Source organism: Anarrhichthys ocellatus, unplaced genomic scaffold, assembly GCF_004355925.1.
Source record: "Anarrhichthys ocellatus isolate YVR2014 unplaced genomic scaffold, GSC_Weel_1.0 scaffold142, whole genome shotgun sequence".
Classification (NCBI taxonomy): Eukaryota; Metazoa; Chordata; class Actinopteri; order Perciformes; family Anarhichadidae; genus Anarrhichthys; species Anarrhichthys ocellatus.
The window spans coordinates 318075-379434 of NW_022280172.1; the positions used below are offsets into that span (position 1 = coordinate 318075).

At 41.0% G+C, this 61360-nt stretch overlaps 3 protein-coding genes across 11 annotated transcripts in view; 1 reads left to right on the forward strand and 2 right to left on the reverse strand.

The window, feature by feature from the left end:
• trappc11 (trafficking protein particle complex subunit 11) overlaps positions 1-2563 on the reverse strand; it is a 22707-nt gene extending 20144 nt beyond the window's left edge. The window contains exons 1-3 of one of the 2 annotated variants that reach the window (XM_031877620.1): positions 2380-2563; positions 1318-1546; positions 893-1062 (exon numbers count right to left, since the gene is read on the reverse strand). In XM_031877620.1, coding sequence (XP_031733480.1) covers positions 893-1062; positions 1318-1524 — 377 coding nt within the window. In that variant the 5' untranslated portion in view covers positions 1525-1546; positions 2380-2563. Of the gene's footprint in view, positions 1-892; positions 1063-1317; positions 1547-2192 lie in introns of both variants that reach the window. The other variant, XM_031877619.1, reaches the window with a different exon arrangement.
• A 6338-nt stretch (positions 2564-8901) lies between these two features.
• Positions 8902-41403, forward strand: rell2 (RELT like 2). 8 transcript variants are annotated; one of them, XM_031877611.1, is made up of 8 exons: positions 9296-9383; positions 9466-12732; positions 31949-32017; positions 32766-32975; positions 34445-34507; positions 34818-34872; positions 35634-35810; positions 35900-41403. In XM_031877611.1, the coding sequence occupies exons 4-8, from the start codon at positions 32780-32782 to the stop codon at positions 37794-37796; spliced, it is 2388 nt and encodes a 795-aa protein (XP_031733471.1). In that variant the 5' UTR covers positions 9296-9383; positions 9466-12732; positions 31949-32017; positions 32766-32779; the 3' UTR covers positions 37797-41403. The 8 variants fall into 8 exon arrangements, with proteins under 8 accessions (XP_031733469.1, XP_031733471.1, XP_031733474.1 ...); XM_031877612.1 differs by having other exon boundaries at positions 9367-9383; positions 9496-12732; XM_031877609.1 differs by lacking the exons at positions 9466-12732; positions 31949-32017 and adding an exon at positions 8902-8928 and having other exon boundaries at positions 9216-9383.
• Positions 41404-42992: 1589 nt separating this feature from the next.
• LOC116400019 (F-BAR and double SH3 domains protein 1-like) overlaps positions 42993-61360 on the reverse strand; it is a 29693-nt gene continuing 11325 nt past the window's right edge. The window contains exons 9-21 of the mRNA XM_031877617.1: positions 60172-60294; positions 58989-59084; positions 58612-58728; positions 56734-56838; positions 55464-55619; positions 54766-54894; positions 54181-54264; positions 51063-51207; positions 45328-45428; positions 44564-44674; positions 44227-44368; positions 44038-44093; positions 42993-43849 (exon numbers count right to left, since the gene is read on the reverse strand). Of these exons, the coding sequence (XP_031733477.1) occupies positions 43799-43849; positions 44038-44093; positions 44227-44368; positions 44564-44674; positions 45328-45428; positions 51063-51207; positions 54181-54264; positions 54766-54894; positions 55464-55619; positions 56734-56838; positions 58612-58728; positions 58989-59084; positions 60172-60294 (1416 nt within the window). The 3' untranslated portion in view covers positions 42993-43798. The remainder of the gene's footprint in view (positions 43850-44037; positions 44094-44226; positions 44369-44563; positions 44675-45327; positions 45429-51062; positions 51208-54180; positions 54265-54765; positions 54895-55463; positions 55620-56733; positions 56839-58611; positions 58729-58988; positions 59085-60171; positions 60295-61360) is intronic.

Consider the following 61360-nt stretch of genomic DNA (forward strand, 5'->3'; position numbering starts at 1 on the left):
GCGTTTCGTGCGTAGCATAAGGGTGTTTCGCGTTTCGTGCGTAGCATAAGGGTGTTTCGCGTTTCGTGCGTAGCATAAGGGTGTTTCGCGTTTCGTGCGTAGCATAAGGATGTTTCGCGTTTCGTGCGTAGCATAAGGGTGTTTCGCGTTTCGTGCGTAGCATAAGGGTGTTTCGCGTTTCGTGCGTAGCATAAGGGTGTTTCGTTTCGTGCGTAGCATAAAGGTGTTTCGTTTCGTGCGTAGCATAAAGATGTTTTGTGTTTCTTGCGTAGCATAAAGATGTTTTGTGTTTCTTGCGTAGCATAAAGATGTTTTGTTTCTTGCGTAGCATAAAGATGTTTTGTGTTTCTTGCGTAGCATAAAGATGTTTTGTGTTTCTTGCGTAGCATAAAGATGTTTTGTGTTTCTTGCGTAGCATAAAGGGATGTCAAGAGCTGATCTGCTGGATAGTTTTAGCTCTATGAAACCCGGTCCATTCCAAATGCTTTTCTTGATTTTTCCAGGTATGACAGCTGTCAAAAATGCTTTCACTACAAAAGTCACTGAATACTGAAACAAGTTTTGGAAAAATTGAATAAGAAACAATTTTAACTATACAACAACAGTCTTCTGGCAGCATTGCATGATCTATCATTTATTTAGCGTTATGTTGTAATTTTTTGTAAATGGAAATGGAAGTTGATCTGAAAAACAAATGCTGAAAATCCATGACAAGTGTTATCTGATGAAAAAAAAAAAACATCAGAACAACCGCCTACATACAGAGTACATAAAACAGTTCAAATGGACCAAATCAAGGCTGATCAAACAGAAATCAGAAGCATCTACCTGCTCTCTCGCTGCTAGTCACCCAATAAAACCCTTTCTGAAGGCAAATAACATGTACTCCTACCTGACAATCTCCACTTTAGTTGCACATTCAGATTGTTTCTCTTTCCACTGTGGGTCATCCCAGTCCAGTTCGTAGAATAGAACAACCAGAGCTGGTACCAGGTTCAGATGTTTATTCATCCAACCTGTTTTCAGGATGCCTTTAGGGATGTACCACTCATAGGATGTTCGCTAGACAGGCAAACAGAGACGATAAACTGTTCAGAAAAAAAGGTATACATACTTGACTGCAACACTGATCTCAGTGAAGACTTTCACAACTCTTTTTGTGATTTGATGTTTTTCCACATCTTACCACTGGCGCAGTAATTTGTGAGTGAGCATAATGAAAACTGAAACTGTGTTCCAATTCCTTTTCATAGGTTGGGCTTTTTGGGATATCATACTATCTTAATGGACTTCTAGATCTCTCCATCCACTACTCACCTTTGTGCGACATTTGGGGTATTCATGGTCTCCTGGAAGGACTTTGAAAGAGATAGGAACTCTGTCAGCTCGCCGGTTGGCGCAGAAGGCATCCCAAATGGCCCGGTGCACGGCATTGTACACCACATCCAGACCAGTTAGAGCAACAAAGGCCATGGGCCGACAACATAGCTCTGGAGGAAGCTCCCACTGGGAACCTGCCATCATGTTGGTTTAACAAAGGACACACCTGCACAGGACAGAGCAACAGAAACATCTTCAAGGGAAACACATTTTCTTGGATTCTTACACTGTACCAAATACCCTAGTACAGTGAGGTTATAATGTATCTTAAATTAGCAATAATGCTGAGAGATTTTCTACCAGAATTCTATTGATTTTCTGTTTCTACATTTTGTGGCAACTGTACAAGGTGGTTTTCAAAAAATTGTGTTTGACTAATTTACATTTCTTGACATAAAATGTATTTTGTGCATGTATCATTACGGAATTTCAACACATAAGCCTCATCGAACAACCAAGCATTAACAGATTTATCGATATCAACCTGCAGGTCACAAGACTTGAAGCTTAGCCGTAGCTAACGCAGAGTAGAGTTAAGCTAAGTAACGATAGGTGCCAACAGTGACAGTTCAGTTGTTTAACGTTACTTCGTGATGACTGAAGCTTGACTGTTTCTTGGGGAGAATAACTAAGTTAGTATATCTAATACATGTGCAAATTTACTGTAACGTAAATTCAAGAAGCGGGTGACAAAATGATTTGCTATAAAAGTAAATACAAAACCGTTCAGATAAAAGCGGAAGTGACATGACCTAACTCTGCTACAGCTACTGGCACTGATGAAATAGATGACGTTACATTAAACAACATACCTCAGTTGCATTACTTCATGTGAATTGGTAACGTTGTTAGGTACTGCTAGCTTGGATGAATTCGCTAAACTAGCTGCACTTCATAGGCTGGGGACTGTCTATAGAGGTTAGCGTTAGCTTAACATGTAACGCTAGCTTGTATAGTGGGCGAGGTTGCGAATCCAACGCCCAAAAAACGTAAATGCACCTTTTAGGTTTCGGCTGCCTGTCCACGTTTTACCAAAGTCCCAGCGCTTGTTACCATTCGACGGCTAGTCGCCGATGTGTCAAAGTCGACGGAACTATAAATAGCTAATTTAGCAGCTGTTGCTGAAGCAACAACAAACTAGCTAGTTAGCTAACGCTATCAGTTGCGGAACTTGAAACACATCCGGTTCGATTTTTCAAAATGAAATACTAACGTTATCTCAAAACTATTTGCAAATGAGTACATACATTTTTACTTAAACAATAAAGGCATATGATGAAAAAATAATCCCAATAATGATGACGATAAAAATTGTAACACTGATAGAATTCCAACCCGATGTGACGATGTATTGGTTCAAATTACCCCTCTGAAATTGTTGTCCCTTCAATAACTGACCCCATTAAAATATGCTAATCATTATCGATATAATGTAAGGATTAAGGATAGCATACCCCTAGTGAGTTCATTTTTTCTTTGTGTTTGTCAAAGTTTTACATTTTCATATGTTTATATACATATGCATATTCCTTTTGGGACGGAGCTTCCAATTGATGAAACAAATACAAATAATATTTAATTCAGCCTGAAACAGCAGAAAATGGGAACATTTGAATTTTTTATGGAAATGAATTATATGACTGCGGTCAAGTCAGCAGACACTCAGATCTCCGTGGTCAACTCAGCAGACACTTCAATTGTAGTGCACCTATACGCTGAAACTTACGGTAAACGTAACCAAACGGCACAGATCGAGAGTGAGCGAAGAACTTTGCAAAGTTAGCGGAAAGATTAACGTGAGACAACTTCCGGTTTTCTACAGACGAACATCCGGTTTTCAGAATAAGATGCCAACAAAGTATACATATTGCATAATGAAATGAGATTAAATGAATTATATTCACATTAAGTATAAAACATGCTACCTACATCTCCTGAGTTAAAGGGAAAATACACCTAAATTGTGCGTAAAGTGTCTTTATTCTTTGATTTGAGGGTTGCTGGAAGTTAATAATACCTGACTGACGGTCAATTAAGATATTTTACAAAGCAAAAACTCTGAACTGAATCTGTATCTTCAAATGGCACATTTTTTAAATGTTTAAGGTGCTATAAAAATGTTTTTCTCAATAATTCCACACAACGACTAATGCATATATGTTCAGGACAAAAATGGGTAATATCACAATATTTAAGGTGCTACAAAAATATTTTTCTCAATAATTCCAGACAATGACTGACATGTATGTGTTGGGGACATCGTTGACTCCACCCATACTGAAAATTAGACATTTTTACTGTACCAATTAAGAGATATTTCAAATTAAACCTCATACATTTGAATTGAGAAAATATCTAATAAATGAATATTTGAAGTGTAATAAAAAGTATTTTCTCAATAAGTCCAGCCAATGACTGATATACATGTGTTGAGGACATCGTTGACTCCACCCACACTGAAAATTAGACATTTTTACAAGAGATATTTCAAATTAAAAGTCATACATTTGTACCCAGAAACGGGTACATTTCTGAATATTTGAGGTGCTATAAAAACTATTTTCTCAATAATTCCAAACAATGACTGATGCATATAAGTTGAGGAAATCTCTGACTACACATATACAGAAAATTAGACATTTTTACTGTGGTAATTAAGAGATTTCTTAAAGTAAATGTCCTACATTTGTTCCAAGAAATATCCAATAACTGAATATTTGAAGTGTTTCCTCAATAATTCCAAACAATGGTTAATGTATACAGGTGCATCTCAATGAATTAGAATATCATCGAAAAGTTAATTTATTTCAGTAATTCAATTCAAAAAGTAAAACTCATATATGATATAGATTCATTACACACAAGGTGATATATTTCTAGTGTTTATTTCATTTAATGTTGATGATTATGGCTTACAGCTAATAAAAACCCCAAATTCTGTATCTCAGAAAATTTGAATATTACATAAGACCAATTTAAAAAAGGGTTTTTAATACACAAATGTTGGCCTACTGAAAAGTATGTCTATGTACAGTTTAAAATATGCACTCAATACTTGGTCGGGGCACCTTTTGCATGAATTACTGCATCAATGCGGCATGGCACGGAGGCGATGAGACTGTGGCCCTGCTGAGGTGTTATGGAAGCCCAGGTTGGGGCCTTCAGCTCATCTGCATTGTTGGGTCTGATGTCTCTCATCTTCCTCTTGACAATACCCCATAGACTCTCTCTGGGGTTTAGGTCATTCAAGAATTTGGTTGAGAATCACAAGGAGTGAACTGCGGCTGGAGTCAGTGCTTCAAGAGCCACCACACACAGACGTATCCAGGACATGGGCTACAACTGTCGCATTCCTTGTGTCAAGCTACTCCTGAACCAGAGACGTAAGAAGTGTCTTACCTGGGCTAAGTTGCCTGAGCTAAGTTACCTGGACTAAGGAGAAAAAGGACTGTTGCTCAGTGGTCCAAAGTCCTCTTTTCAGATGAAAGTCAATTTTGCATTTAATTTGGAAATCAAGGTCCAGAGTCTGGAGGCAGAGTGGAGAGGCACACAATCCAAGTGTCTTGAGGTCCAGTGTGAAGTTTCAACAGTCAGTGATGATTTGGGGAGCCATGTCATCTGCTGGTGTTGGTCCACTGTGTTTTATCAAGTCCAAAGTCAGTGCAGCCTTCTACCAGGCCATTTTAGAGCACTTCATGCTTCCCTCTGCTGACAAGCTTTATGGAGATGCTGATTTCATTTTCCAGCAGGACTTGGCACCTGCCCACACTGCCAAACGTACCAATACCTGGTTTAATGACCACGGTATCACTGTGCTTGATTGGCCAGCAAACTCGCCTGTCCTAAACCCCAGAGAGAGTCTATGGGGTATTGTCAAGAGGAAGATGAGAGACATCAGACCAAACAATGCAGGCGAGCTGAAGGCCACTATCAAAGCATCCTGGGCTTCCATAACACCTCAGCAGGGCCACAGTCTCATCGCCTCCGTGCCACGCCGCATTGATGCAGTAATTCAGGCAAAAGGAGCCTCGACCAAGTATTGAGTGCATACTGTATACTGTACATGGACATACTTTTCAGTAGGCCAACATTTCTGTATTAAAAATCCTTTTTTTAATCGGTCTTATGTAATATCTAATTTTCTGAGATACGGAATTTGGGGTTTTTATTAGCTGTAAGCCATAGCCTAATCATCAAAATTAAAAGAAATAAACACTCGAAATATATCACACTTTTGATGATATTCTAATTCATTGAGATGCACCTGTATACATTAATCATTGTTTGGAATTGTTGAGGGAATACTTTTTATAACACTTCAAATATTCAGAAATTACCTGTTCCTCGGTACAAATGTATGACATTTACTTTTAAATATCTCTTAATTGGTACAGTAAAATTGTTGAATTTTTAGTATGGGTGGAGTCAAAGATGTCTTGAACAGATATGCATCAGTCATTATCTGGAATTATTAAGAAAATCCTTTTTATAGCACCTTAAATATTAAGAAATGAACTTTTTGAACGTTCAAAAGAAGGACTTATATTTTGGAAAATCTCTTAATTGGGAAAGTAAAAATATTTGATCCTCAGTATTAGTATAGTTAGAGATGTCATGAACACATATGCACTAGTCATTGTCTGGAATTATAAAGAAAACTCTTTTTATAGCACCTCAAATATTCAGTTGTTGGATATTTCTTGGAACAAATTAATTTGTCCATTAATTTAATGGACATTTACTTTAAAAAAAATCTCTTTATTACCACAGTAAAGATTTTTCATTTTCTGTATATGTGTGGTCAGATATTTCCTCAACTTATATGCATGAGTCATTGTGTGGAATTATTGAGAAAATAGTTTTTATAGCACCTCAAATATTCAGAAATGTACCCGTTTCTTTGTACAAATGTATGACTTTTAATTTGAAATATCTCTTAATTGGTACTGTAAAAATGTCAAATTTTCAGTATGGGTGGAGTCAACGACGTCCTCAACACATGTATATCAGTCATTTTCTGGACTTATTGAGAAAATACTTTTTATTACACTTCAAATATCCATTTATGAAATATTTTCTCGATTCAAATGTATGAGTTTTAATTTGAAATATCTCTTAATTAGGACAGTACAAATGTCTTATTTTCTCTATGGGGGGAGTCAACGATGCCTTGATTACATATACATCAGTCATTGTATGGAATTATTGAGAAAAATATTTCATTCAGATCCAATTCTGGTGCTAATGAAAAGTGTAATGTCATAATTCTGGGCGATAAAGTAAAAGCGTGTGTAATGCAGAGTAATGACGGTCTAAACGAAGAGACACTTCTAGTTAGTGACGTACTGCGGTGGTTTAGAGATAAACCTGCAGTAATGCAACGTAATTACACTGTGATTGTGATGGGATTGAAGCCTGTCTCTCCACTCTGTCAACACACTGACCCTAGCTCTGTGTGTGTGTTTAGGGGGGGTATTAATCAGCCGGTCTGACCCTGGGTGTGACTGGACCTTTAACTATCCCTCATTACACACACACACACACCCGAAGAGCAGTAATTGAAAAGCAGCTGGTGTATTTAGAAGAATCATTACTGCTAAAAGAGGAGCAGCTGCATTTACATTGTGTGTGGGTGTGTGTCCTCTATCAATTTATTGTTGCCATCTTAAAAGGAGTTTGAGAAAGAAAGAAAATAAAGAATAAAAATAACAGAAGGAAAAGAAATAGGAAAGTATAAAGAAAGGAAAACATACGAGCGAGAGCGAGAGAGAGAGCGAGAGCGAGACTTCTGAATGTAATCAGTGTTGCAGCAGGGCTCTTCTCTCTATCAACACCTCTTAGCCCTTCCAGCTGGGGGGGCAGACCTCACACACACCCACAAAGGCATCTGGGGTCTTTGGTTTGTTCAGACTTCTCTCAGCTACGCATCACTAAGCACAAGGACCTGGAAGAGTGAGTGTGTGTGTGTGTGTGTGTGTGAGTGTGTGTCTGTGTGTGAGAGAGAGAGAGAGAGAGAGAGAGAGAGAGAGAGTGTAAGAGAGAGAGAATCTAGGGTGTAGTGGAGCATCTATTCCTCTCATCCCTGTCTGTCAGTCAGCGGTATGCACTCTTATGTTTGTATTACTGTCTGTGTGTGAGGGTCGGATTCAAAGGTGAATAACAAATTGTGGAGGTTCGGGTATTTTCTACCTCAAAGATTTTCCTTGTCCATTTCGACAGCCTTGGTACCACAGATGAAGAAGTTTTTCTGTACAGCACAGCATGACATGTTACAATGTTATTTCACCACTGCTGGTGTTTGTGTTTGAACAGTGCAGCTTGTTTTTTCAGGGTGAAAAAGCTCGCCTTGCATTCTGTTTTATAAACCAGGACTATGGAAGCCCATAGGGGACTTTATAAAATTGAAAATGTAATTCCAAAATAGGTTAATAATTTTCAATACATACTGTATATGTGTAAAAGTTTTAATTAAAACGAAAAAATACAATTATCAAATTCATTTTTCCATCCTCATCTAGGCGTTCTATGACTATTTCTAAATGAAAATGGAAAAGTAGTAAATAATACATACTTAATTTAAATTTTCAAATTGTATTCAACATTTGAATCTAAGTCTTTGAAAATGAAATGTCACCAAAGAACATTTTTCCTTTTCATACTCAAATTGTTAAAAATATTGCATATTAATTTTTGCACAAATGTAAAATCAGGTTACATTGTTTATATTTCCATTTTAAAATTAAAGTAACATTTTAATATTCTCCACTATACAGAGGGGTACAACATTGAAAATGAAATGTCAAACAGCTTTTCCATTTTTCTTTTAATATTGTCATAGAATGCCATACGAGTATGAGAAAATGAAAATGACATTGCATTTTTAGTTTGACTCAAATTACACATACAGTACATCAGTCAGTGTATGGAATTATTGAGAAAAATATTTTTGTAGCAGCTCAAATATTGTGATATTAGCCTTTTTTTGTCCTGAACATATATGCATTAGTCATTGTGGGGAATTATTGAGAAAAACATTTTCATAGCACCTTAAAAACTTCAGAAATTTGCCATTTGAAGATATAAATTCAGTTCAGAGTTTTTGCTTTGTAAAACATCTAAATTGACTGTCAGTCAGGTATTATTAATTTCCAGCAACCCTCAAATCAAAGAATAAATACACTTTACGCACAATTTAGGTGTATTTTTCCTTTAACTCACGAGATGATGGTATCATTTTTTATACTTATTGGAATATAATTCATTTAATCTCATTTCATTATGCAATATGTATACTTTGTTGGCATCTTATTTTGAAAACCGGATGTTCGTCTGTAGAAAACCGGAAGTTTTCACGTTAATCTTTCCGCTAACTTTGCAAAATCCTTCGCTCGCTCCCGTCCTGTCCCGTTTGGTTTTGGCGTTTACCGTAAGTTTCAGCGTATAGGTGCACTACAATTGAAGTGTCTGCTGAGTTGACCACGGAGATCTGAGTGTCTGCTGACTTGACCGCAGTATTATATGTTGGGGTAAATGTTCTACCTTGGGAAGGTATTCAGTGAGACTTTGGTTATATATTTCTAAAAATAATTAGTCATTCAATTAACTGATCTTTAAAAAAGCAATACTTTACTTGTACTAACTTTATACTATATGTATAATACTATATGTATAATCATTATTTTACAATTACATTGTAAAATATGTTGTGGTCTGCGAACATACTTGGATGGGTGGAGGGTAAATAAAACAGATAGGCACCACATATTTCAGTCCATGTGAAGCTGCGTGGAGCTCAGCTGACTCTGGATAAATAAAGGTTAAATTCAAATTTGCAGCAGGAGTAGCCCGTGGAGCAGACAGACAGATGCCTCCCAGCTTCCTGTCATCCTGCCCGCCTCAGCAGATAGCCGCATCCTCTTGCTCCGAGCAGAGGACACGGAGCAGCTGGCTGCAGCCATGGGACAATCTCACCAGCTGGAACACTGGAGCTTGTCTGACTGAAGGTGCAGTATCCTGGCTAGATGTCTCTGTTTTGTGGTGTCTCGGGACCAGTTTTCTAAGTATAGCTTACTGTTTAACCTTCAGGATTCAGATAAGGTCTCACTGTGTGCTCAGTGTTGGACCGCTTTCCGTTGGGTGAACACATGACCGTGTGCCTAGAGATGAAGATGACGGTGTGGTTTGGGTGTTATTGACTGGAATGGGTGGGGATGATGGAGTGAATCAACGTGACTGTAGGTGATATACGCCGTCCCGTATCCTGTGCATGAAAAATGACACAATCTCACACTTTCGTGTTTTCTGACTTATAAGAAGGTACACGCAGTAAATAAACCCAACGTGTTTCAGGAATGAATAGAGACGACTGCTAATTTCGGCTTTATTTGACAATAATCAATATCTACTATATCAAGGTTCCAAACTTGAAATAGTGTCGCATATGCTTCCATCATAACACACCGCGCCCCCCTGGACCAGACAGCATACTGTGCTAAAATTAAGGTAGATTACATATGGATACGGTTATTCATTTACTTTGTGTGTGAGCCGAATTGCAGAACAGTGCCACCTGATTAAATAGTAGGTATCCAACATGTTTTAAAGACCTTGGTAGCTGCCAATAAGTAAAGTCGCGGGAACTTGAAACATTTTCGAATGACGTCTCGTGAGAGTGATTCTCCGGAGCATAGAATGGGAGGGCGGTAACCCCGCGCTACAGTCTACGCTTTAACTAAAGACCAGTCCCGTAGTGAGGAAGGAGTGGAGCGGCTGATGCCGTGCGGCGTAGAACTAAAGAAGGAACATTAATGACCTATGAATAAGGTTGTGGGTCCTCATTGGGAGTCCTCAGTGAGTAGAACATTGACAGTTGGTTCCTTTGGAAGAATTTCGCCTGTTCTGGAATGTAGAGGAGTCGGCTTCAGTCGTGGAAAAAAATGCAAAGATCTCAGCCTTCCCACGGGAAGTTAGTCAAATAATCATCAGATGGCACTGATGCTGCTGCTACTGATGCAGCCTAGTTCATGCTGTACGTTTTGCTAAACTATTTCTGTCACCAGTAATACATGATGGGGGGTTTGTACACTTCGGCGTAATGTTAATAAAAGTGCTGTTTTAAAAAGAGAAGTTATGTGTCCCATCTGTAGGGACAACACATGTATACAAGATATATCGCATACACATTTTTCCTTAAGATTTGAGTCCTGGTTGATATAGAATTTCTATATGAGTGAAAAGAATGACGTGGTAGAGTTTAGCATTCTGGAGTCGATTCAAAATTCCATACGAACATGCTATTTTTCAGAATTGTGTGCATAGTTTCATTTTTTATGTGTAATGGAGAAAAGTGTAATGCAGCATTTTTCCATGAATGTCACCACAGATACAGTTTGTAATACTGCAAATATATACACCATTGTGCTGCCTCCTTTGGCAATATATAGTGAGTTAACAGACATTTATTTAAATGAAAATCTTTGAGATCGTCACTTTAACATGTCATATACAATTAGGGCTTAAGATCCATCTGTACATATTTTATTTTTGTATTCATTTATTTATTCACATTTGCAGTTTGTGTGCAAGTCTGAGGATGATAATGCTCTTAACCCCATTGGATTGTGTACATTGTTCTGTTTGCGCTATGGATTTGTTTGACCATCATAATGAACAAATAATTACTAGCCTATTTGTTTCTGTTAGAATAGGAATATGTTTATCCATCATACCTGCTTATTCCTATTTGTTGATGCGTGTGGAGCTGGTGTGGAGGCTATATCCGTGCTGTCTGGAGGATATTCCACTTGCATGCATTGAGCAGAAGGCAAGGAAAAAACACTGGACAACCAGAAAGAAAACACATACACAGCTATGGAATATTCTGTGTTTTCAGTTAATCTGAGATGTATGAATTTTGGACTTATTTGCATGTGTTTTGGACTGTAGGAACCACACAAACACAGGGAGGACAGGGGCTGACATTCAGACCAGTCACACAGTGCCAAACACGAAGGCAAATACAATAAATGACATGCTGATAGTCGAGGGGATTCACTCTTTTAAAGTGTGACGGATTCAGGAAAATATTTAAAGGGATAGTTGGATTCTATTGTTTTTGTTTGTAAGTTAGACAAACCTATGGATTGCTTTTGTCCCCATACATTAGAAGCATGGTGATGATGATAGTCATGATAGTCATTGTTGTCCTTTCCATTAAGTAAGTAATGTCAGTAGCACAAAGGTACGCATAGAGTAGACAGCAGCAACCTTCTACAAACATAGAGGAAGTGATCAAACCAAGTGGACCTCCCATTTGTCTGATGTGAACTTGTCCTGTGCCTGTGTCATGCCACTGAGCACTAAATAAAGAGCATATGAAGATATTAAAGCCACAGGTATACTGGATTTTACTGGTCCAAGCTGTCACATTCAGTTCAGTACAAAACAAGGCTTGTACAAGCAATTCAATTTAATTCATTTTGTATAGCCCAAAATCACAGATATCAAAAAGAAAATCAGAGGGCTTTACAATCTGTACACATACGACATCGTCTGTTCCTGGACCCTCACATCAGTACATGAAATACTCCCCCCAAAACTGCACTGCACTGCAGCAGCCTATTAACAGAATGATCCCATCATGATTGTTTCTGTGGTCTTTTAATAAGCTATTAATGAGAAAGTAACATACTGTCAGTCGCACCTGAGCTGACAACGGTGCTCTCAGTCACCAGTGAGAACTCCATTGCTAAAAGCTAATTCAGACAGTGACAGTGGTGATTCAGTATATTTAGTTCACTCTGTAGATTTGACTCATTCCAACATGTACTGAACATCTCTATTGTCCTTTAAAATAGGCAGGGCAGAGTCAAAGATTTCCATCACACAAAGGAGCCCATTGTGAACTCCACGCTGACACGGTAAGAACATGCATAGCCAGAAGCCTTTCGCAGTGCGGCAACAGTGCTAGTAACTGCAACACATGCTGCCATTGAACATCTGAAATTTAATAAACACCTAATAACCTTGCAGTAAAAAATTCTGGTTAAAGCCCCATTGAGCCAAATTGATGATTTGTGATATTGGGCTGTAGAAGTAGAATTAACTTCACATGACTACTTATGTTAAGTCTATAATGTTACACTTTCAACATTATTTGTTGAATAACAAATAATGCTGAGCAACGCAATGTAGCCGTAAAGCTCTGAACACACGTCATTGGGAGACGATTCTGTCGAGGTCATGATGATGCTGAGTCATCTCTGCTGCTTTCAGCTCTGTGCCTCTTTAAGCTGCGAGTGCGTGTCAGGGAGAGAGACTGGCCATGCATCAAGAACCTTCATCTCAGCGTCAGTATGTTTCTTCCTGTGTCTGTTTCTTTCATCTATTCGTTCACATCCATCGTCATCAATTGAATATAACAATAAGTGATTTTGTTAGGTTGAATAGGAAGGAATGTATAATTCTGCTGGTTCATAAAAGTTGTGGCCGCCAGGGGCATTGTTTAGTCACCAGTTTGGTGTCCATCCACTGGACAAACAGCAACTTCTCCACTCGTAGCCATCTGATGTCTCACCCGCTTGGCCTTCTTCACCAGTTTGTTTGGTGGCAGGGAAACCCCTACGGTTCTCACGCATAGTCCCACAAGCCATGATATGTTTTTGGTCCAAATCAGTCAGAAGCTTGGGACTGGTGTAGAAGTTGTCCATAAATACCTGATATCCTGTTCCCAACAGTGGAATTTCCAGAAGCATCATCGCAGCAGAGTAGCCCAGTCCATCTGTCAACTGTACTGCTGTCTTCCCCTCAAAAAATTCCATGTGTAGCCATGCATGTCTGCAAGCACAAACCGTTTTATTCCCCACTTTGTTGGTTTTAGTGGTAAATACTGTTTGAAACCTAGACTTGCTTTTCAATTCAATTCAATTCAATTCAATTAATTTTTGTATAGCCCAAAATCACAAATTACAAATTTGCCTCAGAGGGCTTTACAATATGTACACATTTGACATCCTCTTGTCCCGGGACCCTCACATCGGAACGGGAGAAACTCCCCCAAAAAAACCCTTTAACGGGGAGAAAAGAGGAAGAAACCTTAGGGAGAGCAAAAGAGGAGGGATCCCTCTCCCAGGATGGACAGAAGTGCAATAGATGTCATGTGTGGAACAGGATAAGTGAACAACACATTCAATGTAATTACAGCACATTCAATGTATAACAGAACCACGGCAGGAGGCAAGACCTGGTCCAGGTATAACCCGGATACACAGGAATCTGTGAGGCGAGAAAGCACAGAGACTCTAGTGAAGAAGCAGGTCAATAACGTGCATTAATGGTATCGGTAATATTAATTAGTAATGTGAGTAATAATAAAAGTGATATTAGCAGTTGGAGTCAGCAGGGCCATTGTAGGAGGAAGGACCAGGGTCCAGATGAAACCATGCTCCATGGAAACCTGTGAGGCGAAAAAGCACAGAGACTCTGGTGAAGAAGCAGGTCAATAATGTGCAGTAATGGTATTGGTAATATGAATTTTTGTAATGTGAGTAATAATAAAAGTGATATTAGCAGTTGGAGTCAGCAGGGCCATGGTAGGAGGGAGGACCAGGGTCCAGATGAAACCATGCTCCATGGAAACCTGTGAGGAGAGAAAGCACAAGGACTCCGGGGAAGAGACAAAGTCAGTACTGTGCATTAATGGTATCAGTAATAGGGTTAATACTGTTCATAATGAAGATCGTAGTAGGTGTCAGCAGGGCCATGGCTGGTGGAAGGACCAGTGTCCAGATAAAACTGGGGTCATGGGAACCTGTGAGGCGAGAAAGCACAAATACTCTGGGGAAGAAGTAAAGTTAGTAAGGAGCATTAATGGGACATCAATTCATACAGACAGAGGTGAAGAAGAGGAGAGAGGAGTTCAGTTTATCCTAGGAAGACCCCCTGTAGTTTTTGCCTATACCAGTTTGTCTAAGGGCCGGTCCAAGGCAAACCAGAGCCAGCCCTAACTATAAGCACTATCAAAAAGGTAAGTCTTAAGCCTACTCTTAAATGTGGCGAGTGTGTCTTTTAAATTCTATTCTAGATTTTACAGGGAGCCAGTGCAGAGAAGCTAATACAGGAGTAATATGATCTCTTTTCTTAGTTCTTGTTAGTACACGAGCTGCAGCATTCTGAATCAACTGGAGAGATTTAAGAGACTTATTAGAGCAGCCTGAAAATAAGGAATTGCAGTAATCTAGTCTAGAGGTAACAAATGCATGAACTAATTTCTCTGCATCGCTTTGAGACAGGATGTGCCTGATTTTTGAAATATTACGTAGGTGAAAAAAGGCAGTCCTAGAAATTAGTTTTATCTGAGAGTTAAAAGACAAATCCTGATCAAAGGTAACTCCAAGATTCTTTACGGTGCTGTTGGATGCCAGCGCAACGCCATCCAGAGAAACCACATCACCAGACAACCGATTTCAGAGGTGCTCTGGGCCCAGTAGAATAACTTCAGTTTTGTCTGAGTTTAACATCAGGAAGTTGCAGGTCATCCAGGTTTTTATGTCCTTAAGACATGGTTGCAGTTTAGCAAGCATGTCTTAAGGACATATATATCGATCAAACTAGATGAAACCAATCAGGTTTCATCTAGTTTGATCGATATATATATAATTGAGTGTCATCTGCATAACAATGAAAGTTTATAGTGTTTTCTGATAATATTGCCTAAAGGAAGCATATATAAGGTGAACAAGATTGGTCCAAGCACAGAGCCTTGTGGAACTCCATAATTGACGTTGGGCTTCATCGTTTACAAAAACAAACTGAGATCGATCCGATAAATAGGATCCAAACCAGTTCAGTGCAGTTCCTTTGATGCCAATATAATGTTCTAGTCTCTGCAACAGGATGTAGTGGTCTATAGTGTCGAACGCAGCACTAAGGCCTAACAGGACAAGAACAGAGACTAGTCCTTTGTCTGATGCGATTAGAAGGTCATTAGTTATTTTTACCGGAGCTGTCTCTGTGCTATGATGCTTTCTAAATCCTGACTGAAAATCCTCAAATAAACTATTGTTACGTAGAAAGTCACACAACTGATTTGCAACTGCTTTCTCAAGGATCTTAGAGAGAAAGGGAAGGTTAGAGATCGGTCTGTAGTTGGCCAACACCTCTGGATCGAGAGTGGGCTTCTTAAGAAGAGGTTTAATTACAGCTATTTTGAAGGACTGTGGTACATGGCCTGTTAATAAAGACAGGTTGATCATATCTAATAAAGTCCTGCTAATTAATGGTAGCACTTCTTTAAGCAGCCTAGTCGGTATAGGGTCTAAGAGACAGGTAGAAGGTTTAGACGTAGAAATTGTTGAAGTCAGTTTGTCAAGGTCGATGGGAGTAAAGCCATCTAAACATATATCAGGGTTTACAGCTGTTTCTAAGGTTACTCTATTTGTGGAAAGATCGGTAATAGTCGAGGGCAGTACATTGTTTATATTCTCTCTAATAGTTATAATCTTATCATTAAAGAAGTTCATGAAGTCATTGCTACTGAGGTCTATAGGGATACTCGGCACAACAGAGCTGTGACTCTGTCAGCCTGGCTACAGTGCTGAAGAGGAACCTGGGGTTGTTCTTATTTTTCTCTATTAACGATGAGTAATAAGCTGCTCTGGCATTACGGAGGGCCTTCTTATACGTTTTAAGACTGTCTCGCCAGACTAACCGAGATTCTTCCAAATTATTGGAACGCCATGTTCTTTCAAGTTTTCGCGATGTTTGCTTTAATTTGCGGGTTTGAGGGTTATACCATGGAGCGAACCTCCTTTGTTTTACTAACTTCTTTTTTAAAGGAGCAATAGAGTCTAGTGTCCTTCTCAGTGAGCTTGTAGCACTATCGACAAGATGATCAATCTGGGTAGGACTAAAGTTATCACAGGAGTCCTCTGTTATATTGAAGCATGGTATTGAGTTAAATACAGACAGAATCGCTTCTTTAAATTGAGCTACGGCACCATCAGATAGACATCTAGTGTAGTAACTCTTGCTTACCGGTGTACACTCCGTTAGTAGGAATTCAAAGGTTATTAGATAATGGTCCGATAAAAGAGGGTTCTGTGGAAAGACTATTAAATCTTCTATGTTAATGCCATAAGTCAGAACCAGGTCGAGAGTGTGGTTAAAACAGTGAGTGGGTTTCTGTACATTCTGACAGAAACCAATCGAATCTAATAATAAGAATAGAATAGAATAGAATAGTACTTTATTCATCCCCAAGGGGAAATTTGTCTGTGGCAGCAGCAAACAGGGTTACACAATAAAATAAAAATATTAAGTGTGGAAAATGCACAATATATACAATGTAATAAAATAAAATAACCAATCAGGACCTATTAGATTTAAGAAGATAAAGTAATAAAAATGCACAGTTTAAACACCAAGTATAATCATATTAAACTAAGTATGAAAAAATAAACAAAACAGTAGTGCAAAAGATCACCAGCAGCAGCAACAACAGTGTAGCATTGTTATAGTCTTGTGTTTGATTTGGCCAGAGGTGATTTGTTATAGAGTCTAATAGCAGAGGGCAGGAATGTTTTCCTGTATCGGTCCTTGTGACAGCGTAGCTGAATCAGTCTGTTGGAGAAAGTGCTCCGCTGTCCCTGCAGTAGGTGGTGGAGAGGGTGGTCCGGGTTATCCAATATGGACAATAGTTTCTTCAGTGTCCTCCTCTCCACCACCTCTTCTACAATGTCTTGTTTGCAGCCAATGATGGAGCCGGCCTTCTTAATCAGTTTATTAAGTCTGTTGGTGTCTCCGGCTCCAATGCTGCTCCCCCAGCAGACTACGGCGAAGTACAGTGGACTGGCCACAACAGACTGGTAGAACATCTCCAGCATCTTGCTGCACACGTTGAAGGATCGAAGTTTCCTCAAGAAAAAGAGTCGACTCATCCCCTTCTTGTACACAGCGTTGATGTTGGTCTTCCATTTCAGCCTGTTGTCGATGGAGACACCCAGGTACTTGTACTCCTCCACCATGTCCACGTCCTCTCCCAGAACTTTCACCGGTTGTGGAGCCATCGTCTTCCTCCTGAAGTTGACCACCATCTCTCTGGTCTTGGCCATGTTCAGACGCAGGTGATTTCTACCGGCCCACTCTATAAAGCCAACCACTACTGTCCTGTAATCCTCCTCCCGTCCGTCCCTTATACACCCGACCACTGCAGAGTCATCAGAGAACTTCTGCAGATGGCATGACCCTGAGTTGTACTGGAAGTCAGTGGTGTACAAGGTGAACAGGAAGGGAGACAGGACAGTTCCCTGTGGGGCTCCAGTATCACTGACCACCGTATCAGACAGCACACGGCCTAGTCGGACAAACTGTGGTCTGCCTGTGAGGTAGTCAGTGATCCAGGAGACGGTGGATGCGTTAACCCCCACCACCCGCAGCTTCTCACTCAGCAGCACTGGTTGGATGGTGTTGAATGCACTGGAGAAATCAAAGAAAGTGATTCTCACAGAGCCACCGGTTCCGTCCAGGTGCGACTGAGCTCGTTGCAGCAGGTAGATGATGGCATCGTCCACCCCCACATGAGGCTGATATGCAAATTGCAGAGGGTCCAGTGAGGATTTCACCTGCGGTCGAAGGTGGGCCAAGACCAGCCTCTCCAGCACCTTCATCACATGAGATGTGAGGGCAACTGGTCGGTAGTCATTGAGGCCAGATGGTGTCGTCTTCTTTGGTACGGGAACCAGGCACGACGTCTTCCACAGCACCGGGACTTCCTCCTGCTTCAGGCTCAGGTTGAAGAGATGTTGAAGGACATTAGACAGCTGGATGGCACAGGTCTTCAGGACCCTGGGGCTGATGCCATCAGGTCCCGCAGCCTTTCCTTGATGGAGTCGCTCCAGCTGTCTTCTCACCTGGCCAGTCGTCACAGAGAGGGGGGGGAGGGCGGTCATAGTGTCAGTGGTGGCAGAGCCCTTTGAAGTGGAGAGCTCTGAGTCCATGCAGCACACCAGGGGGGACAGAGGGGGAGGTGTTTGGGAGATGTGGTGTGTGGAGGAGACAGATGAGGGCTCTGAGCTAAACCTATTGAAGAAAGAGTTTAGCTCGTTGGCCCTCTCCAGGGAGCCCCCTGGTTGTCTCCCTCCAACCTTGAAGCCGGTTATCTGCTTCATTCCAGTCCACACCTCCTTCATGTTGTTCTGCTGGAACAATAAGATAAATGAATAAGATAAATGCAGTACTAAGGCTATTGTTCTCGACATCCACATGAATATTAAAGTCACCTACAATAATTACTTTATCTGTTTTAAGGACTAGACTTAATAAAAACTGAGAAAATTCCGATAGAAATTCAGAATACGGACCTGGGCCCCGGTACACTATAACAAATATAACTGGCGGTATTGTTTTCCACGTTGGGTGTGAAAGACTAAGAACCAGGCTTTCAAATGTGTTATAATCTAGTTTAGGTTTAAGGTTTATTAATAGGCTTGAGTCAAAGATGGCTGCTACTCCACCTCCTCGGCCAGTGCCTCGAGTAATGTGAGTATTAATATGACTTGGAGGAGTTGATTCATTTAGGATGACATTTTCTTCATTACACAGCCAGGTTTCAGTAAGACAAGATGAATCAATATGATTATCTGATATTAGCTCATTTACTAGTACAGCTTTAGATGACAAAGATCTGATATTTAAGAGTCCACATTTAATTATCCTATTTTGTTGCACTGTTGCGGTAGTTTTAACTTGGATTAGGTTATGTTGTTTAACTCCTCGATCATTTATTTTTGATTTAATTAATTTAAGTGGCCGTGGGGCAGACAGTCTCTATGTGGTTTTGCGTGAGTAACTGCTCCAATGGAAGCTCAGAGGAGTGTGTAAGACTGCAACTCTGCTTCCTGGTCTGAACTCTGGGTTGTCATGGACCAGGTCCACAAAGAAACTGGGTCAGATTTGCAGAGATGAGATCTGCTCCATCCAAAGTGGGATGAATGCCGTCCCTCCTAAGCAAACCAGGTTTTCCCCAGAAAGTGTCCCAGTTGTCTACGAAGCCCACATTGTTTGCTGGGCACCACCAAGACAGCCAGCGGTGAAACGATGACATGCGGTTAAACATTTCATCATTGGTCAGATTCGGGAGGGGGCCAGAGAAGACTACGGAGTCCGACATGGCTTTTGCGTATGTACACACAGATTCCACATTAACTTTAGTGATCTCAGAGAGCCGTAGTCGGGTGTCATTACCGCCAACATGTATAACAATCTTACTGTATTTACGGTTATCTTTAGCCATTACTTTCAGATAGGACTCAATGTCGCCTGCTCTGGCCCCGGGTATACATGTAACTGTAGCCTCTGGTTTCGCTAGCTTCACATTTCTCAGAATAGAGCTACCTATGACCAGAGTCGGTCTCTCAGCTGAGAAATCAACTCTGCTGGGTGCGAAAGACCCGTTTGTAACGCGAGGTGGCTGCTGGCAAGTCGAGTGCCTCCCGGGAGCAGTCACCCGGCCCCCCGGCTGCTCGGGGGCTGCAGGGAGACGGCTAGCGGGAGCCACGTCTGTTTGGGCCGCACCGGCTACGCCCGCAGTCACCAGCGTCTTAGCTTCCATGGTGCGGAGCCGTACTTCTATCTCGCTAAGCCTTGCATCTAACCGTTGAGTTACCTCAGTCTGCGCCAACGAGTAGGGGTGAAGGGTAGAAGAAGCCCGGGAGGGAGTATTCTCCGTCAGGACTGCGAAGCGGTTGGAGGTATTTAACGGAAGCTCCCCAGCTGGTTTTCTCAGGAGGCCGCGGCGTACCACCTCCGTCCAGGATGCCGGTTTCGGAGTGGAGCTATGGGAGCTTTTGTGGCTACTATCCTCTCATCTATTGCCAGCTTCTGGTCAGGATGATACGATGCTTTAAAGGCTAACATAATGTCATTGTAAAGTGGCTTGACTTTGACAAGCCGGTCATGCTGTGGAGTTCCCCTTTTCTCTTCATTTTTTTCATCTTCATCAGGGTCACTGAGGTGGAGACACCAGAAGATGGCATTGAACCGATTTCGGCTCATGGCTGACGCTGGAAAGCGGGGAATGTAAGGCGGTACTTTCCTCCAGTAGTCATCTTTTGTAGGACACCTCACCAGTCCACAGAAAATGATGACGGCCAAAAATCTGAAAACCTCGTCCTTTGTTATGGGTTTCCATCTGAATTTTTTTCCTACCGCCTCCAGTTTCTGTGCCATCTTATTTGTGTTTGTAATGATAGTACGTACCACAGTGAGGTTGAAAAACAGCTTGACAAGTTGGAAGGGTGACCACCTTGATTCTCGGCTGATAGTGGGGCCACTTGAATGATGAGTGTGAAAGTTGTGTGGGAGAGGCTGTGTGTCAGGGTTATCCGTCTCAAGCCATATACAGTCTCCTCCACTTCCTTTTCACCTCTCCTTTGTGTAGTGGGGGTCTCAGCAGGCTGTGCTGATGTTTAGCTGGATGGGGTCGTTGACACACTTCTCCGACCTGTGCTCAGTGCGGGTGTGGTCAATGGCTTTTCTCTTTGTCTGGAACGTTTGAACGTTGAGGGTGGGTGCTGGAGGTGCAGGTCTTCTCTTTGTCCTGGATGGTAGTGGGGGAGGGACTGACGATGATGGCCCTGGTTGTTGACTGAGGTCAACAACCAGGTGTTCATCTGTGTCCTCATCATCCAGACTGTTAGAAAAGTTTTAGAATGAGTTGGTATCACTACTGTAATGATAATTATATTCAGCAATTTGTAGCTCCATGCAAATATGAAATCTCCATGGGACAATACAGTAGAATAACTAATAGCACAATGATAGCATGCAAAATACTTGTAGTCATAGATGAAACACATACCATGACTTTCTTTTCTTTCTCGGTTGGGTGGCAGCAGGAGAGGCCTGTGGAGGCTCCCAGTCCTCATCATCATCTACCTCATCGACACTGAGAAAAAGAATAAACAAGATTATAAATAGTTTATGCAACTACCAATACAAATAATTGTTTCAGCTAGTAGTTATTACTTGTCTTCTAGCTGTCTGCTAGAAGACAAGTAATAACTACTCAAATGTGGTCAAATGAACAAAACATCCTAAACTCAAGTACATACAATGGATAAATAGCATGTGGAAAAAGTATGTCTCTCCACCAAAAGCGATTATGTAGCAAACAACACACACCAGAATAGCACAAAGATATATATAACACATGTGAAACATGAAATAAATATAGGGTAAACCAGCTGTGATATGAATAATCGTACTTGTCTATGACCGGATCAATCCCACGCACAAACAAATCCTTTTCGTCTGTGGCATAATCCTGGTCGCTGTGGGAGGAATCCTCAAAAATCTTGTGCAATGCTTCTTCGACGGAATACTTTGTTTTCCTTTTATTTTTAGCCATTGCAAAAACTAAGTATTTATGGTCGAAGACGTGGTGTCTGTAGTTAGCAGACTTGCTGTGCGTAATAGCGCACGGCCGAGTATGCAGGTAGCTCAGTTACGTGTGACTGTATACGTCCCCAGGAAAGCTCAATTTGCATATGCAATACGTCGTAAGAAAGCCTAAAGTCTCCTCTAGACCAGTGATTCTTAACCATGGGGCCGCGGCCCACGATTGGGCCGTGAGCGCCACCTAGAGGGCCGCAAAAAACTTTCAGTTTTGCACCTGTGGGCCGCGAAGGCCGCGGGACCGCATAGGTTATCAATTGAAGACACCGGAGATATTACTGTTATCCATGAGACGCTCAGTTACAATATAGCTTCCCACCACCTGCTCCAATAAGCAGAAGAAGACACTCAGCTAGCCGCTAGCCCAGGGGTCGGCAACCTGCGGCTCTTCAGCCCCTCTGTTGCGGCTCCCTGAGTCTACATCAGGGGTCCCCAACAGGCGGACCGGATCCGGACCCAGGCCCTAAATCCGATATATAATTCGGAATTATACATATTAGGCACTGAGTTTATACTTTAACCGGCACCTCTTATTCAGCCGTTACGGCACTTGTTCGGCGGTGCAGGAAACACACCGACCAATGCATTGTAAATCACATCAGGTGATGCAGCTCAGCCAATCAAATATGGGTATTCTGACAAGTTTCCTGACTCAAGCGAGGTTTACACACACGTGACACACGGAGGAGAGATGAGGAAATAGAAAGAAGAGCAGGGAAACTGCACTGATAGAAGAAGATATCTCGCATGACGTTCTCCAAAAAGAGAAACGTGTTCAGAGAGAATATAATTTATAAGCAAGAATGAACAGAATATTATATGTTAATTATTCCCACAGGCAGTTAAATCCTCTGCCCCTGTCAAGCGCTTTTCCCTGCGAACGCGAACGGCTAATCATGATTTTCAGACCCCCGCCCTCTGTAAACTATCAATGGATAAATCCAAAAAAAGAAAAGTCACGGAGGAAAATAGAGAGTTTAACTCTGCGTGGATGTCTTAATTTGCTTTCACTGCCAACGATGCTGGCTTACTGTATGCTTCCAGAACAAGCACACAGCATGTGCTGAAAAGTGTCACGCTGGAGATGATTTCTCAGCTGCTGCAGCAAACTCTCCTCTTCATAAGAGTTTGATATTGTTATATCAGGTAAAATTGCAATAAAATGTCAAGAATTGTCTTCATTCTTGTTCTATATTTTCATAAATACAACAAACTATAGTTTTTGTATATATAATATAACTATATATAACACTTTATAAGCTGTGATATCAAATAGCTTTTGCAGCTCCAGACACATTTTATTTGGTTTTATTTGAAGCCTTCAAAAATAAAGCGACACTTAGCGACGAAACATCCAACGCTCGTGGGAAAGCCTGTTGGGCTTCTTGTTGTGTATGCAGGTTTACATACACATGATAAATAAATGTCTTTGTGATCATCACATTGTATCATCTCATTTATTTGACAAGGGTTTTGCTTGTTTAACTGTAAGTGGATTTAATATAGTTATTGAATACAAATCAAACCAAGAGTGAGATCAATTAGTTAAACTAATACAGTGTTAATATTTGAATGGGCCCCGGGACACTTTGTACTTGAAAAGTTGGGCCCCGAGGTCAAAAAGGTTAAGAACCCCTGCTCTAGACGAAGGGCTTGACAAGCCTAACCGTATCGCTAGCTGTTACTAATACGGTAAATGCAGTCAAACAAAAACAGAGCAAATCCACGTTTTAACGGCATGGTAAAGATAGCTCGGTCTCCTGGCTTCAATACATTACTGTCAGTGAACACACAACGCTTAGCCAGATGCTAACATAGTGCAATATTGAAAACCGGCATCATTATGATCAGCAAAGTCATTTTTAGACACAGACACACCTTAATGAATCATCAGAAAAAACCCGCACATGAAAGGTGAAAATTATGACCCCGTTGATTGACGGCTTATATCAGAGAAAAAATAGGTTTGTAGTAAAAGTACTTGCCTTTTCTGAAGCCGCTAGCTCCATGGTAACATCCGCTGGTACATTCACTAGTAAAGTCGGTGTGTCCTGTAACTTTCGCCGTCGAAATGCTGCAAGACCCGACTTGCAGCGGTTATCGCGACTTTAGACAGTGTGTGTTTGGGCTCCTCTTGTGAAAAATCCATAAGAAATAAAATAAAATAAATGATTTCTTTGCAAAGATGAGGATTTCGTGAATGCTGGGATACCAAACATGTCCATATTTATTGACGTAGTGTGCGTAAGTAAGCCGTAAGAAGGGGAGGGGACGCCTGCGTCCGTGAGGAGTTGAAGAGGTTAAGTATTGTGATAATATCGTATCGTGGGACCTCTGGTGATTCCCACCCCTACTACAACCCCACTTCTGTCAACTCCATCCCGTCTTTGTGGACTCAACACCAGCGCACGCCCACTCCCTTATAACATCATCTTAAAAAAACGCACGTGAATCACTGGCATCATCCACTCCGGTTCCACCAACCCGGTTCCACCAACCCCAAGGTCCTCTTCTCCACAATAAATAAACTTAACTAAATAAAAATAAACCCATGGACAATCTCTCTCACTCCTCCACAACTGAGAAATGTAACTCCTTCCTGTCATTCTACAAAGCAAAAATTTAGAACATTTACAACCAACTGGCCACTTCCAGCCTCGCCATGTCCAACCCTATATCTGTAAATCCCCCACTAACTGACCGGTCACTCTCCCAATTCTCCCTGATCTCCCCCTCAGAACTTAATAAATCACTGTTTGGCATGAAGACTCCAATCTGCGACCTGGACCCCATCCCTTCTACTTTAGTCATGGCTTGTCTCCCGGCCCTCCGCCCGCCCCTTCTCTCTGTCATCAACTTCTCCCTGTCTACTGGCTCCGTTCCTCCCGCTCTCAAACTAGCCACAGTCACACCCATCTTCAAAAAGCCTGGCATTGACCCCGACATCCACAACAACTACAGACCCATCTCCCTTTTTCTGTCTAAAATACTGACACGCACTGTTGCCCACCAACTCAAAACCCACCTGGACTCGAAACCAGCTGTATGAACTATTTCAATCCGGATTCAGAGCTCATCACAGCACAGAAACCGCCCTAATCAGAGTCTCCAACGACCTCCTCCTCTCTTCAAATCATACCTCTTTGACCGTGAACAGTTCATTAGCATCAATAAAGTCAAGTCCAACACAGCCCCAGTCTCTCAAGGTGTCCCCCAAGGTTCGGTATTCGTTCCCCTCCTCTTTATCCTCTACTTGCTCCCCCTTGGCAGCATCATTAAAAAAGGGCCTCCTGCTCCTCTCCCACCCGCAACCTTAGATGCGCCGATGCCAACGTCCCCCAGGGCCTTTGTGGTGGAAAAATTATTTTAGCCGCTGCTGAGTCTTTTTAAGCTGAAATGAAGAAAATTGTCAAACACAACTTGTCTTTTAAAAGTATTTATTCTCTGGCCAGAGAAGAGGCACAGTTACACAGTCACTCAGACTATGTAGAAGTGTCCACTACAGAAGTCAAAATCATACAGTTATGTGTACTGGAACATCATGTTTCAGGCTGTGCAGGCCATGGTAGTAAAGTATAAGAGGTAGGTGCTTTATCTGTGTAATAGACACATAGATATATACAGTATGTTTTATCCTTAGGGCACAGAACATGTGAATATACATTAGGTACTTGTTATCCAACACAGAGAAGTCTCATGATGCAAGCATATGACAGACTGTTTCACAACAAGTATATAAAACAGTTCTACTTATAAGAATATGTGATACTCATAATAATATCAAGTTTCCATTATACAAACAGCAAGATACATTTGAGCACGTATGTTAACACAAAGGATGAAGGTGTACTGAGTTCAGAGCTAAAGTACAAGCACTTAAGCATTTACACAATATACTAAGACATTTTCCATTACACCTTCTCCATTGCTGCCCCCTCCCTCTGGAGCTCTCTCCCCCAGCACCTCAGACATTCACCATCACTCACCACTTTCAAAACTGCACTTAAAACTCACCTATTTAAATCTGCCTTTAAGCTGTAATACTAGTTATGTATGTTCCTTACTCTTATGTCATCTCTTTTGTTCATATTCATATTGCTTTTATTGTTTCTGTTTTTACCATGTAAAGTGCATTTGAGTACCCTTTAAAGCACTAGACAAAATAAATGTATTATTATTATTACTGTGAATAAATGGAGCTGAGTATTTGATTTCATTTATTAATCATCATTATACCACTTGCTGTACTGTGAATTAAACATTTTTTTGATTTCACAAAGACGGTGACGTAAAATAAGCTGTTTTGAAGGTGTTCAGGGCTGAGTGCTAATGATAGAGTATGTAGGCCTACTATCAATGCTTAACCACCCTAAAACATTTCTGAGGGATAAATTGCTGATAAATATTTTTTGTGTGTGTTTGTGTGTGTGTGTGTGAGGGGCGTTATTGGACCCTGATAAGCCAGCGGGAGGGCAACACTGATAAGCTACTATATGTAAACTCAGTCTCTACACTGTGTGTATGCATATATTTTTTGTCAGCACATTCACAATTAGATGTTATGTGTCGTATACACGTAATTATATACATATGTTAATATATATATAAAATATAATATATATATAAGTTCCCTTGTTTGATCTTTTTCTCTTTTTCTTCTCACGCACTGTCTCTAAGCCTCTGTGTAGATAGAAAGGAAAGGTCTGGCTAAGGGGAACCCCCTCCACTGTACAGGGAGGGCACACGCTGTCTGCTGGTTTGAGCTTCTTATCCAACACACACATTTTTACATTGTTTATCAACCAAATCTCAACAGCTTTTTTTCTGTGTTTTTGTTGCCACACCACATTGACTTTCACATGTTTGGATGTGTCCACCGTTGACCGGCAGGAAAATGGTAAGAACTACTGTATCTATTTGCCAGCTATCATGGGGCGGCTCCGTGGTAGAGCAGGGTCGTCCTTCAATCAGAGGATCAGTGGTTCGATCACCGGCTCCACTAGTCCATGTCAATGTGTCCTTGGGCAAGACACTTAACCCCGAATTGCTGTGCCTGCGATGTATGAATGTGTGTGAATGTTAGCTAGAGTCTTGATGGGTAGGTGGCACCTTGCATGGTAGCCCCTGCCATCAGTGTATGAATGGGTGTGAATGATGTCATGTAGTGTTAAAGCGATTTAAATGTTCAGAAGACTAGAAAAGCGCTATACAAGTACAGACCATTTATCAGGCATAAAGACAGATGCTACAAGGTTTCTGTATTTTGCAAGGCCTGTGCATTTGTAAGAGAGTTTATAGGTATGGCAAAATTACACAAATTCCATATTTAAAAAAAGGTCTTTAAAGTAAATACATCACTACAAGATAAATGGGCTATACAAGCTTGTGCATGTCATGCATGTGCAGTGTATCGTTGTGTGGTATCTGTTGATGCTCGCTACATGGTTTAATTGTATCTGTTCTTCTGTTCTTTCTTTCGTTAAGCAGACAACTGGCTTTCATTCTTGTGGTTTAATGTGATATATAGTATTTTTCCCAGATACTAGTTAAGACTCCTTTGCTGAGGCAATACCTGAACCTCTGTTTTCTGTGTATCAAATTCTTATTTACAATTTAATTTACTTAGGAATATGCATTTTTAAATTAAGGTCTTAAAATTCATATTGACACAGGGCAATGAAGTTAGGTAATAATTAAGGCCGTCTTAAGACCCTTATCTTTTAACTTGATAATCTCCTTATTGTACATTCTTAAACACATTTACATTTAATCAAACCAACTGGCACACAGTGAACCTGGGGGATTCAGGGCTCCTGTTGGCCTGGTTGATAATCTAGCCATGACCACACGAGTCTCCGACATTGCTGTGAGATTGTGTTTGGGAGCCAGTCAGACATGAAAATGAAACTTACAGTCATTCGGCTTGGGCTGTACTTGTCTTCCTCTTGGCTGCAGACAAACACTAAACTGTTGAACCCATAGTTGTAGGACGAGCCAAGAACTGCAGCCTTGGTTCAGCAGGGTCTGATTGCAGCCACATTATTACCACACAGTGATCAGAGAGTCCCAAAGCTGCACGGGGGACAGAGAGATAAGCATCCTTTATCAATCTTCCAGGCCCAATCCCAATGTCCCCCCTAATACCTTCAATCCTGAACCCTCAGGGACTCTGACCTCACCTGTTAAATTGCTGGGTGTGAGAGACTGCAAGGGCTTGAAATTGTGTAAATTGGACAGCATTTTGCTGCGACATCACGTTATCTTGACATTTATTGACATTATTTGTTTTTAGCTTTTTACTCCATGATTTGAACGTCTTCCAGGCTCTTGCCTCACGAGATGAGAGGTATTTGTCAAATAATCGATTTACTTGTTTATGTCAAAACAGCTTAGATAACAAAATTAAAAGAAATGGTTGATGAATATACCACGTGTGTAATATAGTCTCTGATTTCATTCCTCTGCTTTCATGTGTTTTTATGTTCCATCTTTAATCCTTAATGTTTTGGTGTGAATGTAAAAGGCCATTCAATGTAAATTGTCCAATGTGCTGTCCTCTTTGTTAACCTTTTTTTTCATACGTCCCCGGCTTCCATTGGTAACCCTGTGTATAAGATAGATAAACAGATAGACAGATAGTTAAGTCATCTTAAAAATATTAGATGTAAAAATGCACAATATATACAATAAAATATAATAATATTAAATTAACTAACCAAACAATAGGACAAAGATTTAACAAACAGTATTACGGTGTTATAGTTGTGTGAATGATCTGGCCAGAGGTGATTTGTTGTACAGTCTAATGGCAGTGGGCAGGAATGTTCTCCTGTATCTGTCCTTGTGACAGCGGAGCTGGATGAGTCTGTTGGAGAAAGTGCTCCGCTGTCCCTGCAGCAGTGGTGGAGAGGGTGGTCCAGGTATGGATATGGATAATAGTTTCTTCAGTGTCTTCCTCTCCACCACCTTTTCCAGACTGTCCAGTTTGCAGCCAATGATGGAGCCGGCCTTCTTAACCAGATCAAGTCTGTTGGCTGCTCCTCCAGCAGACGAAGTACAGTGCACTGGCCATAAAGTCAAGGGGTTATTGCAGGGCAGGGGGGAGGGGCTGGAGTCAGTAATATGGGTGGGTCAGGTGGAAAAGTCAAGGGGCATTTTGTTGATGGGTAGAAAATGGCCATGAACAGGTTTGGTTGGAGAGGTGGGAATGTGGCTGAAGGAAGGGAGGGTCAGAGAAGCAGATTGTGACATCCTGTAATTAAAAGCCCACTCACACCAGAACATGGCACAGATTACCACGCTAGCCAGATGGGCTGGAGCTATTCAGTTTCTGGAGCCTCTTTGTATTTTCTCTTAGTCCTGGTCACACCAGCATTTAAAATTGTGAAATGGTGGCAATTCCATAGCGTATTGAAATTGACGTGATTAGTTGATTCCCTCCAACAAGACAATGTAAGTCTGCACAATTGTGATGGACTTTTGTAATGATCGCAAAAGTCTGCCTTTGGGTACGGCAATTGTAAATGGTGAACCTATGGGTTATTTTCCTTCACATATTTAAAAGTGCTGTATTTATGAATGTTATTAGTTGCCTGTAATGATTAACACAGGATACGAATAGGGTCTGTTATTGTTTTTATTTTAGTTGACCTGGTTTGTCGAAATTGTGACGGGGGGGAAGGGACACGAGAGGAGAAGGTGCGCGCCGACAGGAAAAGCCGTCGGTGTTTAGTGGACTCGGAGAGCACGATTTGCAGGTAACTGCTCAAAAAGACCAGATAGGACCTTTCCTGGGATTACAGAGCGGGAGTCTGCACGGAGATTCGGCAAGGAGTACCACCAGCTAAACCGGCGGTGGTGAGGTAGCGTGTGTTCAAGGGTTTAAGGAGCCGCGGCGTCTCGTACGCTTCCGCCTGTCATTGACTTTGCGTCGGAATTGATTTTGTCATCGGACTGTTTTGCATTACTTTAAGAAACTTTGGAACTGGGTTTGAGCTACAACTTGTAAATGTTTGGTTTATTGTGCCAGAGTAGAGCGGGAGCATCACGGTTATTTTGTTCTGCTGTATCCCGTATGCCGAATGAATTTGATTTATATTAATTAGTGCTGGGCAACGATTACAATTTTTAATTGCGATTAATTGCATGATTTTCTGCGATTAATCGCGATTAATCGTATTGTTAAGCGCAAAATTCAATAATGAATTCAAAAGTTGTGTATTGCGCACTTTTATTTTAAAAGTACTGCTATATGAACAAAAGTGCAATAACATTTGGTTTGCAAACACTTTAAACAAATAAGGTTCTTTTTAACAGCATTATTCCCTTTACACAGTGTGACAGAACGATGCAGGGGACGTGTTCAAAAGGCAGATGTCTCGCAGCAGCGATCATATTTCTTGCAGCGATGTCCAGTAGTCTCCAATGAGAGCAACAGCTGGTGCACGTTATAACACCGTCACTTTTGTAGTCCTCTCCTTTTCATACAACTCGTGTATTCTTCTTGTGATGGTGCGTCTTGAGGCTCATACGTGCCGTCATTCGTTGCGATCCTAAAGGTGCGTTCACACCAAACGCGACGCGAACGCACCTTGAGAACAATACTAATACTATACTACTACTAATCGGCTGCAGTTTGTATCCACTTCTCTGTGGCATTTGTTAGCTTGTCTTGCTTTTGTTTATCTATACTTCTCCCACACGCTGCATCAACGTAGTCTGCTGAAGACTTTCTCCACCGCTGCCAGCGAGCAACGGACTTTCAAAATAATAATTTTTAAAAATGCATTAATGCGCGATAAAATAATTGTCGCCGTTAATTCATTAATGCGTAATAGCGATAATAACGCGTTAACTTGCCCAGCACTAATATTAATATATTGTGTTATATTTAACTGACTATGTGGTTTCTTTTGTGTCTGATGTGGTCTGTCCTCAGAGTGAATAATAGAGACCCTTCAGTGTTTTTTTTGTACCCTAAACTGTTATGCCGTGTTCACACCACAATTCGCGACGCTGGTCTCGCCGGGGACTATTTGTGTTCATTCGCGTGAATTGCGCTGGACACACCAGAGACGGGGCGTGGCTTATCGCCCTGGAAGCCGTTCAACTGTCTGCCATCAACCATGGAAAAAATAACCTATATTTCTCTTTAGTACGTGTTGTGGAAGTCCCAGATATCACAAGAAACTAAACGCCGTCATGTCTGGGTGCATTTTATCGAGCTGTATTCACTGTGTCTAGCAAGCCACACGTCGGTTGGTTTACTACAGCTGTATGAACACAAAATAAACTGATTTGGCTGTGATTTAACGGCAATAAACCGACAAAAAGGGAAATAACTATGTAATGATGCTGATTTGTAAAAAGTCTGAATCCATGTTTAGTTAGTTCTCTCCTCAAGGTTTACACACACACATTTATACACATAGTTTGGTCTCTATTGATATGAGGTATCGTAGAGCTCTGGGTCAACGCTCATAGGCCATCGCGCCGCAGCGTCACGTGATTTTTTTCGCCGAAGTTGAACAATTTCAACTCGCCCATTTGTGGCGTTTTGGCGTTCGAATTCCCGTCAATCGCGCGTGCCAGACGCGCCGTGCCATCGCAAATTCGCGTCACTCCAGTCTCATCGCGTCTGTGCATAGACTTTGTATGTAATCTACTTGCGCGAATAATTTGCGCCGCATTTGGTGTGACCGCACCTTTACGCAGTCAGACGTAGTATCTGTATACCTGACCAATTCAGATCCGCCCGTAACCTACCGCGTATGTACTTTTCCCTTTTTAGGTTAATATAATTAGGTGGATTGTTACACTTTGACACACACATTTTGAGCCATTGACTAATAACAAGCCATCCTGACAGTGCTGGCCTTTGAAGGGAAAGAGCCGGAGAGTCCAAAATAAGCTCAACCGCTAACTAATAAATTCACACAGTTTATGCAAAATACATGTTTGTAACACTGAGTCTTATAACTGCCTGTAAGACATTTTTCTTTTGTGGAACAGTTTTCAAGGCAAAAAATGAGTGTCTCTCTTTCTTCCTTCTTTTCTTTGAAATATCTGAAAGGTCACTTCATATGGCTCTATCTTCCTCCCTTTCTCTGTTTCCTAGACCTACTCTTGATGTTGACCGGGTCTGCAACAGAAGGCTTGGTGATGATTTGAACCAACCACAAAGCTTGTACGTTTTTTAAACTTATACTATGCCTCTGTCTCAATTGACTGAGGTTAGGGCTGGGAGGTGTTACTCCTGGCTTAAATGTTCTTTATTATTCTCGTAAAAACTCTTCAAAACATTTATGTTGTCCAGAAGCTATGAGTGTGTGTGTTGTACGCATTTTTAAGTATCGCATTGGAAACGCTCTATGACAACAGCATAATTCGCTAAAACTTCCTCAATTGTGCACAAAAGTTTTGACGCTAGCTTGAGGTGTTTCTTGCTTGCTTTGTTGAGAAAGAGTTGATGCACTACATCTGTTATGGAAACGCATTTGCCGAATAAATTCTGACTGAGAAAACATTTAACTCACATGACTGATCAGTCATCTTCAGTGTTCTTTCTGGATATTCGAATATTCTTGGTCTCTAGACAGCATTAAAGATGACCAATTCTAGCAGACATGAAAGAACAATTACTAATTGCCGTATTGAAACAAAATCTCAATTTTTTTATAGCACATGAATTCGATTCAATTTCCAGTTACGGTTCCAGTTTGCAACCGCTACGTCCTCTACTCTGTTTACTGGCAGATTGCAGCCATTCCTAAAGCATAGTCTATACGCGAAGTTCTGACGAAACTACGCTGTAGTAGAGTTTATTCGCTCCAAACCAGTTGTTAGACACACGCTTAATATACATCTAAAAACCCTAAAAACCCTCATTGCTCAACTTAATTATTAAATCGAATCTTTCTCTCTTCATGACTCAGACCAAACCTACGTTATGACTGAATTAGAAGATTCTGGGGTGGTGGATAATCCCTCGCCCTACATAATCTTTGTGGTGGTCTTCCTCTTCTTCCTCACCGGACTGCTTGGCTTTCTCGTCTGCCACCTGCTGAAGAAGAAGGGCTACCGCTGCCGCACTGGAGAGATGAACGATGAAGAGGAGGAGGAGAAGCTTGGAGAAAATGAAGACGGTGGGTTGAGAATAGACAAGGAGGTCACAAGTACCCAAAGGGACACTGAACAGGTTGCATTCAATTTACTAGTCTCGAGGAGTGCTATTCAGCCTGTGCATAATGTTTGTGGGCTCTGTAGAAGTTTTCAAATGTCATCAGGGTTATCAAGTGCTTAAAGACCACACATTCCTAGCAGAAAGTCTGCGTGTTTAAAAGAATGGGCAATTACCAGTGTTGGGAATGAAAAAGCGGGGCACCACACTGAGAACAGGGACCAATAACCAAACTATAAACTGAGTCTCATAATTAGTGTTCACTCACGATGACGTCAACAGCCAAAGGACTATTACACATTCAGAGTGAACAGTGAAGGTGTGAGTTTGAGCAACAGGCCACATATCCAGCTATAATCTCAATACACATGCACAAAGTAATCAAACACAGCTGCTCTTTAAAGTATAACAGAGTTTATTAAGTTCCAATTATGTCAACTAATATCGAAACTAACAACAACTACTATACATTTATAGTACTCTACATTTAGAGAAGAGAGAGAGAGAAAAAAAACCTGGCTACGTCACGTGGGACTTCACGTTGAAGAAACCCGGATGACGATCTTATACTCGCCCAGCCGCGGTTCTGACCTTTGAACTGATAAAATAGCAACTACTGTCCCCACTAGCGGTCACTGATCAATCTCAAAACACGATTGCAGCAGTATGAAATGCACAGTCACTTCTACACAACATTAACGATCTTGGTCATTAATCTCGGCGATTATTGAGCATACATAAAACCAATAATAACACAGTAACTTAAACAAAACACAAACAAGATAATAAACGCACTATGACCTAAATCTGCCCAGACTCACTAAGCTAAACATCTTACGTTGAGATGGCTTCTTAATGGTCCTTCTCTGTTAAACTCAGGCTGCGCAGCTCTCAATCGAACATTACATAGACTTTGTACTGGGGAGCTGGCAGTGTATGTCTGGACCAACTTATTTGAACATTTTTGCATTCTCAAGTACACCTCTTCCGCTTAATGTCTGAGTTCAGGGTTGCAGTGCATGTGTGAAAGAAACATTACTCTATACTCTAATACTCTATACACAAATACTCAAAAAACTATTTGGTCTTCTTTGAAGTCTGAATCACAAGTGCTCTCACACACACTGATTTAATCAAACATAACCTTACTTTGATACATAAAACTGTATATGCACACGTATGAGCATTCATACACTTGTAAACACACAAACACAGCTAAAGATAGTTGACTTCTCTGAATGGCATGATGACTATTTGAAAAAAAAACATTTGCCCCAAGGCAAATGAGGGATAGCTCTAAACCTCTTGTCTCTTCTTGTGAACTTGAGTGAACCAACCCTTTAACTAGTGTTGGTTGACAAACCAATCTGGACCAGTTTAGGCAAAGTTTAAAAGCTGAGGGTTTAATCTGTTTGTTGTTCTGCTGTGTTTCAGATGAGGTCGAGGAGAACCAGGACACAGTGGAGCAGATCCTCAAATGCATTATTGAAAATGAAGGTGACCAAAGAATTGCTGAATAGTAGTTTGGATTGAATATTGTTTCATTTAATTCAAGTTGAAATTAAAAGTCATCAACATTTATCTATTCACTTCTTTGCTGCTACACTGTGATCTGTATCCGGATCCTGTTCTGGGGATGATACATGTGATGGATAAAAACAACATACATACATATACATACATATCCTGCAATAAATAATGCATTTGCCCTGCAATTTTATTCTTATCAGAGGAGATCAGTATGTATCGGCCATCTACCAGTACTTAGTGCGACTCTTTTATGGGTTCTTCCTGTTGTGTCCTCCAGCTAACATGGAAGCCTTCAATGAAATGTTTGGAAACCATGTGCACCATGACCCCAGGTAAGCTCATCCAACAGTCTGTATTAGTGTAACACATTTCTGTCTGTTGACTGCATGGTAATGTCACAAGGACACAACTATTTCTTTTTTAGCCTCAAGCTCAATAAATCCTGGAATCTCCTAAAATGAACATGAACAACGTATTTCTTCCTCATTAGTAGCTTGAATGTCGCTGAGCAGTCACACTACTTAACGGTTTCCCATATCTGACTACTGTATGTGGTATATTCAATCATTTTAAAACCAGCATTCAGGAACATGTATTCATGTGTTCGCCGAAGTTGAACAATTTCAACTCGCGCGTTTGTGGCGTTTTGGCGTTCGAATTCACGTCAATCGCGCGCGCCAGACGCGCCGTGCCATCGCAAATTCGCGTCACTCCAGTCTCATCGCGTCTGTGCATAGACTTTGTATGTAATCTACTTGCGTGAATAATTTGCGCCGCATTTGGTGTGACCGCACCTTTACACAGTCAGGCGTAGTGTCTGTATACCTGGCTGCACAATTTTAATTTTAAAGACTGCTAATCACTGATTTTGCCTTGTCATCACCAATATTAATATTCTGACAGACTAAAGCAATTAGATTTTCTAACTTTAATTGTTTAACATTGCCAAAATAATGTGCCAGACAACACCAAATGTTGGCTTACATGCAGCCCGGAGAAGCGTAATTGCAGCTTTAAACTACACACATTACATACTATACACATACATAATAATGATGTTCATGGTAATACTAATGATAATGTTGATGTCCAGGTTGCTTAAGGAGTCCGTTGGTGGTGTTCCTCCCCATCACCACACAGTCCACTCAGGTACCGACCACAACTCCTGTCACCTCTGTGCCCAGGTCCGATCTAAAAGGGGCCGAAGACAAAGTCGAAGCCCCCGCTTTAAACAACGACCGAGAGAGCAGACTGTCTTCTCTGTTGGCAGGTAGCAAACAATGCAACCACTTAAGCAGAGTGCAAGTTTGGATAGAGTAGCAGAAATATTTAATCCTGAATGTATCAAAATCCTTTCAGGTTCCGGGTGACGCACACTGATAAGAAGCTTCACGGAGGTCCTAATCCAATGGTCAGTTCAGGAGACCAGCTGGATCAATCCCAGGACAGCGAGGAACGGAAGGAAGGAGGGTACAATCTGAGGAGCATGTTCAAGGATGTCCGATCGCCTTCAGAGGGCTCTAATGGGGTTACTGTGAATGTGGGAAAACGCAGGAAGAGTGTAGCCATATTTGGGTTTAGGCGGGGAAGCGACCCCGTTGGCATTAAAGTAGGAGAAGGGACAGGAAGGGATACTGGAGGTGTTAGATTCGCTCTTCAGCAGCAACCTGTAGTGCTGGAGGAACTGTTGCAGGCAGAGAACATTGAAGTTGCTAATGGAAGTGATACTAAACCTGGTATCAAACCTGAAACCGATCCATCTAAGAGTCAAACTCCTGCTTCACCTCAACGTGCGGTTAAAATGTCAGGTTCTGTTAATTCTCCCTCTTCCCAAAGTAAGGATCTGGCCCATGCTTCTGAGAATGGCTCTAAACATAGGCCTAGTCCTGAACCTGGTACAAACCATATGTTCAAACCTTCCGTTGGGACTTCCGCAGCTTCTGCCCCCAGCTCTCTTCCCATTCCATCTCCTGCTTTATCTGGACATTCATTTAAGACACCAGAGAAAGAAGGAGATGTTGGTGAGGATAAGGTGTTAAAAAATGAAGAGACATATGATCCTGGACCGCTACAGACCTCTACACCCATTGCCCCCATGCCTGGAGCCATTCCAGGTTTCACTCCTGTCATTCCTACTGGTCAACCTGAACCCTGTTCGAGCCCAGGTTTTTCAGTTACCCAAACTCCCCCTGACCCAAGCTCTGGCCCAGATCTGCAATCAGGTTTTGATGCAAGCCTAGCTTTAATAAGCTTAGGTTCATCTCCTCCATCTTCCTTACCAATCAAGACCCTATCTTCATCCTCTTCATTAAAAATGCCCATATCACCCATGGGGGTCACACCAAGCCCCAAACTAAGCGCAATAAATACATCATCAGAGGCCTCAAGCCCCAAACTCCCATCAGGCCCAGCGATGACTAGCCAGGCCCCTGTTCCATCTTCATCCTTTGGAAAAAGTGTAAGTCCTTTCCAAGCACCAACTCCCTTACCTCTTACTGCTAGCTCCAAACTTGACACCATACCAGTATCACCACGAACCCCCTCTTCTCCAGCTGACCAAAACCTGTCCTTTGGATGTTCACCTCGTCTGACTTTGAAGTCAGGAAGTGTGGTGTCTGTAGCATCTATGACCAGAGGGGGTATGATTTCAAGCCCCTTGTCTCTAAAGGAACAAAAGCTGGAAGGAGCCAGAACCCCGAAGACGGAAGAAAAGACAGAAATAGCGACGGTAGGGATTCTCAAATCAGCTAAACTTTCACCAGTTGAGGGAGATTCTAAAGGTTCTGCCCTTTACTCTCCCACTGATCAGCTTTCTAAAGACAGACTGAGCAGTTTGCCTCTGTCACCTTCCAGTCCCCTGTCCCCCTCCTCACCAATAGGAAACAGAATAAGCAGTGTGACCATCATCAAAGCCAGCCCTGACAGCAAGAGAGAGTTCTCTGTTGTCACTATGATGGAGCAGGAAGTATCCTCTACTTTAATAAAAGAACAGAAAGGAGCAGCTTCTGAACTCAGGGTTGAATCAGAAAAAGCAGGAATTAGTCTAGCCATTGGTCAGGAAGGAGAGGTTTATGTTTCAGGTGTTGGACAATGTGAAAATCAAAGTGAAGAGCCTCCTAGAGCAGAGGTTAGGCCAAGGGTGAGCCAAGAGAAGGATGATATGGTTGAGATGGAAGATATTAGGGACTGCAAAGTGACACAGGTGGAAGAAGAAGACAGGGTGGAGCAGGAGGTGGAGAAGATGGTGAACATTTAGTCAAAACAGAAATGATAGGTGGACTGTCATATGGAGATGGTTGAGCATTCAGCGCTGATGATCCAAAGAAAGAAGTGAAGAGTCGCACGACTTGGTGGACTATGCATGTTTTAGCCTTTTCACCACAAATCACACATACTTTACATCATAGCTAACTATTTTGCAGACCATGCCTTTGTGTTTAAGATTTTTCAATTGATTTTACAGGCAGCTCACTGGGGAGTTTTCTTTTGACTAAATTGTTTTGTGACAGGCTGACCACTTGGTTGGCGGATGGGTTACTTGGCATCTAGGTGCTTAATTGACTTGCTAATAAATGTGCTTAGGGCTGGCAGCCCCTAATCTCATCAAAATCCTGCTGATTGTGAATCAAGATTTACAGCACAAGCACAGGGGAGCAACAGCCGCTCTATGGGCAGCTTGGCCATTGGAAATGTCTCAGTTGCGTGAATATGCAACAAGCTCATGTATTTCTGTTTGCCCCCTTGCTATACTTCTGTGGATTTTGTCAAGTACAGTATATTGCCAGGTACAAAAACAGTCTGTTCCATATTTCTCCAAATTTGGAGTGACTATGACAAATAATCTTACAACTCGTCAAATACCAACACTTGGTCAGTGCCCCTCAGCGTCTGATACCAACACACCCTTTAACATCTGCATGAGACACACGAGGCTTTCAACTGACTACAATGTAATTGTGTCGGTATTAGACAGTCAGTGCAATTGACCAAGTGCAAAAGTCCATGTAGGGAGGAGGTGGATAGTTAGGTCAAAAAAACACAGACTTTCACTGAGGAGACCACTGTTCATGTCCAGTGTGAGACTGAGCCAACATTGACTTATTTTACCTCACTTTTGTTCCATAACTTACAAATGCGCCGAAGTTTATTTAAAAAAAAGAAAGCATTATGCATGTAACAAGCCTTCTCTCACACATCCAAAACTGCTAAAAGGGGTAACTAGAGCATCATAGCTTGAAGCGAAGGGTCACTGACCAAGTGTTGGTATTTGAAAAGCTAGAAGTGAAACTGTGTTGCCCATGAGAGTATATACTTATGGATGTTCACAATGCCCCCCACAGATTCACCCTCACCTGCACAGGTTACCACATGTTAGTGCTGGTGAAGAAATATGGACTTGATCCCTCACTGGTTTCCCACCATACAACTACTACCAGTTGTTTTGAGTAGGAATCTTATTTTCTTATTACCAAAGACCCTGTCAGCAGTCATTTATGTGACGAACTAGAGTAGTCCCACCAGTAATATCAGTATCGTAGTAAGTTCTTCTACAAGTGTAATCAGGCACATTTCCTGTAGACCAAGCACTCCAGTCACAAACTAGTTTTCTGGAATTGTGAAATGAATACATATTCAGAATTTATTTTTTTCTAGTCTTGTTATTCACAATACTTCTCTGCTCATGCTATCTTGTAATGTGTTCAACATAAATCGAACCAGGATACTGCAAAATAATGGCAAAAGGTGATGGATGGCAAGTACAGCCATAGACTTTGTAGTATGTACTGATGATAGTTGTATCGAGCAGTACATGCCAAGGCATTACAGTGTGGGAGCCCCATATGTGAAATAAGCTCCCAGACCTGAAACTTTCACAGAATAAACTCTGCTGTCCTTAAAGCTGTGAAACTTAAGAATGATGTATTTTAAAGTATGAATTCTATTTTGAAGTACAATGGAGTATTCTGAAGTCTAACTTCCAAAGCTTCATCGGCAGATAAGGGAATCATACTCATAGTTACAGGTGTGTGATGTCATACATAAACTATCTACAACTTCACCATTCACCTTTACTGTGTCTCTACTCTAAATACAAAACTACTACAGTATAATTATCATGTCATTATAATAATAATTATCATTATAAACCTTGCAGCAACAATCTAAAGGCATGATCTATGGTGCATATGGTTGAATTACCCTTTTTCCCCAACCTTGGTTTGATTTTGTTGGTTGGCGTCTGAAACGCTACAATCTGTGGACAGAGGAATTATAATTACATCAAATTTGGTTACACAAGACTTTGGTTTTGTTAAAGGCCCTCTGACTACTCATATAGATTATAAAAGCACTGTCATTGCCTTCAGAAATGGTAGCTAAAATTACAAAAAGAAGATCCCGGTTGTAACAGATGTTTTCCATTCAATGTCATAAAATAAATTGGCTTCAAAAGCACTCTTGATAAGTAAAAGAAAAACAACCTTTCCGATGCTTAGCTTGTTAAATATTATGGCAATTAAGGATAAGAAAATACACAACTAATAAAGTAATAATCTGAAATATTGTTATATCACATTCAGTTCATTAAGTTTGTTTGGAATACATAGAAAAGGAACCAGGTAGTTGCTATGACTGAGCCACCATGTCTGAAGAAAACAGCGAAAGAAACTTAAAATTGATCAACAAGAATAAAGTGAGCTATGGGAGGAGGCGAGCTCAGCGCACGGCAGCAGCGTCTTCTCCCCGTCACTACTAGTGTTTATATGGGAGAGGAGACACAATTAAAGATCGGCTTCAGCTGCGGCTAATTAAGCCTCTACACGGCACCGTTCCCTGAACCACCCCCCCCCCCCCCCCCACTCTGTCGCCTCTGCAGCAGCGCCCAGCCACCACACAGTACAAACTTTTTGCATAAATATTTCAAAGTCATTCTCAAAACCTTAAGAGTTTTGCCTTATAAAAATGGCCGAATACATGCTGAACTCCAAACCCTCAAAAACAAGAGGAACAATTTGAATGTACGGTAGTGTAATACTTACAATCCCTTCGCCTCATTGGCTAGCTTTGGTTTTATGGGTGCTCAGGTTTTGAGGTATCGGCCTCTGAAATATTAACCATCCAAATAGTAAAGGTGAATGAAATTTATGTACCGTATAAAACTTAGAGTAAGGTGAGAAAATATGTACTTTATTTATATATTTTGAATAAACTAATCTTTAAGACATAGAGAATGGTGACACAATGGTGACATCAAACCCTAGAAGGGAATCTTTATTTGTTACGATTTGCTGGCATTCAGCCCAGTACAGTACAGCTGGGCCTCTGGCTCTGGATACTCCTCCAGAGACTGGTGAGAACAGAAGGAGTTTATCAGACAAAGTTCAAAGGTTTCAGGTCGGTGGTCAGCGTCATTTCCTGGCCTTTATGGGAAAGCAATCAGGAGGCCTGAGTCTGCTGACCCAATTTCCCTTTCACTGCATGTCTTTCTTTTTCCCCCAAATTTTAATTTCAACGATCATCTGTTGGGCTGTGTGAACTTTTTTCTTTTCTCAAGCTGACATGTGCACAGAATGTCTCCATCCAAGTCTAAAACACTGCATCTTTATCCGGACCTCTGCAGTGAACTTTGATACCTTCATGATGTGTTGACGTTTTTACATGTTTCTTATGAATGTTTCAAAGTGTGATTATGGTACCCTCTACTGGTCACCAAACACCTCACATACAGTATATACACCTCCATCATCTACCTTCATCGCCACAGAAAATCTGTCCATAAACTGCTCTGTCAACAACATATTTATTCTATTGCAAATACATGTGCTCAAGTAATTTACAAGATTATTATCAGTATGTGTATAGGACCATGTCTTTTTTTTTCTTATGCACTCTAACAATTGTTTAAATGCATCATATATGTACATTGTATTGCAAATATAGTATTATATATATAAAATATGAGATGTCTTAATGGTGCAGCTCTCAGTAGCCATATTATTCAACACAGACCCATGAGGCTCGGTGTGTCTAGATTTCCCTCCCTCCAATAACCAGCAAATGCCTCTACAAATCAAACCTGTATACCTCTAACTACAAATTTAGAATGGTGTCACAATGACGTAATGATGCTTACTTCTATCATAGGTTCCTTGGTGTGTATGTGAAGTATCAAGCAGAGTAAATGCCTCTTTAAGTCAGAGTCACAATCAGCCACCAGCAACAGTATAAATGTATGAATACTAACAAGTACAAATCCAGTTCAACCAAGAGATCCAGTTTCTTCACCTAACGAACATGGAAATACACACTATTTGTCTTTTACTCAATTTTTTTGACAATGGGAATGAAAATAAATACATTTTGATCATCTTTCAATACATGCACCATGTTGCTGGGGCAACATTATACCAATTATACCAAAATGGTGAGATATCAAGCATTACACAGATCAGCGGCTATTGAACTATACTCATATTAAAGGACCACTGAAAAGCTAAAAGCATCTAAACTCATTTCTCTCCATAATCACTGTAAATCCTCAGATTTGATTAAACCAGAGGTTGGTGTTTTATTTCTAGATGTATAATTTATTCTCATTAGCTGGGCCTATGTACAGTATACTACACATGCTGTTGATGTGAAAGACTTGTAAATATGCAGATGTATCATTATTTACTCTAATGAAATAAATACCATAACTTTGCTTTTCAAACCTGTGCAAGTGGGTCCTTGTTGAGCTTGATGACATCACAACATGACATCAGTCAAGGATACAGTAAGTAATGAACATTATATCACACAACACAACATGTTACACACATAGCCATATTATTGGTATTAGTTTAATTCAATCCATAATGATAAAAAAGAATAAATACAGTACAAAACAGTTATACAAATGCAGACTAAAATGCAAAAATAATACTTATTTATCTGTATAGATACAAATTTCATATAATATTTTGTTATATTGTAATGTAACTGTACAGGACAATGTTTGTTTTGATGAGCAATTGTTTTGGTAAAGTTACAACTTGCAGAATTTAATACAGTATTTAATAGTGTATATTATTCTGCAATTACCCACATAGGAAAAGACTATTGAGGTGTTAATGGGTGTTTTCTTTACTCTACCAATCTTTTTATATTCCTTCAGATAGTGTTTAAGCAATTCATTTGAACCGTTGTGCATCACTAGGGCCATTTGTATTGCTTTGCCTGTGTTTTAAAGCATATGGCATACATTTTGCCAAGGGTGTGAGCTTTTTTGTGTTAATTTTGTAAGTTCAACCTCAGTTCCTATAATAAGTCTATGATAAACTGTGTATCCGAATTACAGACAATCAGACAAAAATGTCATTGAAACTCCTTCAAACCACAATGTTTGATCCCACAGTCATCACAGCATAAAGTTATGCATTCTATATATCAGGCTTTCAATCTCGAGCCCCGGCCTCAAAATTATATTTTTTTCCCAACAGGTTGAGCCAATTTCCTATGTGTCATGTTATATTCCTGGTTGGCACTAGAGTTTATGCTGCTGTATGCAATCCATCAAGATCAATGTTGTTGCTAATCGCTGAAACATGTCAGACTGTGAAAACATTTTTAAATCCCCCTGGCATTTTTTGTGTGTTTTCTTACAATAAAAAAACAACAGTGACATATTGAAAATTAACGAATATTTAGTAGTTATGATCAGGCCTGAAGCTGGTTATAAGATTTAACTCAATGAAGGTGGAACAGATCATTACTATATAATTGTATGGCAGTATGCAGACATTTTTACATCAGAGTAACTTATTTAAAGGGATGCACAGGGGTTAAGTTAGAACTGCATACTTACCTGTAAGCAACCTACTATGCAAATATTGCTTCCAAAGGGTCATTTGCTGAGAGCTAACAAAGTAAAAGCTCAGTTGCATGTGATAGACACTATGTGTGCTATAATGTTTTTCACAACCACCCTTACTTAAATGTTAATGTTATATCACCATTACACTGAATGTTGGTGCGCGTATTGAAGCAGCTACACTTTGTTTCTGCTGTTAGTTCTGTTAGTTCCACTGTTCTGAAGTCTTATGGGTGATTATGCTATCTGCTGTAAATTCACATCACCTTACAAGTAAGTTGACCAGTGGGAAAAGCTAAGAAATACAGAAGCAAACAAAACAATAATAACAATAAAAGTCACAAAAGCAGTGTTCCTTTGGTCCTTACACGTCATGTATAACATTGACAGTGACTCCCGTCTTTGTGTCAAGGCTGAGGTGAAGGCTTCTGTGTTGGAGGAGGAGGAGGAGCTCGACACTGAAACAGTACAGAGTGAAGTAAAACATGTGCAGATTTTCACTTTTCAATGTCAGGTCAAAGATCATTTATACATACAAGTATAATCAGCATTCACCAATCCCCATTTAGTTGTTGAGTGCATGCTGTTATGCCCCAAATGATATGCATAAATAGAGAGAATATTCTTTTTTATAAAAAGCACATACTGGTCTTAGTCGAATGCTGGAGAAGTCTGGAGAACTGCGGCTGCCGCCTGCAGTGTCTGATGGGACAACACTGACAGCCATTACCATCTTAACAACACATTTAGTTTACAAAAAAACTGACATTCGAAATGAAGCAGATGAAGCAAAAAACAATAATCTCTGGCTGGAATAAAGTTTGACACCACTCACCTATTGAGTTGTCTGCGAGCGTTGGGGGAAATACCTGCTGTTTGTTCTCCACACAGCCAGGGGGAGTAGCACTAAGAGCTGAACTACAGCCAGGGTTGGAAGGGATTGGGATGGAGGGAGGCATGGTAGTGGCGGGGGGAGGCTGGAGAAAAAATACATAAACAACAGAGGAGCAACAAAGCCAATCAGAAAATGAAATAAACAGAAATGAGTTGAGTTGGGTAGATGTCAGAGGGTGAGCGGTATAAAGCTTTTAGCGTTATGTGATTTTTGTAAGATCATCTAGAAAAGTCATGATTTACAGGATTATTCATGAAACCAGAGAATACAGTCTAACCTCCTCCTCCTTATCCTCCACCTCCCCCTCATCATGAACGAGCTCCACCACCAGCGATGGGAAGAGACCGATCCGTCCATTCAGCTGTCCCTCCCAAAACCCATCATCCACCTGTAAAACAAAACATTCATGTAGATACACACAAATAACAAGTAAGAATAGAACAGATAGACGGTTCGTAATAAGAACAATTCCAGCATTGTCTCATGAACCCATCTATTCCTTCTACAAAATACTCTAAACTCAAGATCCACTTACTAGCTTTTCCAGAGCTTTCATCAACATCTCATGGCCTTTATCACCAATTTGATTTGCTCAGTTGTAATGCTTTTGTCTCATGATGACAACTAAATGAATTCCATCACAACTGAGAGCAAACTCTATTCCCTGGTGGAGACAGGGAGGTGTGGTCGAGAGCTCTGAAAAAAACTAGTGAGTGGTAATTTTTTTTTCAAACTGCTGTGCCAAAGGTCCAGAATAAACTTCCACACCCAGCGACTCCTGTTTATGCATGAAGCAGTTGAGGGGTGTTGTGAATTTTAATATGAGAGCCAACACTATTAGTTAGCCAAAAAACTGGAGTCAAGCTGAGACTGATGAAAGTGGAGCCCTAGTACTGCCCCAGAGAGCCTATAAACCCAGAAAGCGATGGATTGTGGTATTTTGAAGTCTGCAAAGATTTGTTGTGTTCTTATAAGTTTAGGCAACATAAAACAGCATATCTCTGAGGCTTCAGGCCCTACATTAATACAGATAATACACACCTCTGCATGTTCGCAGCGGATCAGGTGGATTAGTGCCCCCTCCTGGAAAGAAAGCTCCTCTGAACTCTGGGCCTGGTAGGAGTACAGAGCTCTGGCTACACCTGACACAGAATTCAAATGAAACTGGATTAGTAACACACACTAGGAGTGGCCCCAAAACGTACTATTAGATGATTCATTCTGAGAAGCCTGAAAAAACTGCCAATCTCACAGTCTGCAGTGGCGGAATAATGTGGTTATGAACCAATGATCATTAAAGTGGGGCTATATGGGAGTGCAGAATGTCTGATTTTACATAGAATTACTTTGTTTTCTACTAATATATCATAATATATCATGATATGGAGTATAGCTTTTGTTAGATTTTTTTTCTTCTTCTAATAGATTTCGTTGTAAATATCAGTCTATTAGTAGTACTGATAATAACAAATTATACCAATATAGATTATACCAAATATACTGAATATTTTTTCAATTCCAGATTAATGTAACAATTCATTTAACTAACATAAATATCAAAAACTTCTTGTCCTAGAGTTAATATTTCAATATTTTATTCAATCATCTTACAAACGTAATGTAACAAGATAATTGACACTGCTTGTCAGATGCCTGATCAGAAAAATACTGGAGCTCAAATTCAAATGGTTTGCTATGGAATATGGATTACTTTAATCACTGTGTGGCACAGCAACCCTTTCTATGACCTGGAGAATCAGTATTTTACTTAAGTGCTTGACTTAAAACTTAAAATATTCATTAACAGTAATATTCAAATGTATTTTTGCATCAGTGTGGGGCAAGGGAAATAATTCTAACTATTTACAGACTGTAACAACAGTCTGTAACGTTAATTAGATTAGTTGTATTTAACATTCTGAGCATTAATATAGCAGCAAACAACTATTTGCTATGTAAAGATATAGTAGAGTAATGTATACCTGAGCAGAAAATAAAGTCATTCTCCCTCTGTGTGTGTTGAATTATCCGTGCTTCTCCTTGCTTTGTTGACATAGTCGGGCCGGCCATGCATGCTTTTGGTGCATGTGAGCGTGCCCGACTGGTTAGCTCACTGCCGCTACTCTGCACTGCTCTCATATGGCAGTTACAGCTAATAATGCTGTCCCAGGCAACTACCCTCTGTTCCCCCCTCAGGTAAACACTGTATAGCTCTGTCACACTTTTTCTGTCGTTTGAACTATTAGCCCTGTTCACACTGTTAGCTATGACCTGCCGGCTCGCTGATGACTTGTCATATAATATAACATGTCATGGTGGGGATTAAAAGTAAACAAGACATGCATGCTTGCAGAGTTTACAGAGCTCTACAATGTTGGGTCTCTCTCTAAAATACTTCCACAGATATTGGGCAAAGTTCTGAGAGATTTCTGACAGTGGCAAGCAGTCAGGTGTCAGGACAGGCTTCTTCAGGACACCGGCAAGCGAGCAGCACTCGTTCGGCACGCTGCAAGAAGGTGCCGAGCTTAGTGGGCGGAGCCACAATTCCTGAGAACACCCATTGTTGTTAAGACAAATCGGTTTTATGATTTTAGTTGAGTCGCCTGAGCCACCCATTCTCTTTATACATCCTTAAAGTTGCTGGTTTTGAAACAAAAGCAACTTTATAGTCATTTACAACAATCGGCTAAAATAATTAAAATAATCATCCGTTTTATTATAATTTACAAGTATAAAAACTTTTTAAAATAAAACCCCACAGTCTGAAAATATCTTCACTCGTCCTCTGCTTACATGTAGGTGCCACGAGCTGCCAGTGCCAATCCTTGTCACAGGAGTGCCACCACTAGTCAGACGATTACCATTAGTCAGACGATTGCCACTAGTCAGACGATTGCCACTAGTCAGAGGATTGCCACTAGTCAGACATTTACCACTAGTCAGAGGATTACCACTAGTCAGAGGATTGCCACCACTAGTCAGACGATTACCACTAGTCAGACAATTGCCACTAGTCAGAGGAGTGCCACTAGTCAGACGATTGCCACTAGTCAGACAATTGCCGCTAGTCAGAGGATTGCCACTAGTCAGACGATTGCCACTAGTCAGACGATTGCCACTAGTCAGAGGAGTGCCACTAGTCAGACGATTGCCACCAGTCAGACGTGTAATGGGAAAATATGTCATAGTCTCATGTGAAGGTTTAAAGAATGTAAGTCCTAAAAGTGCAGACACCAAACAGTAGTTTCAGGAGATGATTTTAATTAGTTTAGTATCCAGGTGTCTTGTTATCTGTTATCTTGTGCACTGTTTCTTTCTTCGTAAGACAGAGACACAGAGAGGCCTTGACTAACAGAGATCCTTTGTCTGAAATACTCTTACTTCCTTTATGACGCATTATCTGAAGTTGTAAAGGCGTAAACCTTTGCATGCATATATGATGTGTGAGGGTAAAAAAATGTCTATTCTGTCTTTGCAATAGTCATTTTAACAATGTCACAATGGCCTCAAAGGAAGCATCTGCTGTGTGTTTAAACGGTTTATTATAAGGCAAACTGTGAACAAAGGGATTTGCAAACAGGAGATGAAGCGCCTTCGTGACTGTCTTAAATGGAGTATACTAAGGCTCGAAGGATGACCTGCCTTTTATTGTGTTCTTTGTGTATTCTTGTTAGCTAAGCAGATAACAGGAAGCTGTCTGAGCATAAATGTCCATGCATTGTGACTGTTTAGGCAGACCACTCTTACAGATCACTGCAATGTGTCTGTGAGACTGTTCTCTTTGCTTGCAAGCAAATAAATTGACTTTACAAACCTTGATCGTTCATCAAGACTCTGTTTACTTTATATTGATTGAAAACCTTCACTTTCTTCTCCTGACTAGTCATAAGAAATATTCCACAACAGACGATTGCCACTAGTCAGACGATTGCCACTAGGCGTCAGTCGATTGCCACCAGTGTGCCAATTTTGTGTGTAGAATCAGCTGTTTGTGCCTTGCGTCTCTCTCCGGTTGACTGTCCCTTACTTCCCTGTCCTTTCCCTTCTGTCTGTGGATTGCTACAATGGGGAAATGGAATTGGGACCGAAAATGAACTACAAGCAACTAAAAACTACAAGCAGGCTAAGAAACAGTGTCTGTCATTCTGGCTGTCTATTGATCTCCGCTCCATTTTAGTACTCTGGATAGTGCAGCACTGTACAGACACAAACAGCACTGTTCATAATTCCGAAACGACAGTTAAGTAATAGTTACATGTATCTCAACCAATAATTTAGTTATTTTTACTATTATTCCATAGATACATCAAGCTTAAACAAAGGAGGTTCAACGAGCAAAAAACAAAACCATGATTCGACAATCTGTCGACGATAGGCAAGACTTGACCAATCAGATTTGACTATGTAAATTCTTAGTCTGGGACACCCCTGACGCACTCACATGACATCACCTTATTTTGAATCAAGTCTGCATGCAAATTACATCAATTTAGGGAGCCAGCATATGATGTGGGCGACTGTGGCTAACAGTGGTGGGCCGTCAGGGCCTGCAAGGCCTTCTCTGCTGGCCTAAACAGAATCACAAAGTTATAGCTATTTTATAATTTAAAAACTTTTCTTAAATACACTTGTGACGACCCCTCCCTTCCACCAGGGGTCTGTGTCCTGTTTCCAGGATGGTAATCTGCTGCTGATGAGCCACACCTGAGCCTGCTGGAAGTCTCAGCTATAAAGGCTGCGCCTCTTTTTTGCCTCCGGGCGCATCTCCTCTCTGCCTCCTGTTTGGAGGGGCTGGCTGGCTGGCTGGCTGGCTGGCTGGCTGGCTGGCTGGCTGGCTGAGTTCTGTTAGTTGGTTCATTAAATAAATGTCTATTTATTACTTTTATCACTCGTCTTGTCTCCCTCATGTTGCGGCCTTTTGAGCCGGGTTGTGACACACTACATGTATTATAATTTATAGAAATATTTTTCCCATCATCTTATTTTCTCATTGCACAGCTACTGTCTTCATCAGTTGCCCTGCTTCCAGTGCAGCTTGTTTTAGGTAGAGCTTTTATCCAATCAGATTTCACCTCTGTGTCTCTAGGTAAGAAGAGAGGCCCGAGGCAGACTCACAAGTGCATCCCTTTGCAGTTTAAGTGAATGGGGACGATATTGTTGATTGTCATAGTCTTCAACCAATCAGATCTTTAGTGTGACACGTTGGGCGTATTCTTTGACGTGCCAGAGCCTGCTAGCTGGCCTACAAGTACATGATTGGTCAGTGGGCTAGCATGACATGTTGGGTGGTGACAATCCCAATACCTGCTGCCTCTGTCAAGCGGACATTTTCAGCCTCAAGCGCATTAAAACGTATTCAAGAAATACAACTGGGGAGGCTCGACTGTCTTCACTGGCGTCCCTGAATGGAGAAGGACTTCTCACTGGAACTAAAACGCACGGATGTACTGAACAACTGTGGGATTAAACTCTTTATTAACGAAGAAAGGAGGATGCACTTTGTCTTTAAATAGTGAACAGCAGCTCTGGTAAGTGAACTGCAGTACCTTTAACTGCCATAAATATTATTTATGTCATTATTTAATATGCTTGTTTATATTATATATTATTATTTGTACAACTTGTTTTTGTGAATATGGATTTTTGTTCGGTTTTATATGTGATAGGAACTATTGTTACGTCCTATGTTGCGCTGGGGACATATGTAGCTGGTGCACAGCAACAAGAAGACGCGCGAAGCGGCAGCGGTCTCTATAAAGTTAAAGTGTTAAAGTTAAGTTTTTAAGTGATCTACTTTGAAGATTCATGTGTTTTCAAGGGGACACATTTTCCCTCTCGGTGTTGAGAGACGAATAAATCCGTCAGTAACAAGAAGACTATGGAGTCGTGTATTTCCTGGAGGGAGTGGTACTCTGTTAATTTGTCTAATGTGTCGTTTTCATGATATGGGTATCATGAAAACCACACAATATGAATAATATTTGAATGGCCCGTGCTCTTGAGTGTGTGGTGGAATGCGTGTTTTAGCTGAATTGATTTTGACTATATGCATTGTTCGTTAATACCGCCGCATCCCGTCATGTATCTCCACTCATAGTGTATTTGTAGGTGTTGAGCTTCATTTTTACAAGTGCAGGCCCAGGAATAAAATGCACGGCCCACCACAAGTGGAGAGCAGCGCCGTCCTTCAATCAGAGGATCGGCGGTTCGATCCCTGGCTAGTCACATGTCGATGTGTCCTTGAGCAAGACACTTAACCCCAAACATTGCTCCCGTAGCTGTGCCTACGGTGTAGAAATGTGATAGAATCTGAATTGTAAGTCGCTTTGGATAAAAGTGTCTGCTAAATGACTGTAATGTAATGATAGAGGTACTTTTCCAGAGCTGGGAAAAATGCTCACATCTCGCACATCTCGCTTTCACATTAAACTGCAGAGTTGGTGAGAGAATGTTATTTCCGCAACACTGGCGAGGTGCCACTGGTTGTGAGGTGCCATGCCACAAATTCCTAACAGGACATAACGCTTGTAAGGGATGCCCGGTTTGACGCAGTAGCCGAGTAGTGTATTAAATGTAAACTATTGAAAGTGAAAGTATTGAAATGGTCCGGATGATTGCATTTCATGTCATGTTCGGGGGCCGCACAAAAGGTTTCTAAAAGGAGCCAATTTATGCAACTATGCATTACATTCTCACGGGAGACTGTGTTTCAAATACAATATGCAAGTACCTGATACATTCAGCTGTACAGTAAGTTACACATACAAAAGACTGACCTCTGCTAACTGCCCTCTCGTTATACCCAGTGGATGAGGTGGAGCTGAAAGAACTGTTTAGCTGAGTGGCATCCTCTGAAGGTAGACACGGGAACTGCACATAACGTTCAGGAACATACCCCACCTGACCACATGCGTTACACACCTGGCCAGAGACATGAACAAGTAGAGAGAAAGATGAGACACTGGAAAACATGCACCCTTTAACTCAATACAAAATAGTGTTGTTTTTGTTAAGTTACTGGGAGGAACTTTTAAGTGGTTGTAAGAGCCATTTTGTATTCTTAACAGTTTTTGTATTTTATGTTTATTGCCAAAGTATGTGTGTTATGCCCTTTAGAATGTTTACTATATAATAGATTTAAGGTAATTGGTCATGTTGTAAAATGTGTGTTTTTGCCCTATTAAGATAAAGGCTCCTCTCTTCTGTCCTGCTATTGGATCATTTTTGGTGACTCCTTTAAGTAGGTTTCAGTGCTAGTTAGGCTTTGATGGAGCAGGATGTGGAGCAACAATTTTTCTGACTTAATGTAGTGGCAGCTTATTTTACCGTCCTTCTTGGCCACTTCTTGCAGGATGTAAAGGGTTCTGACTCGCGTAGACTACCATATGCTCTCGCAGATTAGACTTTTTAGTTATAGCCAGCATAAGGTCAATGTTTTGGTACTCCAGTTATTGCATAAGGAAATTGTTTATTTTTTACTTTTTGTTCACATGGAATAAAACTACTTTTAACTACGAGCTACGAGCCTCATCATTGGACAGCTAACAAGAAAAGTTTAGCCTGCAAGAGCACATGGTAGTCTACGCCAGTCAGAACCCTTTACATCCTGCAAGAAGTGGCCAAGAAGGACGGTAAAATGAGCTGCCACTACAGTGGTTATGAAACAGTCTCAATTGAATGCTGATGCCTTTATAAGACCTACATAAGTAAATGAGACCATCAGCGAGAATATATTTCTGTACTCTTAAACCTAAATCATCAGCGGCACAAAATCTTGCAGGTTCACCAGAAGCCCCTCAGGTCAGAATTCAGTGGGGCCTCCTACAGCAACCACCCCACCGCGAACAGACCCAGATCCGGCTTTGCTGCTGCTTTCAACCTGCAGTCGGAACTCCAGTGGCAGGTGGAGAGCAGACTATACATTGGTCAGAGATCCACCACGTGGAGATGAGCCACGGCAGAATAGAGCTGACCTCCACTCCGGAAGTGGAGACAAAGGGGAGGACATCAAAGAAACATGGGAAAATAGGCAGATGCTGAGGCGCTGCAGGTTTTGAAGTCATGGGTCACAGATTACAATATCCTGTTACAGTAAATGTTGAGTCCATTGGCAGAGTTTAGGGCTTAAGGATCCTGGGAAATTGAGTTTGATGCCTCAGTCGCCATGTTTAGTGGTGAGTCCTAACTTCCCCCCTTTTGGTCTTAAGGTTAGGCTTCCGGCCGCAGTCTTTTAGAGCAACTCAAAGTTTTAAAGAGTTCTCAGCTTCTTGGAAACAGCTTGAAAGCTGTACAGCTCAAACCTCGGGGACAAAGACTTTTGTCAGTTCACTCAACTTGTTGACACTATCTATCTTGGCTAGGCAGCAACAATCAAAATTACAGACCAAAATCCAGTTGAACAATCATAATGGCAATGTATAAAATACATAACCAGCATTTCTCCGTTTTTTACCAGGTTAGTCAGAAGAACATGAATGTTAGAAATGTAAATTGATATGGTGAGATGCAGAGAGAGTGGCACCTACACTGATATGGACATGCGACTAGTTAGGGTCAAAATTGTGTGTCGTAAAGCATCTGCACCAGTGATCTCATGACAAGATACTATCAAGGAGCTGGTCCAAATGTACTGTTAAAGTTGGACAGTGGTGTCATAGTCCAATCAGCATTTAGTTCTATCAATTAATTGTATTATGACCAATCATAATTTAGTTTCATCAACCAATAGTAAGATGTCTGGCTCTAACTGGGCTCAGAATTATTGAGTTTTGCTGTTACTAACAAACTCAAGTTGCCTTTGTAACTGGAAGAAAAGTAAAGCATAGCCATGTATTGACTAGTACCGTGAGAAGTGAACTCTGGTGCTCTTGTGCATAACTCGTGGCTCAGGGCTGTAACGCTCCATGTAGCTAGAGGCAGGGAGGCATTCAGAGGCGCTGTCACTCTGTCAGACTATGACCACAATCTGAACTGTGCTGCGGTCATTGTCTGACTGGTCTATTGGCTGATCACACCAAATCTGGGCCAGAATTTGGCCTTTAACACTTCTATTGTGTGAATGCCTATCTACAAAGGCCATTGGTGGACATGGCATTTGCGCTCACTGTTGTCATGCAGCCTTTTGTCACACAACCTTGGTCAGTACACTTGCCAAATGAAACAGTGCTGCTCTACACTATGGGGAATAACTTCCTGTGAAAGAGTGGTAGCTATGACACCATATAGTGGCTATAGGGTGGAAAGCAGACGACATGGTGGTCAGAAATCCACCACATGGTGAAGAGCCAGGGACAGAAGAGAGCTGACCCCCACTTCTGCTGTACAGGAGAAGAGGTAGAGAGCAAAGAAAGAGCAGAGTTAAGAGGCAGGACGCAACAGCACAGTGGGTTTTGTTAACCTGATGAAGTCTTGGGTCACAGATCATAGTACCCTGTTATTGTAAACGTTGAGTTCATGGGCTGAGTTTAGGGCTAAAGGATCATGGGAAATTGAGTTTGATTGCTTAGTAACAGTAACTTATGTGGGCAGACCCGTAGGTTGTGTTCGTAATGACCGATGGCTGCGGCTTACGGTTTTCTTGCAGACCTCCTGTAATAACGTTGGCCTCTCAGGCTTGGCCTTTGGTTCTACGGGGTCTTGACCTGGTTGGTACGTAAAGTACATAGTTTGTTTGTTATTTGTTGTTTTGTGAACTAGGCTTGTGGGCTGCACACTCTCCTCACGGGGAGTCTTAAAGAGTTAACCAATACATGGACATGTAACGGAGTGGAAGGACCGCAGGGCGTGGCTAGGCAAGCCAGTGTGTCTTATAGAAGTATCTGTGTATTCTGGCAGCAGGGGATCATTCTTTGTACATACACCTTGAAAGGTTACAATGTAACCAAACCAAACTACCTTCAGCCAGTCCTCCATGCCTCCATCCTCAATCACTTGAAGCTCTTCCCCTTCCATGATTGACAGCTCATCTGACTGGCTGGCCTATAGGAAGTAACATGCTTTTGTCATTATAAATTGTCCAACTGCAGCACTATATATACAGGATAAAACAATGTCGATTGCCTTTGTTGAAAACAACTGCAGTTCAATTTGTAATTGTTTTCTGAAGATTTTCTCAAAATACAACATTCTGTATCTTTTCCATAAGGTTACACAGATTTCAGAGAAGGACAACACTGTGTAGGATAGGCATGACCTTTTATCTTTTAACAACATCTGATATACTTTTTCTAGTTACCTTGTTGATTTCTCTAAATGTTCTGGCCTATAACTTGACTTTACTTTCCCATATATTGTCATGACCACAGGAAAAAGAGGTGTCAAGTTGTCATGTTGAGAATTGCGTGGTTTTGTTCATTTCAAAAGCATGGAGAGAGTTCTGAATGGAACCATGTGAAGCCCTGACCCTAAGATTAAAGATGGTTTGCTTCTTTTGCAGAGGTAAACCACCTGTTAACTGTAGACTATTTCATTAATCTCTACCTGATAGCTATAGACAACTCTGCAGGCTGCAGGGTAAATACAAACTCCAGATGCTGACACTGGATCTGCAAAGATGTCTCCGTTCTCATCATCGTAGTCCTCAATGTCAGTCAGCTCAAACTCATCCTCCTAAAAAGACACACAATGAAAACTTGTCCATGAGTAGGCAAGGTATATCACATATTCTTCTCAATATGGTACATCCTCCAAATGTTACCCTTCTTTGTTATTTTTGGTTATTATTAGAGGCTCGCAGCCCACCTCACTGAGCAATGGAATTTCATTTTTTCAATAAACAATGTTTTCATCTCTCAATAACCAGCATGTCTTTTTTTTCCGACTGGATCAGTTGTTGACAGATTTGACTTAAAGGAGATGTCTGGTGAAATTCTATATTTTCACTATCATCAACAAGTCCCATTAAGAGCCAAAACCAACAATGATTGTATCCTACGAACAAGGAGTGCATGTGTGTATCAAAGCCTGATATATCATCTTTCTCTGTGACATAGAGCTCTATTTTTGAACACACACATTGTTTGTGTTGACTTAATCCTACATAAAATGTCCTGCACCTACTACACTACTGAAAATAATCCCCAACAAATGCCCTATTTCTTCCAGTTTGAGTATTATTTGATAATAAAATTACAGTGGACTTTTTTTGGAAATTCCTGGGTCTATGTGTGTTTGCATACTGAAACGTCCTCAGTAGACTTCCTCTGTTCACTGAGGCGTCTCTCCCTCTCCAGCTCCTCCTCTGCCTGGTTCATGGCGTTGTGAAGCCACATCTCAATTCCTGTGACGCTGTCTGACAACAATGCCAGACGGGCTTCTGCCTTCACCCTACTGAGCTGAGACAGGAAGAAAACAAGACGCACAGTCAGTCAGACAATCACACACACAGACAGCAGCTGGGTTTTGTTCTCAAATTATCAAATTAGCACGAGGTCCGGCGCTTCACAATATACACTTTTTACTTTCCTTCATTTTGCTGGTGTACGTAGGAGAACTACGTTGGCAGATGTGCAAATGCTGTTTAATACTTGTTTTGTAGATATCTGTTAAGCACTGGAGCACAAAAAGTGTTTTCTGTGGTTGAACTTGGAATATTTGTTGAAGAGAAGGTATTTTTAGAACTGGAATATTTCTTCCCACAAAAAAGGGGGCTATATGTGATGAATTATTAGTTAGTAGTCCAATGTTGAATGGGGAAATATATTTGGTCAGACCGGTTACTGACTCTGTTCTGACATCTGGGTTGTCAGATACACAGTGTTGCTAAGCTCTGACGCTTATTACCATTATCAAAGAAAGGTTTACAAAACGTTCAGGGAGCATTTCCACATTTTTTAACCCTGTCTCCTAAAATTCATGTTTGCGTACAACTAAACAGCATTCTCATTTACGTGAAACATATTTTCTCCCGGATTATGCTTGCAGATTTAAACACCTAGTTAACGTCTTAAAAAAACCAAAAACAAAACTTAAGGCAACAAACCTACATGGTAAGGTTTTGTAAGAAGTGGTTTGGCTTAAAATAACTATGTTTGTGACATAATTTAAGTTATGGATGTGAATTAAGTAGACTTTTGGTTTCACATGGGACATGCGTTCTCTAGGATGAAAGTCCTGTTTATTTGCCTTTTACAATAACTTTCTGCCAGCACATTATCGTTTTCTACAGATTTGTTTCTTACAGATGTCTGTCCACTCCGACCTCCTCTATACATGGACTTCAGCAGTCTTTGAGTAGAAACATCTTAGATAGATAATTGGTATTCTTTGACTAAATGTTGTTGTTCATTTTGAATAAAAACTATATTTTTTATTGTGATTCTGGTTTTTTTATATGCTTTATCAATTGATGTGCTTTCTTCTATACATTAAAGAAGGAGGGAGATACTGAGAGCCGAATGGTAACAGGACGAGGTGAAGAACTAACTGACATGTTGGATTTTTTATTACCTTGGCCTTCCTGACACTGTCCTGCACCTCTGCTATTTTCTGCTCCACACTGTACCCCGTGTCCCCTGACAAGAGCTTCAACCGACTCTCTAACATCTGTAGAGCCTGACAGAAAAAAAAGACAGAGATGAACAATTCTCTGGCCATAAAAACATTATTTTTTATGGCCTGCCCATAGTACATGAATCCAGTTATAATAATAATAATAATAATTAAAGCTGCAAGCAGCATTGATCGGGCTCTCGTAACTTCACGCACGTTGAGGGTACTGGCAGGACTCTGGGTGACGCGGCCATGCATTTCTGTGACCATCATACACTGCGTGCACGAGTTACATGATATTTCCTGCGTCGACCAGCAGCGTAGCAAGATCATGTTGCCAGGTCTTAAGCCTCAAATGTTTTGAGTGTACCTCCGATACAATCATGAATATAAGCCTGTTAAGATCATTAAGAAAATGAATGTGTGTGAATGCGCTTCAGTGTTTGTAACATAACAGACTGTCAGTTTACTGGGATGGGGTTCAACTCCCTGCAGTGTCCTGCTGATTGTATTTGGACTTAAATGAAAGTTAACAGAACAGTAGTGTCATTTGCTGTTACTTGAACACTTTAATTTAACACTGTTTTCATTTTAAGCTCTTCTGTAACTTTAGATTGTAGTGTGAAGCATTCATTGTAACATTTAACCTGATTCTCATGAAGAAGATCATTCATACTAATGCCCACTGACATGGTTTGAAAACCTACTGTTGTAATGATCACAAAAGTCTGCCTGTGTGTACAGCAAATGTGAATGGGGAACCTGTATGAAGGTAAATCACTGTCAAAATCCGAGAGCGCAAATGAGATCCATGCGCGCACGAAAATCAAACAGCCGCTCGCGTATTTTACTTTGACGAGCGCTTTTACCTCACTCCGCGATCAAAATTCACTCTCGCGCGAGCGATAATCTTGGCTCCAGATCTTTGAGCAGGTCCAAATTGTTGCTCATATTATATACAACTATATTATATCTCTTCTGTAAACACAACAGTATGATTAAATATGATCACATCATGTTTTAATCAATTAAAATCAAAGAGTTTCTTTGAGCTGTTTGTCACAAGAGGTTTGACTCAAACACACATTGTCTGTAATAGAATGATGGAGTGAATTTAAACCAATCTGAGCAACTTGACTTGAACACATTTTTAATTCTTGTATTTAACAACTCTATTAATATAATTTGTATTTCATCAGCCTCTACAGTCTGAAAAGTTTACAAAACCTGTCAGACAAATGTAGAACATCTTGTCGTCGGTGTTCGGGCCCAAATAATAATAAACATTTGAAGAACAATAGATCCTCCGCTCCGACTACGTCGGTGCTCGGGCCCTAATAATAAACATTAGAATAACAATAGGTCCTACGCTACCAACTACGTCGGTGCTCTGGCCCTAAAAAACATTAGAATAACAATAGGGCCCTAATAATAAGAACAATAAACATTTGAAGAACAATAGGTCCTCCGCTCCGACTACGTCGGTGCTCGGGCCCTAATAATAAGAACAATAAACATTTGAAGAACAATAGGTCCTCCGCTCCGATTACGTCGGGGCTCGGGCCCTAATTAGAATAACAATAGGTCCTCCGCTCCGACTACGTCAGTGCTCGGGCCCTAATAACAATATGTCCTACACTCCGACTATGTCGGTGCTCGGGCCCTAATAATAATTAGAGTAACAATAGGTCCTCCGCTCCGACTATGTCGGTGCTCGGGCCCTAATAATAACTTTTAGAGAAAGCTGTATTTCCAGAAGAAAAAATTCTGAGGGCCACTGCTACAAGCATTCATTAGCTCAGGAGTATCTTCCCAACTTTGAAATCAAAGTCTCACCCTCTCTCCATGGGTGATGATCTTGTAGTCTTTAGCAGCTTTTGTAGCCCATTTCTTGGCCTCCTTAACCAGCCAGCCCTCTGCTTCTGAAGCACAAACCTCCTGTAGAGCAGACACCTGTACAAAAGAGAGACAAACGTATTCTTCATTCTTAAGCTTTCCATGTGTCATCTTGTACACATCTGCATAGTGCAACTCAACACAAGCCTTATATCATAAAGTTATTATATGAATGTTATTGTACCCACACCTTCACATGCACACACATGCACCCATGCTTATTTATTGTTTTGGCTTAATGATGAAAATCTTCCCAATTCCTTCCAATATCTAAATGAGTTCCCCCGGAGTTCCCACACACAAACATTCAAGCACACCTTGTCATGTGGAGCTGGCTGGAAGGTGAATTCAGGGGTTTTGCTGAAGACGACAGATTCTTGAAGAAACTGCAGAATGTTTCTCTCTCTGGTCACCTGACAATAGAGCAACCGATCAATGTTAATCAGGAACAAACAAAACAATTCCTCCTACCTTATCCTTTTGGAAAAAAAAAAATCCACAATTTGTAAGAGAGGTTTGGAAACATATGCTCTGACAATATAGAAAAGGTCTGTGGGTGCACCTCAAGCAACCAAAACAGCACATAGCAGTCATGGTTTCAAACCAAACTGGATACCAAACTGACCTGTATCGCTTGGGTGTGAGTGGACAAAAAACAATGTTTTCATCTGTGCCACCCTTGTAACATCATACAAATTAAGAGCTAGGTGTTAAAATGCTTTCCAAACACTCACATTTTGAAGGGAACAACTTATGAGATTTCACCAAGTTGCTACATTAGTTCAGACATTTTGTGTATGTGTTGAATTTTCTTATGTAAACTTTTGTTTCTTGTACCTAGATGTACCAGTAAGCCTCTCTTAGCTATTGCCCCATTCTTTGTATGTACTTGTATGCTATTATCTTCCAACTTTTCTTGCATCTCTCATTTCCCTTACATTTAAAAAAAAAAAAAAATTCTCCTGTGTTTAATTTGTTTTTTTTATTTCTTTCTGCATTTCCCAATCTGCCAACCTTGCTGTAACCCCTCTGCCTCCACCCCTGTCTTTCAAGAGACAAGGTGAGAAATGTCTTATGTCTGGTTTCACAGGAGCCACGGTGGACAAACACCGCCTCCTGGGTGAATGTACTGTGTTTGCTTGACCCATCCATCCATCCACCATGACCTCCTCCTTAGGTGCACTTTTGCAAACTATGAAATTTAACTTTATTTCAACCGTCATTTACATTAGGTACATATATGAAAATTGGCCTGCATTTGACCCATCCTTAGCATATTAGGAGCAGTGGGCTGCTGTGAAGCGCCCAGGGAGCAATTTGGAGTTCTGGGCACTTTGGCACAGGACTCGTAGCAGCCAGGGATCAAACTGCCAACCTTGTGGTTCCCGGACGACCCCTTCTACCCCATGAGCCACGACCGCCCCATGACATGACAAAACTACTGAATGCTTTACTGTAGACAGAACACAAGTAACACTGTATGCACATATACAGACATACCTTGGCAACACTCTCCCATATCGTGCTGTATAGTTTGTGTACAGCAAGACAGGTGTCCATTTCTGCCCCACACAGCAGGGTAAAATGGCTTCTTAAATCATCGTAAACATCACCGTCCATTTGCTGATGAGAGAAATAGAGTACAAGTCACACTTTTCATTATTTCAAGTTGTTTTGCCACCATTTTCAACACTCCAGCTCTTATCCAACAATGCCTGACTGGAATATCATATCGACGGCCCCAAGGAAAAATTGCTGTTGGGCCCCTTTTGAACGCCACCACCGCATCCGCAGTCCTCAGTTCATTATGTATATTTTCTATGGTTCGCAAGTTTCTACCAAGTATAGAATGTGCAACAGACTATACATGGCACACTATTCATTCATTGCTAGGCTGTGCTGTGATTTTAGCATAGTGGCCACACTCAGTATTGCAGAGACACACTGTCCCAAAAAGATACAGTTTTTCCCATACACAATCTGTAAAACACTGACTCGTTTCGCTAAGCATTTCAACCCCCCAAAGTGACTCTTTATATCATCAGAATTCAATCCATTAAGTCCTGAAAGTCTGGAAAAGGTAAATCATTAAATTATTTTTCTTATGAATCTTCAAGTGTGCAGGGAGAACAAGAGCAAAGGCTTGGCCCTTTCAGGCTTGGTCTGATGCGTATGCTAATACCCAGTTCAGCCAGAAAAAATGATAAAGTCAACACTGACTTTTGGTTTTTAGACGGTACATGGACAACGGTCTCCTGGGTGAAAGTCCTGCGTTTGTTTTAATGGACATTCTCACTTGTTTTACTCATTGTTATACCAGACTTGTCACGGTTAGGCTGTGTCTCCTGTTTTTCCCCTGTGTTCCTGTGTCTCTGTGTGTGTTTGTAAGCCAACTTTGACTCGGTTTCACATACAAACTGCTATCTCCTGGGTGATTTGGTAGAAAATAAGTTTCCCTCGAAAAATGCAGTTTCATGTATGGAAACGTCATTTTTAGGAGACCAGGCTGGAAATGTACAGATTAAGTGAATAAAGGGAAAGTAGGCTGTGTTTTGTGCACTGTACAGAGAAAATACATCAGGAAATTATGTGGTAACTATTTTATCAGATACACGACCCAAACTGGCTTCCTGTTCTCTGTATGTGTGTGTGTGTGTGTGTGTGTGTGTGTGTGTGTGTGTGTGTGTGT

What these genes read in the sequence shown, in the direction of transcription:
- rell2 (XM_031877609.1), top strand. Translation starts at nt 9,245, where the DNA reads ATGCCTCCCAGCTTCCTGTCATCCTGCCCGCCTCAGCAGATAGCCGCA. An exon ending in TGGAGCTTGTCTGACTGAAG is followed by an intron (nt 9,384 to 32,765) that starts GTGCAGTATCCT and finishes TTCATGACTCAG; the next exon opens with ACCAAACCTACGTTATGACT. An exon ending in CATGTGCACCATGACCCCAG is followed by an intron (nt 34,873 to 35,633) that starts GTAAGCTCATCC and finishes GTTGATGTCCAG; the next exon opens with GTTGCTTAAGGAGTCCGTTG.